The following is a 60,948-nucleotide window of genomic DNA, read 5'->3' as shown; positions in this document are numbered from 1 at the left end:
GAAACAGTTCCATATGCGTAGGTATTTCTGGAGACTACCTGCCATGCCCATCCACTGGCACTCCAGGCAGCACCACTTTCTCCCTGCCTTACCAAGGCCCAGAGGCTGGCAGACCCAAGGCTGGCAGAGCTCCATAGGTATGCGCCCCGATGCTTCCTGGTCCACGAAGGTCCCAGAGCCGAAGCCAGGAAGGTGAGAGGAGTAACAGTGGCAACTGCACTCCAGCCCAGCAGCAGTACATCCCATAATATGCCACCCTGAACCGTGGTCTCCGGGCTGGTGGGGGCCTGGATGGGATAGGGAGGAAGTGGTGCTGCCTAGAGAGCCAGCAGATGGGAATGCCGGGCAGTCTTCAAGCTTCACACCAGTCAGACCCATGTGTTCCTGCCTAAACTTTTGCACGATATTCTAATTTTTCGAGTTTCCCCTGTATATATTCTCAAATCAGGGAGATGCTCTTGCAAAGCTGAAGAATGCACAAGGAAAAGAAATACCAAAAGGTTGGAACTGCAGAGACAGATTTGGAGAACACTTAGATTGATGATGCTCCTTTAATGATCCAGTGTCACCCATGCATTTCCTGAAGGGGAGGTGTATTTCAACTCATTTTAGTGATCATCAGCAAAAGTAGCATAAAAGGAATTTGCAGCTCTTCTTCTAGCAGTTTCAATGAGAAGTTACCCCTATGAATTACTGCAACCTTCATTTCCCTAAATTCCAGTTATTCCTTCTATTTAGCAATCCTGAGGTGGAGCATAGCCTCTTCCGTGAATAAACCTTGTTTGCAAAAATCAAGATAACTCGAAATCATCCTGCAGTATACAGTGATGCCTCGTCTTACAAACGCCTCGTCATACAAACTTTTTGAGATACAAACCCGGGGTTTAAGATTTTTTTGCCTCTTCTTACAAACTATTTTCACCTTACAAACCCACCGCCGCCGCTTGGATGCCCTGCCTCCAGACTTCTGTTGCCAGCGAAGCACCCATTTTTGCGCTGCTGGGATTCCCCTGAGGCTACCCTCCATGGGAAACCCCACCTCCGGACTTCCATGTTTTTGTGATGCTGCAGGAAAATCCCAGGTGAATCCCAGCAGCGCAAAACAAGCTCTTCGCTGGCAACGGAAGTCCAGAGGTGGGGTTTCCCATGGAGGGGAGCCTCAGGGGAATCCCAGCAGCACAAAAATGGGCACTTCGGCTGGCAAAAGGGGTGAATTTTGGGCTTGCACACATTAATCACTTTTCCATTGATTCCTATGGGAAACATTGTTTCGTCTTACAAACTTTTCACCTTAAGAACCTCGTCCCGGAAGCAATTAAGTTTGTAAGACGAGGTATCACTGTATATGGCAATACCCTTCACTTTGGGAAAACATAAGAGAAGCCGGGGAAAAGGGAGAACAATTACCAAAAGCAAGAGTTCTATGGATTCGGAAGGGAGAAGAAAAGATCTAACGACTTAGCTGCTAAGCCTTAGCACCTGGTTGAAATCGCCTGGCTAAAATACATACCTACCTTCTGCAAAAGATGGTCGCTGGAGAGATGGGAGTTTGTTGGTTTTTCAATTTGTGGTTTTACTTCTCTTAAGCCAACCAGTCACGGTGAGTGAATTGGGCAAAGTGATTGGAAAGCAGTCAGCAACAATAGAAAATGTGATAGCAATAGCACCACTGCAGAACGTGGATAAAGCAAAAGCCACTGAATTTCCTTTTGTACAAAGTATGAAGAGCTAGTCTAAAGCATAGTGCTCACTAAGATAAGTTAGTGAGGGATATACAATTAAACTATTAATAATTTGACAGGAAATCCAATTTCTCTTTAATATATCAAGAGCTCAAAGATCAAATAGATTGGGCATATAAATGATGGTGCTCTGTGCTAGAAATACTCTATTACTAAATATTTCTAATTCATCTTTCCTTCATGGCAATTCACACAGTGTGGCCAGGAAGCATAATTTCTTATTACTTTGATCTTTTCTTTCCAAGTTAAATCTGATATAACTTTTTCTTCCGGTCCTTCTATCAGAGGTAGTGTTCAAGGCGTGCTCCCGAGTTGAAAGGGTGGGGTGTTCCTTTCCTTGTCCCTGTCAAGGAACTGGAGTGAATGATGGCACTCACCCTGCCACATAGCAACACTTGGGTCTTGAACGCAGGCTTGCCAACCTCCAACCCAGCTTCCAAACATGAGTCATCGTAATCCTTTCTGCTGATTAATTACTACAATGAAGTCATTTGAATATAATTATAACTCACTCAAAATTATTTATTTAAAACTCTACTTACGCAAATAGTTCATCTTCCTTCATTCCTTATAAACACACTCAAGTGGACAATTATTTAAAATAAAAATGCACGAGTGGTACGTTATATTACATTTACAATTTAGAATCTGGGATAATTCAGTGTTTTCAGGTTTATTTTTCTGGTATAATCGTGTTTTTTTTCCTGTTTAATCCTTTATTCTATAGCATTCCTTGCCAAAATTCAGTCCTTTCTCTTGGGACAAAAAGGACCCTTAATTCTCACCTTTTACATTTTTAATTTTATTTTTAAAAAAGAAAAAAAAGCCCCCACAAAATTATGACATTAAAGTTGGCTACTGAATGTATTCGTCAGTCTGTGTTTCTGGGAATTAACAGAGATTGTTTTATTATTCATTTTAACCACGCACCAGAAATGAGGCTAAAAATCAGGCCGAAAGTGACAAATAGTCCATAGGGGACTTCACCAAAAATCAAAGTATGAGCAGCCCTGAATGGGGTAAAGGACGTTTTTCAGGGAAGGATCCTGGGCACCTGGATACAGAAGATCAACGGATAGTTTTGACTGGGCTCTTGAAATTGCTGGCGGCCTGAAGCTGAAGCTGATAAGCCATAGGATGGATCTTGAATCCATAAAGTCTGAAAGAAATAAAGGAATTAAATAAAGTGGGATGGAAAGGAAAATGTGAAAGTCTTGTCCAAGTAACCAACATATATTTTCAATTAAAGTGTACATAGACTTTGTCAGATTTCAATATGAATACCTGGTTCAAATAAGGAATCTTAGATTTTTTTTAAAAAATTGTGAAATTTGATAGAGGTGGGAATAGGGCCAATGTTATACCTACAATCCTCAGGGAAGTACTTTTGGTTTAAGTTTACTTAACTTCCTAAGGATAAGAAAAGCACAGTAAAATCAGGGTTTCCAGAGAGTGTGGTTTAGAAGAAAATATTTTCTCTGGATAAAATCGTTTATTACACTTCTCAGATGTACTTTGTGATTCTGGTTTTCCAGGTTTATTTTGAGGGAAATATATATAGTTTAAACCTTGCCCCATAATGGTAATTTTCTCTACTGAGATTCTTCTTTTTCTGGCAGCACATATCTCAAACTGGGTTTGGAATAGGAAGAGAATTGTTATTATGTTATCATACCTCATTTATTTAGAGAATCAGTTGTTTATAAGCAGTGAAAATTTGATCTAACAAAAGCATACTCTTCTGTGTATCACATAATATTTTTCCATTATTATTTACAGAATGATTGTTTAAATAGCTGTAAGAACTACCAATATTTGCCTTTTATATGTAGCAATAGCACTTAAACTTATATACCACTTTACAGCCAACTTTAAGCGGTTTACAGAGTCACCATCTGAATTCCCATTTTACTGATCTTGGACAGATGGAAGGCTGAGTCAACCTTGAGCCTGGTGAGATTCAAACTGTCAAATTGCATACAGCTGGCAGGCAGCAGCAGTAGCCTGCAGTTAACTGCACTCTAGCCACTGCGCCCCCATGGCTCATATACTGCTTCTTTCCATTTCCTTCCTCTCTTTTATCTCTGATTACATTGTCAACTGCTTCTGCTTCACTCCATGTCTGTCTATTTTCTTAGCTTCTGGATGGCCTGCCTTCTTTCTTTATAGGGAAGTGCCCTATTAACCCTTTACTTCCATTCCATTGCTTTATCACATTTAACAATGATTTGAACTGCACTTCTTCTTGAGCCAAATACTGGGAAGCAGCACAGTCAACCCTTAGGGAGATTCTAACAGTATTGCTTAACATTGCTATGTTTCAACATTCACTGAGTCTCTGAAAACAACCATAATAGTAACATCCAAGCACTGACAACACAAAAAGTAGACGTGTTTTCAAGTCTTCTTTTTCAACAGCACAGAGGTGTCCACCTTTGTCTGAAAAGCTCTAATGCAACTCTATCAATAATAATAATGATGATGATAATTGTAAAATGAAATGATCCTTCATTCATTTAGGGAATAACTACATCCTTTCTTTCTTTTTGGGTAGCAGCAATAACATTAGAGATGACCTAACTTTTATTCAGTATATTCTATTACTCATTTGATTAGGCCTTACCTGGGCACAAACTGATTGGCAGGTCGCTTCGGCCGATATTCAGGATGCACCATGAATAACATGTGAGGAAAACCAGTTCCAAAATAGGCACCATCTGTGTGATGATGGCGGGAAGATTTGGGAGTATAGACATCCATACATTTGGGGCAGTACAGTTTGACCATCGCTTCCCCTGGGATATCAGATAAACCTAGCAGTGAAGGCAAAGCACAGTAAGATCAAATTCAGAAATTATATTACTTTAAAGAAGTTACTTGATATGGCTTCTGGAACAGATTTACCGACCTGACTTCAATCCCAGATCGACAGTTTGTAGGTTTCCAAAATGGACGATTAAAGATTTTAGTTCTAAAAGATCCTGAACTGAAAAGCATCCTATGATTTAATCTGATCACTATTTCACCCTGATTCTGTAGTCCAGTTCCCCCCCCCCTTCATTTCCTCCAATAAAATAGGCCCTTTACATTAACTCCAAATAATTTCTTCCATAATATAACACACTCACCAATGGGCAGCATAGGCTGATTCTCACAATAAACTCGAGGGCAGTATCCAAAATCTCCCTGCTGGTATTTTTCAAGCTAGAAACAGAGAAGAAAAACTATAGAAAATGCAATATTTCCATAAATTGGAAAGGAACTGATTTGCTGGCGCAGGGCAGAGAAATGTTTAAGGAAAATATTTAAGGAAGCTGCACTTATGTAGAGTAGGGGTCCCCAACCCCAGGAAGTGGTGGATGAGCATGTGCATATGTGCAAAAGCTCCATTAGTATGGGTGGCGAGAGATGGGCACGTATGCCAGTTGCTTGTGCAAACAGAGCACTGGACACTCACCCACCGCTTATGCGGAACTATCCCCTCCCCTCCACCTGCCAAACCACAAAGCAGGAAAGATTGGGGACTGCTGATCTAGATAGGCAATATATATTAAAATTTATTCTCCTTTAGATTTTATAATCTTTGATTGGGAACCTCTTCTCTACAGGAACATTAGGAAAAATATTTTATACTAAGTAGCATGGATAATTACCATCTGGGCAATACCACGGTTTGTGAGAATATAGCGGGCATGAATAAGTCCATAGAGCATTTCAGCTGCCTGTTCGATCAAGTCACTCTGGTTAGGATTATCCTCCAGCTCTTCATCTGCAAGAGAAAGGGAAGGAAGTGCCCTGCTGCAATGCACTGTGACATTGACGAAGAGGGAGAAAATTGTACTTTTCTACTGAAGCGTTAGCAAATATTGATTCTACATTGTTAGCTCACGTCTACTGTTATGCATTTACTTAGCCAGTATTTTCTTAACAATTGTTGTTTCCCACTCTTTTCCTGCCACACTAAATTGTAATCGTAACTCACAATGTAATACAACTTGCAAAATATTTTTATTGTTTATTTTAACAAATTAAGATTAGAAACTGTTATTACTGTTATTTCTCAAACATTTCCCAGAGCAACAAACTTTTAAGTAGGTATTTTTCCTATTCCTTTTACATTCTTACTGTTATTCTTAGCAAGTCTTTATTTTTATACATATTAAGATCAGTGTGTGAGAGAAAGACCTGTTAAAGGCACCAGGCTAGAAACTGAGTTCTGATGTTGCCTTAAGTACAAAAAATGGTTTAATGACTTAGAGGTCAGGCTCTTTCTCTTAGCCCTAGAAAGAAGGCCATGGCAAACCAATACCAGAAACGGCATTGAAATTGTCCATGTAGTTGTCAGGAAGCAAGACTTACTTGAAGGCACAAAGCAAAACAAAGGGGAAAACAAGAGACAATATTTGTATTTTGAGTTCCCTGCAGAATTTTAATAGAAAACTGGAAAAAATTTAAAAATCCTGCTTTTGGGGACTGGATCAGGATTCATTTTAGATTACCAGGCCCTCAGAGAATTAATATTTATGAAGGCAGTTGAACAAAGGGATATAATAGTTAATAATGGTATATTGTATAACCTGTGACTTCTATACTTGTGAAATGGAACAGGAAAAAGAACGCAAAGTGTGGTTCCTGGAATCCTTTCCAAACTTTTTGCCAGATGGGGCCATAGTTTTCTGCGTTCTCCACATATTGCATCTGTACATGTCTACTGTGACATGAGGCCCAGGCTATAAACACTCTGCTGCCAGCCATGTGACTGGGAGGAAGAAAAGCTGGAGGCATAAAAGGAAGCAGTCAACAGTATTTTATGCTGCTGACCAACTGCATCTTCCAAAATTGCAGGAATATTTTCCTCCAAAATTTTAAATTGAATCCAACCCATTTTCAAATTCCATTTCCTTTTATTGGGTGACTGGCAACTGGTATATATTTAGGACAGTTGCACTATTCTGGGGTCATGTAATTATTATTTGTAATCTTCCCAACCAGTTTCAAACTAGAAAAGTCAATGGGGAAAGCCAGATTTGCTTAATGACGGCATTGATACACTTAACAATTCATTTAACAACAGTGGCAAAAAGACTTAAAAAGGACACATTTCATTTAGTGCCTTCCTTATCAATGGAATTTTTGGGCTCAATTGTGGTTATAAATCAAGGGCCACTTATTTTGAAAAATTGGAAAGAAAAAGGATGTCTGAAGATTATGAATCCAAATATTTTCTACCTTGGTTAGCTTTTGCTAACCAAGGTAGAAAATATTTGGATACTTCATATTATCATATGATCAACCTGTGAAAATTCACTATGTTTCTAATCCTGGTTACATACATATGAAGAATTTCCAGTGGGATATCCAATGAGCCCAGATTAATTTCACCAAAATGTCTTCTGAGTAATGGCTATTTCATGCACATGTTAAGTGCATGCTGGCAGCATGTGTACCAACATCAAGCAGGGAGGCATAGCAAAGTCAAAAGGCTACAACCCACTAATCATGTTTTCAAAATCGCTGTCGTAAACTGACAGCAAGCAGCACCCTTTACTAGCATTGATGATGTTACTTTGTTAAAGGTAATGAACATTCTACAAGAAAACAAGGAAGCTCAGAGAGCACCAAGGGCCCCTCAGTCCCTGTAATGTCAAGTAACCAATGATACAAACAGATTTAGATCATTTCCCACCTGGTTCCAAATCGAGGATCATATCCAAAGCTTGGCGATAGTGGGGAACTTGTTCATTGAGGCCAGTTAAATTGAACTTGTCTTGGATGTAGTCTTCATCCACCTAAAAACAAATAGAAACTAGGATCAATTGATCTTGACATTCAAGTGTCTGTACTTTACTTTCTCAAGCTACATTAAGACCCAAGTTAATACATTTCTGAAATTGCCTGCGGCTTCTATGAATTTAAAACCTTCTACCATCTCTCTCAATATGTTGTTCAAATCAATTTTTTTTAAAGGAACACTGCCAATTTCCAGTTCCCACTTAATATGTCCACATACACATTTAGTGGACAATGCTTCCCAACTCACCTCGCAGAAGAACTCATTGCCGCGCAAACCACAAAACCAGGAAATCCAAGATACCTCTTCAGAGCTACTCATCTTCCCGTCCTCTAAGAGAAAGAGAGGAACAGAAGCATCCTCGGTATTAACAGCGAATTTATTTATTCCACAAATAAATTCTTTGAGGAAAATCCCCCTGCACAAAACAGTCTACAGACATAGGATTTTTCAGCTCATGTTCCCCAACCCTTGCTTTACGCCGGCCGATAAACTACCGTCTTGCATCTGTGCATGGGAACCACTGCTACATAAGAATCCCATAAGCTGTTTCTTCTTTGCAAACAGAAACCCACTTCCGACATATCACTGAAAAAAACACGCTTTTTTTTCAGAGTGGTAACATCTCCCCCTTACCGCACCATTTTGCAAGAAACATGCAATCGACTCTCTTCCTTCCTTTTTTCGTGTGTGTGTTTTTTTTAAGTGCCCGGCACACATCTTCGCTCCCTCCCTCGCCTCCACCTCCGCTCTCCCATGAATATTAACTGGAGAACTCCATTACCCGACCATGCCTCCCTATTTGTGCTTTGGCCAACAACTCCCTAAATCTACGGCCCAATAACTCACCCCAAAAGGCACGACTGCCTCAAGGAGAGGGACGTGGGGCGCAAACAAGCTTTGGACCACTAAGGCCTCTTGTCAGCTTCAACGGCGCACGCGCTACCTTCGCCGAGGAAAGGGCATCACGGGATTGCAGTACTTCAGAATAAGGAGAGAATGGACAAACAGGAAACGGGGAACTACTAGTCCCAGAGTGCAACGGAGAAGGAAATGGTCGCTGGCGGGGTGGTAGGGACTTAATCTGAACTTCCTTTCAATCGCAGCTGTTTTTCCCAGGACCCGTTTGCAAGGAGGGGTTACCCTTCCCGATAAACCTCCGGTGATTACGAGGGGTGGGGAGGGAGTTTGCACGGCAATATGCTGTACGCAACGAACTAAACGCAGCACAAATATTGTCGTGCTTTTAACGAAGCAACCGGACTCGCAGAAAAATAACATAAGCGTTTGATCGAAGCTCGCTTGGGGAGGTGAGTGTGTCATAACCATTTCGGGAATCGTATTTGGATTAAGACGGGGAAGGAAGGAAGGGGTGGTTTAGATCAGTGTTTACCAACCTTGGCGATTGAAGATATCTGGACTTTCGCTGGCTGGGGAATTCTGGGAGTTGAAGTCCAAATATCTTCAAGTTGCCAAGGTTGGGAAATACTGGTTTAGATCATAAACTGGATTGTCACTCGTGAGCAAGGAAGTGATTCGAATTGGACATCGCTTCCAAAGTGTACCTTTTTCGATGTACCTTTTTCAACCTTTTTACAAATAAGAGGGCGGGAGGGAAACTCAGAAGCATAGCTTTACTACCGTTTCCCTTCCGTGACAGCTATTCTCTTTTCATCCTTGTTCGCTCCGATGTGTGAATTGAATGAAGATCTAGCTATGTATCATTTCAGTGTCTTCATTGTCATTGCTAAGGCTGGCACCTGGCAGTTGTCCGTGTTTTGGGTTTCTTTCCTTAATTCTTGATCTTTGACACTTTTCACATCCCTCTTTAACCTCTTTGAATTCATTCCGTGGTTCCGCTGGTTTCCTGTCAATGAAATTCAGGACCTCAGCCTGATTCCTGATCTTCTTGAAAATGGTCATTGTATGCTCAAGATCATGGTTGGCTTTCTGCTGCTACTTTAGCTTAACTTGGTACTTGGTATATGAGAAATTCATGGCCTGTTTCAGTCAGCCCTTAGCCAAGTCTTGGTGCTGTTATAACTGAATCCTTGTACCAATAAGAGTCAAATCTGGATTTAGGATATAGGACCACAATGGAGCCCAGAATTTCTGTTGCTAAATGAGAGATTAAAAGACATTGTCTTGTTTTACGATCTTTCCTGACACAGTGGTTAAGTGAATCACTGCAGTTTTTAAGCTAGTCACATGGTTGTTAAGTAAATCTGGCTTCCCCATTGACTTTGCTTGTCGGAAAGTCGCAAAAAGGGGGAATCACGTGACTCCCAGGATAGTGCAACCATCATAAATATGAACCAGTTGCCAAGCATCTGAATTTTGATCACATGATCATGGGGATGCCCATGATCATAAGTATGAGTGTGAAAAACAGACATAAGTCACTTTTTTCACTGCTGTTGTAACTTAGGTCACTAAATGTAGTAAGTCGAGAACTACCTGTACTCCATGTGGTGAGGTCCATGTACAGAGATATTATTTTGATTGTTGATCAATTTAATTGTCAGTAAATTGTTCATCTTCCTCCAGGATCTTCTTATATCACTTTTCTTGACTGTGTTTTTGCCTTCCTCTAGCCCCCAGGAGCATTCTGCAGGCCTCCCAAACCTTCTACACAACCCATTTTAATGAAAAAGCAGATCCATTTTTTGCAAAAATGAGATGCGGAGGTGGGGCTTCAGGAGGCCAAAAATTGCTGTATTTGGTGTATAAGACCCACCATTTTCTTCCTCTTTCAGGCAGGAAAAAGGTGCATCTTATAATATTAAAAATATGGTAAATGCCTGGCAGCTTTAGCTGATCAGCAGTTAAAACCTTGACACTTCTGGTAATCCTGATGGAATCTTATATTCTGGTTTAGGCTCTTTAAGCATTCAATATAGCAGCAGCAATAGAATAGCAACAGAGCAGTCTTGGGCCTCCCAAGGTACAGCCATGTCTCTCCAGCACTCCATGAGCTGCACTGGCCGCCGATTGGTTTCCAAATGCAATTCAAAGTGTGGGTTATGACCTGCAAAGCCCTACGTGGCATTGGACCAGATTATGTATGGGACAGTCTCCTGCCTCATGTGTCCCAGCGACCAGTCCCACAGAGTTGTCCTTCTCCAGGTCCCATTAGCTAGCTAGACAATGTCGCCTGATGATGCCTTGGAGAAGAGCCTTCTCTATAGGGGTCCCAGCCCTCTGGAGTCAACTCCCTCCAGAGATTCACACTGCCCCCACCCTCCCCGCCCTCCACAAGAGTTTAGAAACCCACCTGTGCTGACAGGCTTGGGTCCTTTTAAGATCAATATCTAGCCCCGATTGATGAATGGATCTACGATTGATTTGAAGATATTGATTGGAATATGAATGATTCTTTTTTATGCAATTAGGATTTTAGCATGTTTGAGATTGATTTCTTTACATTATATATTTATTCTTGTTATGAGCTGCACTGATTCCGCGAAATAGGGTGGCACAGAAATAAAATTAATTAATTGAATTAATTAATTAAATAGCAGGATTTGTGGGGTGATGGGTGCCCACTGGTAGCCAAATGCAAACCCACCATATTAGATATAGGACCAAAAAAGGAGGTACATTACAATACTTTGGTGTTACATCATAATGAGTAAAAGTAGGAAATAGCAGTTAATATAGAATACAGGTAGTTCTTTACTTATGACCACATTTGAGTTCAAAATTTCTGTTGCTAAGCAAGACAGTTACGTGAGATCTGCCTCATTTTATGCCCTTTCTTGTCACAGTTGTTCAGTGAATCACTGCAGTTGTTCCGTTAGGTTGTTAAGTAAATCTGGCTTCCTGTTGACTTTGTCAAAAAGTCACAAAAGGAGAATCCCAGGACTCCGGGACACTTCAACTGTCTTAAATATGAAGCAGTTGCCAAATGTCTGAATTTTGATCATGTAACCGTGGGGATAATACAACCATTGTATGTGTGGGAAATGGTTATAAGTCACATTTTTAGTGCCATTGTAACTTTGAACAGTTACTAAACAAACTGTTGTTAATCAAGAACTACCCATAGTGCCTAGTTCCAAAAATGTGACAGAAAAAGTGCAATGAGAGAAAGATGTAAGCCAGCGCATGCTGTTTTGAAAATAGTTAGCTTTTGAAGGATTAGTGCTATTTTACAAAGCAAAATCAAACATTGCAGTGCTAGCTCCCCATGGGTTTATTTCCATTTCTTTGCATATTCCTTTTTAACCATGATTCTATCATCCGCATTGTATCTGTTTGGGCCAAAACAGAAATGATCCATACAAGGATAACATGTTTAGATTAAGAGCTTTTAATTATGGGGCCTTTAATTAAATCCAGAACTCCCTCCCCTATGGTGCAAATTAAGCAAATCACACACTTGCTTGCTTGGGTTTTGGTTTTTTTTGCTTTCTTTTGCAGACATTTCATACCCAAACTAGGTACATCTTCAGTGCCAGTAAGGCAGCAGTCCCCAAACTACGGCCCGCGGCCCACTGAGGCCATTTATCAGGCCTGCAGGGAGTGACAGGAGCACAGGACATTGGCTTTGTTAAATGTTAAACATACTTTAAATACAGATTGATAATTTGGGCGTTCGCGGCGGAGCCTCTCCCCCCCCAACCCCTCGAGGCGCATGGCAGGGCACAGATGTTTTTGTGAGAGAGAGGAAAAAGAGAGAGAGAGAAAGAAAGAAAAGGGAAAGAAAGGGAGGGAAAGAGAAGTGGAGAAGAATGGAGAGAAGGAAGGAAAGAAGGAATGGAGGGAACAAGGAAGAAAGGAAGGAAGGAAGAATGAAATGAATAGAGGGACAGAGGAAGGAAGAACTGTTTTTTGAGGGGGGTAACTTTTTTTAAATTTTTCTCTTAACATACATTCAAATAACACAGTGTACCATCTAATTTTCCAGGAATAAAATGAAGTATTTTGTTAGTAACTAATATCAATCATCAAAAAAGTTGCAAAAGTTTTTTTCTAATTTTGTCATCCAGTTACATTCATTTTCTTTTAATTAAATTCCCTCCTTAATGTTTGTTCAAAAAGTACACCAATTATATTTCTAACTTATTAACCATTATGCCAAAGTGCTTCCTTCTTTCTTTATATATTTTTCTACAAGCCAAGAAAACCTTGTATAGCCAATCAGATGTTAACGAAAGAAAATTAAGCACAAAACATAAACATATATGAATTTCAAACGTCTCCCCCCCCCCTCTAAATAGTACGTTCCCATTTTGTTTTTTACTTTAAAATAAGGTATGTGCAGTGTGCATAGGGATTTGTTCAGGGTTTTTTTATAGTCCGGCCCTCCAACAGTCCGAGGGACAGTGAACTAGCCCCCTATGTAAAAAGTTTGGGGACCCCTGCAGTAAGGAGTGCTGTTTGCTGTGAGATTTATATTTTACAATACAATATAAACTAACAGCAAATCATCCTCCTTACTAATAGTGATGATGTTACCTAGTTTGGGTAATGTCTACAAGAAAACAAGCAAGCTCCGACAGCACCAAGGACCCCTCATTTCAACCCTGAGCTACAAATATTCATTTATTGACTTGATTATAAAATTATAAAAGAATACAGTAGCTAAGAGTGATAACAAAAATCAGTTGTCCTACTTTTAATTCAAAGACTATATAAGAAACTTCCATTCTTTAAAAAGGTGTTTTTTTCAAGAGGTAACTGGACTTTCTGGTTTTTCTTTGAAGACATTTTGCTTCTCATCGAAGAAGTTTCTTCGGCTCTGACTAGATGGTGAGGAAGCTTCTTAGATGAGAAGCAAAATGTCTTCAAAGAAAAACCAGAAAGTCCAGTTGCCCCTTGAAAAAAGTACCTTTGGGACAACCATGACACAGATGACTGGGAATCTCCATAGACATATAGGGAAGGAAATCCACTTCCCTGAATTCAATGCTGACCTCCCTTCCCCAATAAGTTACCATCCCGGATGCTGGTGCTGCTTCGCCGGCTCATCCTGTCTGCAGTACTACTTCTCAAAATGGCTGTCATGTTTTCTGTATTAATTAGCCATGCCTGTTCAATGGGAAATGAGAAAAACATTCATCATCAACATGTACAGTAACTGCAGTCATCACAAATAAGTAATGTTTGGATTACTTAGGGCATTTTTTTAACCAACTGCTCTCTTGAGTGGATTCTAGAAATGCAAGGTACCTATAGTGCATTTTTATTTAAATTGCTTACATTGAAAGTTGCTTGAATTCCTCATCCTGAAAATCAGGAAATTAAAATTTGTAACACTCTGTTCTGGATCTCAGCTTTTGACAAGACTTTTTAAAAAAATAGATTCAAGACATCAATAACCAATTGTTGCTTGTGATTACAGTGGTCATTTGTCTTTTATTATTATATAATATTATAATAATATACTGTAATATTATATATTATTATTTATTAGACTTGTATGCTGCTCTGAGTCCTCGGAGAAGGGCGGCATACAAGTCTAATAAATAATAATAATAATAATAATAATAATAATAATAATAATAATAATAATAATAATATATAACAGTGCATTATTTCAGAAAAATGCCACTTTATTTTGGGGGCTTTTGCTCTTGAATTTTCCTTTGTAAACCAAAGCTATAAACACACAGAGAGATAGATAGAATCCTCGAATCTTTATCAGATTCATCCCCTTTTCTGGTTTTCCTTTTTTTTTCTTCCATAAAATCTGTTAACAGGAATAATACAGACCAAGTTTTAAAACTTGTGGAAATCTATTTTCTTACAAGTGAAAGGTGGCAGTTTATTTTATTTATTTATTTATTTAGTCCAATACATAATACACATTGAAGGGAAAGGTATGTAATAATATAAGTCTTCGGAGAGGGGCGGCATACAAATCTAATAAATTAGTAGTAGTAGTAGTAGTAGTAGTAGTAGTAGTAAAGAAAAGAATAGAAGAAAGATATAAAAGTATAGGTGAACATATTTGAAAGGAAGAAAAGATAAATGAGATAAGGAGAGACAATTGGACAGGGGACAGAGGCACGCTGGTGTCTTCCGTCAACTTTTTAGAACAATTGCTCTCTTAAAATATCCATTTAGAAAGGCTATACTTTTGAAAAGATGTCACAGTATTGGAGAATCGGGCCTAACGGTGCGAATTAGGAAAAACCTTCGAAGTCTGGCGGGAAAAGGCGGGAGAAAGCAGGACCCTTTGCGGGCCAAAGTAAGCATGCGCATGGAGAGCACGAATGACGACTGCGCATGCCTCAAAACGTCAACGGCGCCCAAGCATCTCTTACCTCCGCTATTTCAAACGCTTCCCTCTGTCATGTGGAAGGCTCCCTTTACGTTCGTACTCTTTGTACTATTGTGCTTTTAATCCACCCGCCCCGTTTCAAAAAAGTGTTGGAGAATAAGTCGAGCGTGCGTGTAAAGTTGAGCCTCCGCCGCGCCTGCGTAGCGTTCCCACACGTTGCTAAGCAACTGAACGGGCACTTCCGTTTGAAAAAATTCGTCTCCGGGAGTCGCGTGCTGCTTTGACGTCTTAAAAGTAGCCTTAGATATACAGTACACAGTTAAAGTGACACGCGACGGTAAACTTCAGAGTTAAAGAGACAGGTCCCCCCCCCTCCAATAAAATTTGTTAGATTCACCAGGGTAATAATGCGGTTTCTGTTTGATTCTTTCACCTTTCGTAACTATGGCTAATATTTACTTCCTGCTGTGCAAGAAAAGGGCTAATATTTTATGATGTGGCAAATTATTGAAGGGGGGGTTGCAATTTTTTTTTTGTCTAGGCCTGAGATTTTTAAATTTTTGACAACTTCTAAGATATGTCTGGGGAATTCTGAGAGTTGGTCCACCTGTGTTAAAGTTACTAAGATTGACAAACATTGTTCTTGGGCAAGGATGTCAAATTTTGGCAATTTTAAGACATATGGACTTCATCTCCCAGAATTCTCCCAATCAGCCATGTTGCCTGGGGAATTCTGGGAGATGAAGTCCACAAATCTTAAAATTGCCAAGATTTGACATCTCTGCATTAGTGTATCTTTCAACAAAATGATGCAGTTCAGACACGTGATGATGATTATTGATATTATTGACTCCATCTTGATATTATTAATGTTAATAATAATATTGACTCCGTGCTTTAAACAAGAAACACATGCCAATAAAAACAAAAACAATGTTAAAGATGGCAAAATAACAGACTAGGTTGTTTTCTTTTCTGAGTTTTCTTTATTTACCTTATGTATGTCCAGTCCTCTAGAATAATGTGTGGACTCCTTTTTCTGGATGGCATCTGTTTGGAGACCCCAAAAAGGATCAGAGAAATTAAAATGTTTAGTTTTCTTGCATGATTGTTGAAATAGACATAACTATGCCCTCTAGAAATGTTTGGTTTTAATTCTCACCAATTCCAGCCCAACCACAATAACTAGAGTCTTAAATTTTAATGCAAGAAAGAAAGATGCCACGTTGTTCACTGCTACACAAAGTGTAAAGACAATACATGATTTTCTGTGGTAAATAATTGGTGTGGGTTTTTGTTAATCTAAGTATCTTGTTTTTCTCTTCCAACTTGCAGCTTTGCAGCCAAAACAATTCTGCTTCAACATGAACCATGGTGAACAACTGATTGCCTTCACTCGTGCCCGGGAAGAATCGGATCTTTGGCGAGATGGACATATTCAGAAAAAAACCAGACGTTCTTGCATCACCAATCAGAAAGAAGAGAGTTCATCTGGTGAAGCAGTGCGTAACTTTTATGAAAGCCTGGCGCTTACAAGTAGTTCTAAAAGAGCATTACAGAGGAAACCAAGGGTAGTTCATGTACTCCGTCGTCCAGCGCAGGTGTCTCCTTGCACCCCAAGCTTCTCAGAAGAAACCGATACTCGCAAAGGGAATCAGCTCTTGAAAGCCGCTCAAGATGGCAACATGAAGTCTCTCCAAAAGCTTGTGGAGAAGGAAGGGTGTGATGTGAATTATAAAGATGGTTTTGATTGGACAGCCATCATGTGTGCAGCCTATGCTGGACGAGAGGAAGTGGTACGTTATCTTTTGAGACACAAGGCTGCTTGGGTGGGAGTTTGTGAATCACAAGGCCGGGATGCTATGGACCTGGCTGAAGAAGCTGGATATGAAGAGGTGGTCAGCATCCTTCGGGAGAGCGAAAGGCCTCAAGTGAAAAATGAATCGTCAAGGTGAGTTCTCCTGTTTCTGAGTTCATCCAATTTTCCTGAAGGAGGAAATACTTTTGAGTGGATTTTTCTTCTCAATGTTGCTATGTAACATATGCAACATTTTGCCCACTGAGGTAGCAAAAGCAAGTAAAAAATGGTCAAAATGTTAAAAAGCTTACCCAAATATTTATTTATATTTATTGCACCAATGACCACAGGTAGAGCAAAGCAAAGATCATTAAATCCATTCTATGCCAGGAACAGTTTTCCTTCTCTTTCAGGCTTTAACATATAAAGGCTATAGCAATAGCACTTAGACATATACTGCTTCATAGTGCTGCTTGCTTTAATGTTTCTTGCTTTTTTAATTTTGATTTTGTATGCTGCCCTGAGTCCTCTGGAGTTGGGTGGCCAATACATTTAAATAAAGCAAATAAACAAAATAAAATATACCACAAAGAAAAAATGATTAAATACAGTGTTAAGTACCTTATTTTTCAGTGTATAAGATGCACCAAGTATAAGACGCATCTAAGTTTTGTGGAATGAAAATAGTGGGGGCGGGAATCTATCTACCAGGTATTCATCTGGATAGCATCCTTAGTCTAGTCAGCTTCATCACATTATTTTATCCTCTGGTTAAGGCTGGAAAAACCTTTTTTGGAGGGAGTAGCAATGAAAATAAGCCTGCAAAGACTTAGGGATGGAAAAAAAAACATTGTTTGGAGAGGGTAGGAATGAAAAAATCCTGCAAGCTGGGAAGATCGATAGCACCTCGTTAGGGCTGAAAAAAATCCTTTTTCAGAGGGAGTAGTAATAAAAACTAGTCTGCAAGCCAGTTAGGGCTGGGAAAAAAAGCTCCAAAAAAGCTACACAAAAACCTCAGAGAGGGGCGGCATATAAATCAAATAAATAAATAAATAAATAAATAAATAAATAAATAAATAAATAAATAAATAAATAAATAAAGGCAGGCAGGCAGGCAGGCAGGCAGGCAGGCAGGCAGGCAGGCAGGCAGGCAGGCAGGAAGGAAGGAAGGAAGGAAGGAAGGAAGGAAGGAAGGAAGGAAGGAAGGAATAACTCAAATAACCAGTGACCAACTACTTTAGAAAAATCTTTTTCTTCCATCGCTTCCTTAGGAAACACTATTCAATAATATTTACAAGTTCATATATGAAAATATCACCTTAGATATGCGTAAGGTTGTTTTAAACTAATTCAGGCTACTGGTCTGAATTATCACTGACCCATCACTGAACATTCCAAATTCTAAGTAGTTCTTCCAAGATGTCAGGAGATAGAAGATGATATGGCCCTTCCTGTAACCATCAGCTGCATCTACTATATCAATTAAGATTAATTACATTTTTATTATTGAATTTGGGGTAGTGTTTGCCTAGATAAAAGTAAGTAATGTTTAATTCCTCCCCTGGAGTTTATTCTTGCTGTGCTGTATAATTATTACCAACGAAGACCTGGGATGAAACCTGAGTCCTCTAGGCCAGTGTTTTTCAACCAGTGTGCCGTGGCACACTAGTGTGCCGTGAGACATGGTCAGGTGTGCCGCGAAGCTCAGAGAAAGAAAACAAGAGAAAGAGAAAGAGAGAAAGAAAGAGCAAGAGAGAAAGAAAACAAGAGAGAAAGCAAGCAAGAGAGAGAAAGAAAGCAAGAGAGAAAGAGAACAAGAGAGAAAGAAAGCAAGAGAGAGAGCAAGAAAGAAAGAAAGAGAGAGAAAGAAAGCAAGAGAGAAAGAAAGCAAGAGAGAGAGCAAGAAAGAAAGAAAGAGAAAGAAAGCAAGAGAGAAAGAGAACAAGAGAGAAAGCAAGCAAGAGAGAGAGCAAGAAAGAAAGAGAGAGAGAGGGAGGGAAGGTGGGAGAGAGAAAGACATAGAGGGAGGTAGGGAGGGAGAGAGAAAGAGCAAAAAAGAGGAAAGAAGGAAGAAAGAAAAAAAGAGGAAGGGAGAGAAAGAGGGAGAGAGAAATAGAGCAAAAGGGAGGAAGAGAGAGAATTTTTTTGTCCAAGCTTTTTTAGCCCCCCCCCCCGCCAACTGTGCCCCATGGTTTTGTAAATGTAAAAAATGTGCCGCGGCTCAAAAAAGGTTGAAAATCACTGCTCTAGGCTAAGCAAAATTAATTTGAAAAATGGTTCTGTAATACTGTTTATAGATAGAGTTTCAGAAATGAGACTAACTTTTCTCAAGAAAAAAAAAACTACAGCCCTGCTCCCATGATCTTCCGTTATCATATTTTGCCCTGATTCAAGTTGCAGTACTGTAAATGTGGCTTGCCTTGTTTCAAATCATTTTCCCTTCTTTCTGCAGTTTACCAGCGGAGAGAAAATACTGCGAAGTGTGTCAGGGACACTATAGCGAGGACACTGCGGCTCTCCACGAGCGTTCCACCGCGCACCTTTTCAATCGACACGACCCATTGCCCTCTACACGGTATAGCATCCCCGAGAATAACGTGGGCTTCCAATTGATGATCAAAGGTGGCTGGGATAAAGAAACAGGATTGGGGCCAAATGGTGCCGGTCGCAAGTTCCCTATTAAGACTGTCCTCAAGAGAGATCAGAAGGGTTTTGGCTTCTGCAATAACCTCAAACCCAAGGTTACCCACTTCAGCCCAAATGACCATTGTGCTATAGAAGGACCTGGGAAGCGACAATCCAGAAAAGAAAGAGCAGCAACAGTGGGAAAACGGGAGGCCCGCCGGAGGGAGGCCAAGGCCGCAGATTGGGAGCGCAACCTTCGTACTTACATGAACTTTGACCTTTGAAAAGTTTTGGGACAATTGGTGATCCTGATAAGAGCATACCCAGCCTTGGGCAATACATCATAATAAAGCATGTCTTAATTAATCATGGTTTATTGAATATATTGACATCGGCTCTGGGTACTGTAACAGTCTTGGCCACTTTGTTATTTAACATGTAGTGTGACTAGCCACTAAGTCCTTGTTCTCTTTTCAGTCTAATTCAGCCTTTCTCCACTGTGGCAAATTTGCAGTGTGTGGACTTCAGCTCCCAACATTTCCATGCTGGCTGGGGAATTCTGGGAGTTGAAGTCCATACAGCTTAAAGTTGCCAAGGTTGAGAAGCACTGGACTAATATGTATCAGAGAACGGAATGAAACAGGGAAGAAATCCATAGATGTGGGGAAAGAAGAAACGACTGGTTCTTTGACTTTATACAGTTTAACATATGTTTTATGCTAAGAGCTGGGGTGGCACAGTGGTTAGAGTGCAGCACTGCAGGCTACTTCAGCTAACAGCAGTTCAAATCTCACCACCGGCTCAAGGTTGACTCAACCTTCCATCATTCCAAGGTGGGTAAAATGAGGACACAGATTGTTGGGGGCAATATGCTGATTTTGTAAACTTCATAGACGGCTGTAAAAGCACTTTAAAGTGGTATATGAGTCTAAAGAGTCCGCCCCAGTCTTTGGAGAGGGGAGACATAGAAATCCAATTAATCCCAGCTTTACATCTCCACCCCTTGTCCAGTCAGTGAAGCAGTGGAAGTGATGTGCCGGTGCCTGGAGGCTGTTGGGATCTGGATGGGTGTCAACAGACTCAAACTCAACCCTGATAAGACGGAGTGGCTGTGGGTTTTGCCTCCCAAGGACAATTCCATCTGTCCATCCATTACCCGGGGGGGGAGTTATTGACCCCCTCAGAGAGGGTCTGCAACTTGGGCGTCCTCCTCGATCCACAGCTCACATTAGAGAAACATCTTTCAGCTGTGGCGAGGGGGGCGTTTGCTCAGGTTCGCCTGGTGCACCAGTTGCGGTCCTATTTGGACCGGGAGTCACTGCTCACAGTCACTCATGCCCTCATCACCTCGAGGCTCGACTACTGTAACGCTCTCTACATGGGGCTACCTTTGAAAAGTGTTCGGAAACTTCAGATCGTGCAGAATGCAGCTGCGAGAGCAATCATGGGCTTCCCTAAATATGCCCATGTCACACTAACACTCCGCAGTCTGCATTGGTTGCCGATCAGTTTTCGGTCACAATTCAAAGTGTTGGTTATGACCTATAAAGCCCTTCATGACACCGGGCCAGATTATCTCAGGGACCACCTTCTGCTGCACGAATCCCAGCGACCAGTTAGGTCCCACAGAGTGGGCCTTCTCCGGGTCCCGTCAACTAAACAATGTCGGTTGGCAGGGCCCAGGGGAAGAGCCTTCTCTGTGGCGGCCATGGCCCTCTGGAACCAACTCCCCCCAGAGATTAGAATAGCCCCCACCCTCCTTGCCTTTCGTAAGCTTCTCAAAACCCACCTCTGCCGTCAGGCATGGGGGAACTAAGATAATCTTTCCCCCTAGGCTTCTATAATTTATGCATGGTATGTTTGTATGTATGATTGGTTTTATAACAAGGGTTTTTAGCTGTTCTTAGTATTGGATTTTTACATTCTGTTTTTGTCACTGTTGTTAGCCGCCCCGAGTCCACGGAGAGGGGCGGCATACAAATCCAATAAATAATAATAATATAATAATAATAATAATAATGATGATGATGAATGAATTAAGGCTGTTACTATTGCTACATTCCTTAAAAAGGAATAAACAATAAACTTTGGAATCTGAACTATTTTGTTGAATTGGGGATGAAAATAATGTACAGTAGGAAGAAACGGGTTGACCACTGCATGTTATTTCAGCTACTTGGACATGTATTCTTTAACCTGGAACTTATAGGTTATAAACCATTTAGAACTGGAAGAGTAGATAATATACTGTATACAGTACTTTTTGATAACATGCATCCATCAGACATCCAAATGTTTTACACTGATAAGAATGTTTAAGTTATATATATTTCAGATTGTATAAAATAAAAAGTGTGAATCTGAAGATTATCATTTCAAATAGCAAGTTAAATTGAGATGATAGGGAAAATGGAATATATCTCTGTTAATCTGCACCTTGTGTCCAATCACACTTGGCCAAGGAAAAATTCTATTCTGTTCTGTTCTATTCTAAATATAAATGGCAAAAAATGGAAGCAAATATAAATATATTTATATTTAATATAAAAATATTTATAAAATATATTTATATTATAAATATAAAAAGTAAATGGAAAAACGAGAAAGTTCAAGACATGCAAATGTAGAAAATGGTGAACATGTTCTTGGTTGCCAGGAAGGAAAGAATATTCCTTTCTAAAGCTATTTGAAAAGATAGAAAAGTTAGAATTACAGTTCCATCTCTTTAGGTCTACCATATTTAGGCTTTAAAAAAAACATTCTGGGTAACCAATAAATAGCAGCATCGTGAAGATTCTTCCCCCCCCCCCCCCCCCCCCCCCCCCCCCCCCCCCCCCACACACACACTTATCAATCTCATTTTGCAGCCCGGCTATTTTGCAGCCTACATCTCATTTTGCAGCTACAGAAAACTAAGTGATTCAGACACACAGGAAGTTTTCAATTTCCATTCCTTTAATCTCGCAATACATTCGCTTGCTTTGAGGGGGGGGGGGGGAGAATACACTTTAATAACACCTGGAAGACATACGATTCGAGAACGTTTAGGCTACAACTATCCCGCTGCTGCGTTTTTTTCCTTCCCAGCCGCCTGCTTTGTGCTTCCAGCTCTGGTTTCCTAGTCGGACTCTTAAACGCCGAACACCAAGTGCGGGAATGAGCAAACCACCACTGATGTTATAGAACTGTTTGAAGGTACTTCCGCCCTTACTTGCCTGTGCTTTTTATTCCATTTCCTGTATGAACGCCGGGCATTTTTGTGTATCAACTAAAGATTTGTTAAGGTAATCTCGATTTATGGAAGAATGGAGGGTGTATTAAAGGAGAGGGGTGCTCTGGGATGAGGTGGCAGGAAAAGGAAGGGAAAGAAATTATAATAAATTAACTATATATTAGATATATTAGTTATATATTTACTAAATATAACTATAAATTAACTGCCCTGGAATCCAGTATGATAATAAAGAAAAGGTGCATTTCACCGAATTATACGCAGCACAATTAATGCCGTGCTTTTAATGATCATTTGGACTTACAGAAAAATCACACGAATGTTTCATCGAAACTTGCTTGGGGAGGTAAATGAGTCATAACCCTTGCTGGAATCGTAATCGGATTAATACGGGGAAGGAAGGAAGGGGTGGTTTAGATCATAAACTGGATTGTCACTCGTGAGCAAGGAAGCGATTCGGATTGGTCATCGGTTCGAAAGTATCATTCAATGTATTTTTTTTCAACCCTTTTACAAATCGAAGGGCGGGAGGGAAACTCAGAAGTATAGGAACTTTACTACCTTTCCCCTTCCGTGCCAGCTATTATCTTCCCGTCCCGTGTGAAGTGAATGAAAACCTAGCTATGTTTCATTTTAATGCAGTGTTTCTCAATCTTGGCGATTTGAAGATGGGTGGACTTCAACTTCCTGAATTCCCCAGCCAGCGTTGCTGGCTGGGGAATTCTGGGAGTTGAAGTCCACCCATCTTCAAACCGCCAAGGTTGAGAAACACTGTTTTAGTGCCTTCACTGATCTTTGCCACTTTCTCTCTTTTCAACATGATTCCTGATCTTGAAAATGGTCGTTGTACGCTCAAGATCATTGTTGGCTTTCTGCTGCTGCTTTAACTTAACGTGGTACTTGGTATATGAGCAATTCATGGCCTGTTTCACAGTCAGCCCTTATCTAAATCTTTGGTGTTATAACTGAATCCTTGTACCAATAATAGAGTCAATTCCCTCTCACTGCGTTTCAGGAACTCAACATGATGTTCCTGATGTTCTTCTTGAAAATGGTAGTTGTATGCTCAAGATCATGGTTTTGGCTTTCTTTTGCTGCTTTAGCTTAACTTGGTACTCGGTCTAAGACGTCCATATAGAAGGTCCACCCTGGCCAAGTCTTTAGTGTTATAACTCAATCCTTGTACCAATAATAGGAGTCAATTCCCTCTCAATGTGGTTCAAGACCTCAGCGTGATTCCTGGTGTTCTTCTTGAAAATGATAGTTGTGTGCTCAAGATCATGGAGTATAATACGAAAAGTTTTATATTCCCTTCTGACTAGTGTATCTATGTTTCAGCAGAAAATATTTCTATTTTATTTTATATTTGCTTATTTGACACTATGACAATCATTAAGTGTTGTACTCATGATTCTCCATAAATGTATATTTTATTTTATGTACACTGAGAGCATATGCACCAAAGACAAATTCCTTGTGTGTCCAATCACACTTGGCCAATAAAGAATTCTATTCTATTCTATTCTATTCTATTTTTATTACATACACACATAGATAGTGTACCCAAAAGGGGTCCTAGCTCCAGTGCTAGGCAACAGTGGCTGGACTCTAATATTGCTGCTGTTAGTTTTCATAAGGAGGTTTGGGCTGAGACAGAAGGATTGATATTGTCTTTTCCCCAGGCTCATTGGTGAGCACTTCCTTCCATTGCCCGTGTGGTTTCATGGCACTGAGATACCAGCGCCGCTTATGGCGCTACGTGGAACGTGGTCGCCGTCGCAAGTTGCACAGGCTCCTGCGGCATCACAGAGAAGTCTTGGATCTGGGCGAAACGAAGGGACACAAAAACCGCACACCCTTGCACCGATGCTGTGCCCTCCTGGACCACAAAGCTGCCGTCCTTTTGCTGAAGTATGGGGCTGACCCCTCTCTTCCGGACCACCGTGGAGACACAGCTCTGCATTTGGCTGCCCGGCACGTAGCACGTGGAGGAGATCATGGTGAGACGAAGCTTTAGAACTTTATTTTGCGTCTTAATTAAAATACAAGGATGTCTACTTCCAAAAAGATGGAGATCTGTGCGGTCAGGTGGTAGGGAAAGTGAATAGAATGCTTGTTTCCAAATGTAAAATAATGCACTTGGGGAAAAGGAATCCTCAATCTGAGTATTGTATTGGCAGTTCTGTGTTAGCAAAAACTTCAGAAGAGAAGGATTTAGGGGTAGTGATTTCTGACAGTCTCAAAATGGGTGAGCAGTGTGGTCGGGCGGTAGGAAAAGCAAGTAGGATGCTTGGCTGCATAGCCAGAGGTATTACAAGCAGGAAGAAGGAGATTGTGATCCTGCTATATAGAGCGCTGGTGAGACCACATTTGGAATACTGTGTTCAGTTCTGGAAACCTCACCTACAAAAAGATATTGACAAAATTGAACGTGTCCAAAGACAGGTTACAAAAATGGTGAAAGGTCTTAAGCATAAAACTTATCAGAAAAGACTTAATGAACTCAATCTGTATAGTCTGGAGGACAGAAGGAAAAGCGGGGACATGATCAAAACATTTAAATATGTCAAAGGGTTAAATAAGGTTCAGGAGGGAAGTGTTTTTAATAGGAAAGTGAACACAAGAACAAGGGGGCACAATCTGAGGTTAGTTGGGAAAGATCAGAAGCAATGTGAGAAAATATTATTTTACTGAAAGAGTAGTAGATGCTTGGAACAAACTTCCAACAGACGTGGTTGGTAAATCCACAGTAACTGAATTTAAACATGCCTGGGATAAACATATATCCATCCTAAGATAAAGTGCAGGAAAGAGTATAAGGGCCGACTCGATGGAACATGAGATCTTTTTCTGCTGTCAGTCTTCTATGTTTCTGTGTTTCTCTCTCTCATCTACTGGACTATATGGAGATCGTAAATACCAATATTTATTTATTCATTGGATTTGTATGCCGCCCCTCTCCGTAGACAGATTGTCTGTTGAATAAATTAATGTTCTATATTGTTCCAAGTTAAAATACAATAGAACCATGATGGCGAACCTATGTCACGCCTGCCACAGGTGACACACAGAGCCATATCTGAGGGCAGCTGATTTTTGGCCTTCTGGAGGGCAACAGGAGATCATTTTCACCGTCCCTAGGCTTCAGGAAAGCCTCCGGAGCCTTGGATGGCGAAAAATGGACCCAATGGGCCCGGAAATTCAGAAACTCAAAGCGCACAGTGCTTTTTCACATTCCCCCCCCCCCCCCCGAACAAGAATCTTTTATTGTGCCTTCCACATGTTACCAGATTCCAGTTTCTCTTCAACTGTAAATACCCACTGGGTGACCTTTAGTCTGTCCTGCCCACCCTAGCCAAACATTAATTGCAACTTTGTTATTGGAGTGATAAAAAATTAACAATAACATGATTGGAAACGACCCCATCCCCTCAATGAAGTGTCTTGAAGCACTGGGGAAAAAAGAGAGAGCTACTGATAGTCCGTAACTTATGACCATTTGTTTAGCAGGTTTTGAAAGTTCCCACAGCAGTAGGAAAAGTGACTTATGACCAGTCCTCACAGTTATGACTGTTAACATTGCCCACACGGTCACATGATTGGGATTTAGGCATTTGGCAACCAGCACATATTTATGACGCAGAGGTCCTTTTTTTTCAGGAGGCAACTGGACTTTCTTGTGGTTTTATTTTTCGTCCAGGAAGCTTCTCATCCAAGAAGCTTTTTCAGCTGCCAGATAAACACAGATAAACCTCCAAGTGCTTCAACAACCCTCAAGTGGGATGTAAATGACCAGCAGTCTGCAAGAAATATCAATCCTTCCATTCCCCACCAACCAGTCAGAGCTGAAGAAGTTTCTTGGATGAGAAGCGAAACATCTGCAAAAGAAAAACCTAGGAAGTCCAGTTGCCTCTTGAAAAAAAATCACCTTTGGGACAACCATGACCTGGATGACTGAGAATCTCTATAGACTTTCACATATTTAAGACATTTGTAAGGCATCCCTGGGTCATGTGGTCATCACTTGTAACCTTCCCAGGGTTCTTCCAACAATGAGGGAAGCGGGATTTGCTTAACGGCCACAGTAATTTGCTTAACAACTGTTAAAAAGGTAAATGATTCATTTAATGACGGAATCGCTTAGCAAAGGAAGTTCTGGCCCAACTATGATTGTAAGTCTCGACTGGAGGCTAAAATATATGAAGAGCGGTTGCAGGAACTGGGTATGTCTAGTTTAATGAAAAGAAGGACTAGGGGACACATGATAGCAGTGTTCCAATATCTCAGAGGTTGCCACAAAGAAGAGGGAGTCAAACTATTCCCCAAAGCACCTGAGAGTAGGATAAGAAGCAATGGGTGGAAACTAATCAAGGAGAGAAGCAACTTAGAACTAAGGAGAAATTTTCTGACAGTTAGAACAATTAATCAGTGGAACCATTTGCCTCCAAAGTTGTGAATGCTCCAACACTGGAAGTTTTAAGGAAGATGTTGGATAACCATTTATCTGAAGTGGTGTAGGGTTTCCTGCGTAAGCAAGGGGTTGGACGAGAAGACCTCCACGTTCCCTCCTAACTCTGCTGCTGTTGTTGTTTACAATTAAATAGGAAAACAGTCATAGAAACCTTTACAAGATTAGGAGCCAAAACATAGTTCTAGGTATTTGGTCAGTTCTCAAGGGTATTTTTCCCTGGTTCCCATTATCTAGCATTTCTCTTCTTCCAGAAAAAGTTGAGGTGTAAGAAAAGATTCGGAGAGGAACATGAATTCTGGTAATATTTTTTCCTTATTTATTTCAGATTTTTGTTCCTGGGTCACAGAGGAGAGAGTAGTAGATGCTGGAGCACATGAATTGCTGAGCAAATGTTTTTGATACTTTTAAAATAAACTGCTATACTATGACCACAATCCAATTCATTAGATTCATTGAGGGAGTAACCAAAAATTATATACTGTAATGCCCTGTGCATCTAAAGAAGGAGTTTGTGGTTTACTAGAGTTATGCTAGTTATGCAATTATATTATTAGTCTTTAAAGGTTGGTGAGGCACTGTGTTTAATAGTCTTAACGTGCTCTTTTTTTGTAAGAGAAGCCTGTTTTACTACTGTACAGTACAGTATTGACAGTGGGTGTAGCAACTATGAATATTCAAACACAACTTGCTGCAATTTGCTCAGAAGTCACTAAGTGGCGCTAATTGTTAATGTTGATTTTTCTTCTCAGTGTATGAAAATCTGTTCCTACCCTTGCGAATCCACTGTCCGTCTGCCATGAATATCAAGAATAGAGCTGGGAAAACCCCTGGAGACCTCTTGAACACAGCAGCGGAAGATAAATGGGTAATGATGGGCACTAAACCCATCAGTAAGGTGGTCAGCAGGAAGAGATTGTTGAAACTTGAAAATTTAATGGAGAGTGGGGGAAGGGAGAGAGAGAGAGAAAAGAAAAATATCCATATCATTTATTTTATCTGTTATTACTTTTATGTTTTCTAATAATATTTTAGGATCATCGCCTTCTTACGTGTTTCTTGATGAAGAAGGAGGGAAGGAAAGGAAAGAGAGGACAGGAAAGGGAAAGGAAAAGAAAGGAAAAAGGGAAGAAACATACGTAGAAACGTAGAAGATTGACGGCAGAAAAAGATTGTCACTATGGATTTACCAACCAAGTCTGCTGAAAGTTTGTTCCAAGCATCTACTACAAACTTCCAGCCGACATGGTCAGTAAATCCATAGTAACTGAATTTAAACATGCCTGGGATTAACATATATCCATCCTAAGATAAAATACAAGAAATAGTATAAGGGCAGACTAGATGGACCGTGAGGTCTTTTTCTGCCGTCAATCTTCTATGTTTCTATGTATGGAAGAAGGAAGGATCATCAACTGTTTGGGTTTGGTTATCTTTTCTCAGACAAAGAGTTTTATGTTTTAATTCTCCACAGTGCCCTGAGGAAACAATTGAGGAAAATGAAGCAGAATGTGAGGCTGAGAGAGAGTGGAGACGCAAGCTTCTCAATGAATATGAAGATGAGTTTCAAGAGATACCATGGCAGCATGAAGGTAAAGCTAGACTTTTTTTTGGGAAGTGAAGATCTCCCAGTCCATAAAGTGGTCTCCCCTGTAGAGGTCTGAGCCGTGATCGTGACAGATGAGTTCGTGAAGTTGCCATCAAAGAAGGTTTAGCACAGTGGTTACAATGCAGTATTTCAGGCTGATTCAATTCTGACCAGTTCAAGATTGTCTCATCCTTTTGAGGGCAATAAAATGAGGTCCCAGATAGTAGCAGGCCGACCGCTTAGAGAGGGCTGTAATGATTATATATTGTATTGTATTGTATTGTATTGCATTGCATTGCATTGCATTGCATTGCATTGCATTGCATTGCATTGCATTGCATTGCATTGCATTGCATTGCATTACATTACATTACATTACATTATATTATATTATATTATATATGCACACACTCAAATACATACACACACATGTCCTAAGTGCTGTTGGTTTTGCCATTTAGATCAAGTTGTCAGGCCCCCTAGACCTTTTTTAAAAAATTAAAATTCGCTCAATCAGTTTGACCAGAGATTCTGGGGTTTTTTTCATTTTATGAAGCAATCTTTTTGCTGTTATTTAAGCAATTTGCGATATTTGGGCTTTGGAAGCTCCCTTGTTTTACTATCTTAGAAAGTAGGAGATTTTTTTGACATCAACTAGATTCGAAAGGGACCTTCTTGGAGAGTGATGCTTATTTTCTCGTTCTTTTCCAGAAGATTTTTCCAACTCAGAAACGTTCGAGGAATGGACTGATCGCATACACCGAGAATACCGGCAAAAACGTAGGCAAGAAGAGGAACGGCGTCACCCGAGGCCTAAAAAAGAAGCTCCGAAGTCTTCTGCTCAACACCAGCGCTTCCTGGAACAAGAGCATCTGGAGTACCTAAAACGTGCCCAAGCCAAGGAGGAAGAGGTTCAGGCAGCTAAGAGAAGACGTTACGAGGAAGGCTGCAGCCATGTTTTCTCCTCAGACAGTTCACGTCCATTGTGTTACAAGGACATTCCCTGGCCAAGCTTGACTGGGACTCCTGAGGAAATGGCCGCAGCAGCCCTTCGTGGTGTAGATCCTTCAGACAAAAGCGCTTATCGGCGCTTCCTTCGGCGTCAGCAGGCTTTGTGGCATCCGGATAAGTTTGCACAACGTTGCGGCACACGCTTGGCCGAACCGGATCGCCATCGGATCTTGGACACTGTCACAGCGTTGTCCCAAGCTTTCAATCGCTTGGCTGAAGCCGCCAAATAAACCTTGCTGCTTGTCAACATCAGTATTTCTCGGCCTCAGGTACTTCAAGATGCGTGGACTTCAACTCCCAGAATTCCATTCGGCATGCCATCTGTGGAATTCTGGGAGTTGAAGTTCACGCATCTTAAAATACCTGAGGATGAGAAACACTGGTCTATATGACTGAAATGTGTTAAGGTGCTTGAACAGAGAGAAAATGTCTTGGGGTTTTTGCCCTATTTATAAAATAAAACTATAAACTGTTGCTTTTGAATGTCTTTAGTTGGTCTAAGCCAGTAATGGCGAATCTTTTTTGAGTTGGGTGCCCACACCCATAATACAATGCATTCCACCACACGCATGTGCACAAATCCCATGCTGCCCTCCTATGCATGCACACAACCCCCCCCCCCAAACTCTGCTTCAACCCCCCCCCCCCCCCCCCATGCATGTATACAGGCCTCACTGAAGCCTCTGGACTTCTGGTTGGGCCCTTGGGTTGTTTTTCATTGTCTGGAGGGTTCAGGACACTAACCAGTGCGTGTATATGTGCTGGAGCTGACATTGGGCAACACCTCACGTGCCCTCAGATCTGGCTCGATAGGTGCCATGGGTTCACCATCATTGGTCTAGACCAGTGGTTCTCAACTTTTCTAATGCTGCGACCCCTTAATACAGTTCCTCATGTTGTGGTGACCCCCAACTGTAAGTCCAGCGCCAATTCTCCCAACAGAGCTTTAAGCTGATTGGCAGGGAGGTCAGAGGGACACCCCCACTGTAAACACCTGATTGGTCAAATTGTAAAAATATGTTCCCAGGTGCCAGAATAGAAACTTTAGTTCCTAACACCAGGGGAAATTTGTCTTTTCCCATGGTCTTAGGCGACCCCTGTGAAACGGTCGTTCGACCCCCCAAAGGGGTCCCGACCCCCAGGTTGAGAACCACTGGTCTAGACAGACTGAGTAACAGTAAATTTTTTTAAAAAGAAATCATTATTATTGTTTGCTTGCTTGCTTGCTTGCTTGCTTGCTTGCTTGCTTGCTTGCTTGCTTGCTTGCTTGCTTGCTTGCTTGCTTGCTTGCTTGCTTGCTTGCTTACTTAATTACTTACTCACTCACTCACTCACTCACTCATTCACTCACTCACTCACTCACTCACTCACTTATTATATTTGTATGCCGCCCTTCTCCGAAAACTCAGTCCGGCTCACAGAGTAAATATAAAAACACAGCGTACAGTGCAAATCTAATACATTAAAAAAGTCTATAGCTAAAAACCCTATGTATTACTCAATCAAACGGTACAATCACACCATGTATCACAATTATTAGTCGGGGGGAGGGGGGGCAAATATAATTGCCTCAGGCCTGGCAACATAGATGAGTCTTAAGACTCTTGCGGAAGGCAAGGAGGGTGGGGGAAGTACGACTCTGGGAGGAGCTGATTCCAGAGTGTCAGGGCCCCCACAGAGAAGGCTCTTCCCCACGGCCCCGCCAAACAACATTGTCTGGTTGACAGGACCTGGAGAAGGCCAACTCTGTGGGGCCTAACCGGCTGCTGGGATTTATGTGGCAGAAGGCGGTCCCGTAAGACCGTAAGGATTCTTCACTGGGCAATTATGTGTTAACAACCCACCACCACCACACACACATACATGGTTGAGTTTCATGTGTAAACCAGATCAATACGGCTTGTTAAAATCCTTTTTTAAAAGAAAATTTGGCTTAGTTCCTTCAGCTATTCCCAACCTTCACACGGATATCTTGGTTTGAAGCTCAGCCAGTGAAAACAGCCACATGCTCAGATATCACGTATCTGAGGCAAGCTTCCAATTTGTGTACTAGCTCATATTCTGGGTGAGGCTGAATTAACCAAGTTTTCTCCTGGGTCTGAATTCATGGTGCCCTTTCTAGATTTCAAGAGTAATAATAATAATAATAATAATAATAATAATAATAATAATAATAATAATAATAATGTTGTGATTCAGCCTGAGGCTGCTCAGGGACCAGCTGTGTCTCTGCTGGCTCCATGCCCAGAGGAGGAGGACAGCAAAGAGGAGGGGGCTGAACAGTCGGACGGGGGAGAGGAAAATCAGGAATGGGATGAAGGAGAACAGCATGAGAGCCCTGGGGGGGGGGCTCTCCCCAGCCAGTAGTTTGGAATCATTAGGTGATGACGCACAAGCTGTCATTGACATACGACAGAGACAGTCAGATCAAAGAAAGGAGCAATTAAAGAAGTATTATCAGCACTGAATTAGGAACAGCTGGGGTTGGGTGTGGTCCTCCTTAGCAGGGTTTAAAAGGCAGGCAAGCCCTTGAAGCCATGTGGAGTGTTATCAGTTTGGAGTTGCGTTATCCTGTCTTGTTTCTCGGCGTCTCTGTTCCTGGCTTGTGGCCCAGCAGCTTTGCAAGACCCGTGGGAGGTGTAGATCTGCTATCTACAGCCTCGGGTTGGCAGCAAGAATTCTGTATTGCTGCATGGACTTTTGCCTTTGTGGATATATCTGAAGATACAGCATTTTCTTGTTTGTAAGGACATTTTCTGTTACCTGTGTTTTTCTTGAATTTTATAAAACTGCCTTTGCCTTTTACCAGTGTGTCTGGCTTCTCTTTTTGGGTTGGTATTGGCTTCTGGAGTGACCCAGACAGAACAAATAATAATAATAATAATAACAACAACAACAACAACAACAACAATAATAATAATTAAATAATAATAATTATTATTATTTATTAGATTTGTATGCCGACCCTCTCCGCAGACTCATTAAGGTTCCTGATGCCGCGAATATTTTAACATTACCCAAGGAATAGAGATTCTCAGTCATTCAAAGGAGCTTTTTCAGGAGCCAACTGGATTTTCTTGTAGTAGTAGTGTTTTTTTAAAAAAAATAAAAAATAAGACATTTCATTTCTCATCCAAGAAACTTCTTCAACTCTGACAGGATAGTTTATCTGATAAACCTCCAAGTACATCCAATGACCCCGCTAAAAGGATGCAGATTACCAGCTATCTGCAAGGAATATAAATCCTTCCATTCCCCATTATCCTGTCAGAGCAGAAGAAGCTTCTACTCTGAGAAGCGAAACATCTTCAAAAGAAAAAACAAGTTGCCTCCTGAAAAAAAGCACAATTTGGGATTACCGAAAGAGATGGAAGGATATTTTTCATATCTGGATGTGTGGCAATTAGATTATTTTCCCTGAATTTTTACAGCACTCCTATATAGTTGTCAATTTCTTCATGACCGTTAACGGCATTTAACCAACCTTCATGAGTCAGCGATGAATATTTCCAGATGATGAAAAAGGAAACTGCTTTGAACTGTACAGTGAAGAGGTCAAACCGTGCCTTCTTGAGAAAACATGCCTGCTCTGGAGTACTCTCTACTTCTTCACTGCTTACATTACAATTTGGACATTTTATGTTTACAGACACTATAAACCAATACAGTACCAATACAGGCATAAAATATCACCATAAAACTCAAAAGTCTGAAGCAGATAGTACAGCACCGTAGAAGTATTTGAAGACTCAGCCTAAATGGAAATAGTTCCATAAATATTTACTGAGAAATCCTTAAAAGAAGGGGAAGTTTGAGAACAATTGGTTGACGAGAGACGAGACGTATTTGAAGAATTTCCCCAAGAAAATCCAAAGATGATTAAAAGCACGTTCTCAGAAGTAGCGTTCGGAAAACTGAAATTCAGGAAGAGCTTCCGGCTGTGACTTAGTTTGGGATCATTGTTATTTCTGCTGGCTTTAGTGAGGGGCAAGAAATAGCAGTGAAGGAAGCAGGAAATGGATGCATGTTGCGATGCAACTTTTTGAATAGAACCTGAAAATAGCAGAATTCTGCCAGGAATCCAGTGAGAGAAAAGAGAATGAAGTTGGGAGAAGTGGAGAGAGAAAGAAAAGAAAGGGAGGGGGGGGGAAGAATGAAGAAAGATGTGAGAGTGAGTAAAGAAAGGGTAAATTTTCTGGAAGAACCTCCAGATAACCAGAGGATAATCAGAACTGCAGAAAAAACAATTGCTGCCAACCTGCCTTCCATTGAGGACCTGTATACTGCACGAGTCAAAAAGAGGGCGGGGAAAATATTTACTGACCCCTCACATCCTGGATCACAAATTGTTTCAACTCCTACCCTCAAAACGTCGCTACAGAGCACTGCACACCAAGACAACTAGACACAAGAACAGTTTTTTTCCGAACGCCATCACTCTACTAAACAAATAATTCCCTAAACACTGTCAGACTTTCTACTAAATCTGCACTTCTATTCTACTAGTTTTTCTCATCATTCCTATCACCCATTTCCTCCCATGTTGATTGTATGACTGTGACTTGTTGCTTATATCCTAAGATTTTTATTAATATTGCTTCCTCGTTGCTTATTTGACCCCTATGACAATCATTAAGTGTCGTACCACATGATTCTTGACAAAAGTATATTTAATTTTATGTGCGCTGAGAGCATATGCACCAAGACAAATTCCTTGTGTGCCCAATCACACTTGGCCAATAAAAATTCTATTCTATTCTATTCATAACCAACAATGGAAGGAGATGGTGATACCAGTAGTAAAGGCCAGATATCATTTCAGTTTTATACTGTACAGTGATGGGCTGTTGCCAGTGCAGGCCACTTTATAGAGTGGTAGTAAAATTGAGAAAGTGTGCGCAGCTGTGCATGAACGGTGCATGTATGCGCAGCCCCACGTCACATTTGGCTTCTGCGCATACACAGGAAGCCAAATATCACATGAGGATACTCACCCCGTGAGATTTTAGCTATTTTTGCTGGGTTTTTTGCTTCCACGCATGCGCAGAAGCAAAGAAATCAGCAAAAATCGCTGGAATCTTGCACGTTGAAGCATGTGCACCCGTACGGGCAGCCCTTCATTGTTTATACACTTTTTTTCATATTTATTTATTTATTTATTACTTAGATTTGTATGCCGCCCCCTCTCCGAATCCACAAGTACAAGAGAGTCCTCAATGTATAACCCAGTGGTGGGTTGTAAATGATTTTGCTACCAGTTTGCATACAGATGTGCACAGTAATGGGCAGCCAAAATTTTTATTGCCATACTGGGGGTGTGGCTTATTTTGTGGGAGTGGCTTAATGGTCATGTGGCTGCGTAGGAGTGGCTTGCTGGCTGTGTGATCAGGTGGGAGTGGCTTGAACAATCATCATTGTTGAAATGAACTGTTAAGTCCTCAACTTACAACCTCACCAGTGTCGCTTGTTGGGGTGAGAATTTGCTTCATGTTTCCCGCGCTCTCCTTCCTGGGTCACCCCTGCATAAGGCTGGGTAGCTAGGCGAACGGGTGCCGATCAGCTGTTGAGAAAAGAGGGGGGAGGAAAAGGGCTCCCTGCAACTTCTGCCGCTTTCCGAGGAGAAGGATGGGAGGGGGGATTTAAAATATTGGAAAGCCGAGGGATAGTTACAAGGTTCGGCTCGGCTCTCCTTTTTACCCTACTGCTGCTGCTGCTGCACGCTCCTCGCTTTTTTCCTCTTTCCTCCTCCCTGGCCTCGGAAGGTGGCCATGTGAGGCTGGAGGGCAGCCGGGCAGGAGAGAGGGAGGAAGGAGGAAAGGGGAAAAAAGCGAGGAATGCAGACCCAGCAGAAGCAGCAGGGTAAAAAGGAGAGCTAAGCCGAGACTGGTAATCCAGGAAGTGACTGCCGCCAGTCAGCTGGACCTAGGCACGCAGCTTCATTTCCACTGGTGGAACTGTGTTCCACCCCGTCCTGCCTGCTGCCCACCCCTGCATGTGCAGAAGCATCCCTGGCAGGTGGCCGGAGCCTCCTGCCGCCAGTGCTACCGGTCCAAACCAGGAGTAACCACCTGTCAGCGCCCCAAATAGCATCTGAGAAATAAATCAGATTCCAGTCCAATTCTCTCATCCAAGGTTCAATTTATTAACAGTGTTGGTCACACTGTTGCCAATCCCGAATACTAACTTCCTTTCAATAACCCAGCCAGGTTAAGGTTCATCCCCCACACCCACAAGTTCATCACGAGAACCAGCCTGAGTGCAGGGATTACACGGACCTCCTCCTTACTCCACTGGTGCAGAACACCACCACTGGTATGACCACAATTTAGCTCCAAATTCCTATTGCTAAGGAAGAGAAATGTGAGCTTTGCCCCATTTCATCACTTTTCTTGCCTCAATTATTGAATCACTACAGTTGTTAAGGTAGTAACCTGGTTGTTAAGTGAATCTGGTTTTTCCCCATTGACTTTGCCTGTCAGGAAGTCCCAAAAGGGGGTCACATGATCCCAGGACAATGCAACCGTCATAAATGTGAGCCAATTGCCAAGTGTCTGAATTTTGCTCCCCTGACCATGTGGATGCTACAATGGTCGTTAAGTATGAAAAATGGTCATAAGTCGCGTTTTTCAGTGCCATTGTTGACTTTGAATGGTCATTAAGCAAGCCGTTGTAAATTGAGGAATGCCTGTACTTTAGGAAAAAAAGCTCTTGGAATGCACCACTTTGTTGTCATATTGATGGAGGATTTGAAAAATTTTGTAGAATCAAAGGAAAACAAGTTGGTCTTGATGAAACCAGAGTCAGAATTGTCTTTGGTTTCATTGCAGATATAACAAGCAGTAGGAAATTCAAGTTTTGTGGGGTGGGGTGGTGAATCCATGCCTTTTGGTCAGAGGAGGGTCTATTTGCAACATTTTTTATCTTAAAAGTGTTAGTCGAAAAAATGATGTCGATTGTAACCACTACAAACTTTCTCTATAGGAGTGGTAGAAAAAGTCCCTTTTCGTCCCTGTTCTAGCTTTGCACGAAAAAGATGGTAAGCCATGTCCACAACAGACGTTGTCAGGGCAGCACAAGTAACACACCGAGTAACACTTCTGCTGCAGGTCCAAGGGAGGAAACCTTTGAGAGGAGGTCACGCTAAAAAAAATATAAGAAAAAAGCCAATGGAAATCACCTCCCAACTTCTTACAAATCTTCTTGCAAATCAGGAGATTCCAAGGGGCAGAGCTTCCAGTCATTAAATCCAAACAGACCTGGTTATTTGCTTTTGAGGCGGGGAGAATTATGAAAACAGATATCCCAAGCAACAGAAAAGGAATCAGTGTTTTATCGAATAGAATAACTTTGTAAACCATCTAGTGATTTTAGTCCAACCCCCGCTCTTTCAGAAGACCCAACCCGTTTCTGACAAGTGGCTGTGTAGTCTCTTTTTTAAAAAATGGAATAGGAATAGAATCAAATAGAATTGAATAGAATTCTTTATTGGCCAAGTGTGATTGGACACACAAGGAATTCGTCTTTCGTGCATATGCTCTCAAGCTTCCTGGGATGAATCTCCCACAACTTCTCTTTCAACTTCTGAAAGAACTTCACAAATTCTTTCCAAAACCTGGCAAATCTGGCCCACAGTGTACCATTGTATGAGATAGCTCAGGCAATCTCACACTACTCACAAGAGCCTACAAAACTTTTGCCAGACCCATCCTAGAGTACTGCTCATCTGTCTGGAACCCATACCACATCTCAGACATCAACACCCTTGAAAATGTCCAAAGATATTTCACCAGAAGAGCCCTTCACTCCTCCACTCGAAACAGAATATCCTACGAAAATAGACTAACAATCCTGGGCTTAGAAAGCCTAGAACTACGGCGCCTAAAACACGATTTGAGTATTGCCCACAAGATCATATGCTGCAACGTCCTACCGGTCAATGACTACTTCAGCTTCAATCACAACAACACAAGAGCACGCAACAGATTCAAACTTAATACGAACTGCTCCAAACTTGACTGTAAAAAATATGATTTCAACAATCGAATTATCGAAGCGTGGAACTCATTACCGGACTCAATTGTGTCAACCCCTAACCCCCAACATTTCTCCCTTAGACTCTCCACGATTGACCTCTCCAGGTTCCTAAGAGGCCAGTAAGGGGCGTACATAAGTGCACTGGTGTGCCTTTTGTCCCCTGTCCAATTGTCTTTCCTTTCTCTCACTTATCATATATATTTTCTTTCTTTCTTTCATATATCCTCTCCTCTAAGTTCACTTTACCCTTATATATATTACCACATGTCTATTTTTCTTCCTATGTATTTGTGTATTGGACAAATGAATAAATAAAAAAATTAAAATAAACTTCTCTTTCAACTTCTGAAAGAACTTCACAAATTCTTTCCAAAACCTGGCAAATCTGACCCACAGCGTACCACTGCTTTGCTTAACTGCAGCGATCGCTTAACAGTTGTGGCTGTTGCTTAACAACTGCCACAAAAAAACCCTCATAAAATTGTGTCAGTCATGTGGGTGATCCATTTTAAAAACTGTCATGCACAGGCTCCATTATGGTTATAAGATGAGGAGGATATGTACATGAAGGTGAAATATTTCCTTCAGCTCCAGTGGGTTTCATTTTGCTAGGACTGAACTACAATATATTGTGGAGTTGGATGGAAAATTGCTCTGCATTTCTCTTTGGCAATAGAGTTCTATTACAATCAGCTGGGTGGGCATGGTTCCAAATTAGAACTTTTTACATCAAAGAGGATCTTTTTATATACTTTTGCATGCTGGTGTGTACTACTATTTTTATAACATCATTTTTAACCATATATAGCAAGACAATCATCCCCTCTTTCTAAGCTATGCTGCATATATGTTCCTCTTAAAATTTTCCATGCAGCACATTTAAAGAAATACTTGGTATTTAGCAGATTTAAATATTTCCTACTTCAGAGGGTGGCTCCAAAGATGGTGTTGCTTTGAGCACCCTCATTTCTTAAACTACTCCTTACCAGCAGCTTGAGTTGCTGTTAGCAGCCACAGAGAAATTCTACTTTTTTATTTATTGGATTTGTATGCCACCCCTCTCCGTAGACTCCGTAGACTTTTTCATGTTGTCCTCTAACTTGTCCTCTAACTCCCTGTAGCAAAACTCTGAGACCAGGGAGATTAAATATTTACTTATTTATTCTTGCGATTTATAAATTAGGAGAAGCAGACACCAATTCAATTGTTATTTTTAAGCATGTGCACATATATTCTGATTTTCTCTCTCTCTCTCTCTCTGTCTCTCTCTCGCACACACACACACACACACATATATATCCAGGGGTAGTTATAGAAGAAATGACAGACATCACAATCTCCAAAACTTTTAAAAAATTATTTACTTACTAAGGTAAATAGGAGGGAGAAGGTATGTTAAATATGTTTGCCACCTTGAGTTATTTGTAAAAATAAGGATGAGAAGAGCATGTCATTTTATTCCCCTACACTGTGCTCTCTCCAAAGGTCCCTTTACCTGTACAAGGAAAACTTCTGCCCCATGGTTTTAGGGGAAGAAGGAAATTAGATAGCCTGAAGTCTATTTTAGAACAAATAGGAAAACTGTAAAATGAGTCTACGGAGGGGGGAGGCATACAAATGGAATAAATAAAATAAATAAATAAATAAATAAATAAATAAATAAATAAAATAAAATAAAATAAACTGCAGACTTCTGCAATGATTTTTCTCCGGAGAGTTAAATACAGAGGAAGGAAGGAAGGAAGGAAGGAAGGAAGGAAGGAAGGAAGGAAGGAAGGAAGGAAGGAAGGAATATGAATTGAAATTTAGCTTCTACAAGAAGGAAACTAAACTTGGAATTCTCCATGTATGATTCTTCTCTTCCTCTGTTTTCTTCATATTGTCCTTTTCCTAATAAACTTATTTTCTATTTGGAAATTTAACTTCATAGGTTTTCAAAAGAAATTGCTCACTAATATCTGCAAACATGCAAGTATGCACCTTACACAGCTGATTAACTCTTGTGCTCTGGAACTGCCTGCCCATTATGTTGAGCTCTGGATTTTGGCCTTTGGACAGGAAGGTTAAGCCCATCCTTCTACTGGATGTGAGCCAAAGGGAAATCTCCTGGATAGGTTGAAAGCCAAATAATTCTTCTGCTGGGGAGATCAAAGGGTTCAACTTAATTGGTGGCATCTTCTCATGATTCATTAATTCACTATCCCACTCACTCACTTACTCATTCACACATAGAAAATGAGTAGATTGGGAACTTGAAGGTGTGAGGACCTCAGCTATTGTGTAGTGGGCTTCAGTAGGCAAGTAGGCAAGAAGCAAACCAGCATAGCTACAACAGGGGTGGGTTGCTACCAGTGTAGCCTAGAGCTCCATTCTGGTAGCGCTCCGCGGATTGTACAATTTGCGTGCAATGGCTCCATTGCTGTCTTTGCTGGTCTTTTATCTCTTTTATTGATTTTTTTGCTTTCATTTGCTTGCACATGTGCAGAAGCAAAATTTTGTGAGGGAATGCTCACACTCATGTGGTTGTTTGCTTCTGCACATGTGCACAGAAATAAAAGTTCACCAAAATCTTGCACATGTGCATCCCTTTGAAAGATTTTGGTGGGTTTTTTGTTTCCTGCGCATGCACGGAAGTAAAGTTGTGTGGTGGAAACATGTGCGTGTGAGTGTAGCAAGCATGTGCACACACGAATCATCATGGTAAATGTGCAGCACACTGGTAGGCAGGTAAGCAGAATCCACCCCTGTTACAACAGCATTTATTGACTCAAAACTGGAACTGAGAAACTGCAGGCAATCCCCTATAATTTATACTCTGGGCCCACAGGGCCTTAAGCAATCATATTACAGTGATACCTCTACTTATGAACTTAATTTGTTCCGTGACCAGGTTCTTAAGTAAAAAAGCTTGTAAGAAGAAGCAATTTATTCCATAGGAATCAATGTAAAAGCAAATAATGCATGTGATTGGGGAAACCATAAGGAGGGTGGAGGCTTTGTTTCCTCCCCGCCTTTTCTGGCCCTGTTTCCTCCCAAGAGATTCCTAGAGAGACCCCACGGAGGCTTCTTCCCACCATTTCTGGCCCTGTTTCCTCCCAGGAAATTCCTAGAGAGGCCCCACGGAGGCTTCTCCCTGCCTTTTCCGGTTACAGTTTCAGAGGCTCCAGTTTGTAGGTGGAAAATAGTCCTTGAGAAGAGGCAAAAAAAATCTCTAACACCCAGTTCTTATCTAGAAAAGTTTGTAAATAGAGGCATTCTTAGGTAGAGGTACCACTGTACTGTACTTGAAAAAGGCCATCCAAATATGAATGTTCTAAATTTCCCTCCAAAAACAGTTGTAGTTAATAGTTAGGGTCAGCTAGGGGTTACTTTCACTTTAGTAGGGCTTACCACAAATATATATACAGTATATTCAATACATAATATCAATCTCCAGAATTCTGAGAGTTGAAGTTCCCACATCTTCAAGTTGCCAAGGTTGAAGAAACACTGGCTCAGAACATCTGGAGAAAAACACCTGAATTCAGGTAACACTGAGGGGACAAATAAACTGACCTCAACAACTCTCAGAAAGAGAGCTAACAACCACATGACTTCAAGGAATATAAATCCTTCCATTCACCAACATTCTGTCAGAAGTGAAGAAGCTTTTTGAATGAGAAGCAAAACATCTTCTAGAAAAACAAGAAAGTCCAGTTGCCTTTTGAAAAAAAGCATCTTTTTTGGAACAAGCATGGCCTGTTTGACTGTGTAACTCCATAGACATCTGGAGAAAACCATAGAAGAAATGATTGGGTGCAAAAGATTAATTGTCCACTCTGAATCTGGCTAGGAATCGAAAGGAGTGAGGAGAAAGGATTACTAGGGATGGCCGGCGGAAACTATCAAATAGCTGACATTCTCTAAAACTGCGGCAAGTTGTAGAATCTCTGGAATCTTAAAAAAAAATTCTCTGATTGCAAACCAGAAGTAATTCCTCCATTTCACAATCCTCCGAGAAATGATATTGATCTCTCGTGGGGCCTACTGGAAGGAAGGAAACTGCTGTCTGGACTCATCCTTTTAAGAACAAGAAAATCCGATGGGAGAGTATATCTCTTTAACGTCGCTTCTAACCAAGAGCTCAAATTCCAAGAAAGCTTTTAGCAAGGCCATTTCGTCTTCCGGATTCATGTATACAATCTTGGCCAAGCATTTATAAGTCTCTTCTGAAGGCAAGATTGCGGGAGAGATGTTAGGAGAAAAAATTCTCTCTCCGTTGAGCGAGGGGGAAAAAATTCTGACATTTCCCTCACAAATCCCTTCACATGTACATCCTTATATGTAATTGGATACTCAATTTCCTTATTGACAGGCCACAGTTTGTGTGAGCTGGGAGAAAAGTTTCCAATGCCATCTCCTTGAGTACGAATTCCCCACAGAGCTGTCTCTTGAGTCTATTTGATGAATCATATTGTGAAGTATGCAAATGACATGGCAGTGGTGGGTCGTATTTGGGACGACAATGAAGGTCCTTGTAGGGAAGAGGGGAAGGTTATGGTGGACTGGTGCAATAAAAGTAATCCTGGTTCTAAATGTTAATAAAACAAAGGAGATCGTCGTAGATTTTAGAAAGAGCTGGTTTAGTCATACTCCACTCAGTATCAAGTGTACAACTATAGTGGTGATCAACAGTATTAAGTATCTTGGGGTGCAGATAACTAACAATCTGAACTGGTCTTTCCGCACATCATCCTTAGTGAGGCATGCAAACCAAAGTGTGTATTTGCTGCATCAGTTGAGGAGAGCACATCGTTCTCCTTCTATCCTGGCTGCAGAGGCACGATTGAGAGCATTTTAACAAATTGCAACACTGTCTGGGTTGGTGGCAGCAGGGTCTCAGATAGAAAGTCCTTACAGAGAGTGGTAAAGACAGATGAGAAGATCATAGGAAGCTCGTTTCCTGTTGTTCAGGATGCTACTTATAAGCGCTATGTGCTTAGAGCTCAAAGCATTGTTAGAGACTCCATACACCCTCTTCACGGTCTGTTTTAGTTGCTGTCCTCTGGGAAGAGGTTTTGAAGTATTTCTAGCAGGACTATCAGATTCCGTAACAGCTTTGTTCCCTATGCCATCTGGTAAACTCACAAGATTTGTTTTCCTTGACTTGTACATGTATACATCAGAGCTAGACTGTGTTGTTTCACTGTGTCATATAATATATAAAGGTATATGCATATTTATTTATTTACTTACTTACTTACTTACTTACTTACTTACTTACTTACTTACTTACTTAGTTACTTACTTACTTACTTACTTACTTACTTACTTATTTATTTAACTTTTATGCTGCCCCTCTCCAAGGATTCGGGGCAGCTTACAACATATGATGGAACAATATATAATGTCTTAAATCCAATTACTTTGAATTAATAGTCCAAACCCCCCCAAAACCATAAAAAGACACTCATTCCCATTCAAACGACTTACTCACAATACTGTACATTCGTCAGCCAGGGGGCTAGAGTCTAGTAGCCCCAAGCCTGGCGGCATAAATGAGTCTTGAGAATCTTGTGGAAGGTGAGGAGAGTGGGGACAGTGCAAATCTCTGGGGGGAGCTGATTCCAGAGGGCTGGGTCCCCTACAGAGAAGGCTTTTCCCCTAGGGCCCACCAAATGACATTGTCTAGTTGACGGGACCTGTAGAAAGTCGACTCTGTGGGACCTAATTAGTCGCTGGGACTCATGTATGTATGTATGTATGTATGTATGTATGTATGTATGTATGTATGTATGTATTATTTTTGTCATATTTATGTAGTGTACATTAGGGGTGATGACCCTTTGAGAGCTGTATGCAACAAAATTTCATTGTACATTGTACGATTAGTGTACATTTAAAGTGTCAATAAAGTTAGTCTAAAGTCTAAAGTCTTCTAAAATCTGAACTGGATCAATAAAGCAGTCGGTGTGGAGGGAAATCCCAACTACATTGACCTTTAGGATTGCATTTAGCTGATTAATTTAAGTATTATGAAGGTGAAGTGTGATGCCATTTGATCATTTCAAACTCTGAGATATAATATGATGGGGCCACCTACACAAGGGAAAGCTACAAGGAATTCTTGACTTACAACCATTTGTTCGAAGTTACAACAGCAGTGGAAAAAAGTGACCAATGACCAAATTATAGGGAATTGCCTGCAGTTTCTCAGTTCCAGTTTTGAGTCAATAAATGCTGTTGCAGCGGGGACAGATTCTGCTTACCTGCCTATTAGTGCCCTGCACGTTTACCATGATGATTCGCGGGTGCACGCATTTGCTATGCTCCCACGCACATGGTCCCACCACACAATTTGCTTCCGCACCCTGCGCAGGAAGCAAAAAACACACCAAAATCTTGCAAAGGGATGCACATATGTATCATTTTGGTGTACCCAATGACAATAATTAAATATTGTACCTCCTGATTCTTGACAAATGTATCTTTTCTTTTATGTACACTGAGAGCATAAGCACTAGTGACCAATTCCTTGTGTGTCCAATCACACTTGGCCATTAAAGAATTCTATTCTGTTCTGTCTTGTCCTGTCCTATCCTATCCTATCCTATCCTTTTTTACTTTATTTTATTTATTTATTATCCTATCCTATCCTATCCTAATTGAGCCCAAAATATCCATTGCTAAGCAAGATATGTTGTTTATGTGACTCTGTGTCCCATTTTACCATCCCCGAGTCTTCGGAGAGGGGCAGCATACAAATCTAATAAACTATAACAATAATTTTTTTGTCACAATTGTTAAGGGAATCTCTGCAGTTATTAAATGACTCATGCAGTTATTAAATGAATCTGACTTCCCCCGTTGACTTTGCATGTCAGAAGCCACCTGGGAAGGTTAAAAATAGCACTTAGATTTATATCCCACTTCACAGTGCTTTACAGCTCTTTCTAAAAAGAGTTAGCCTATTGGCCCCCAACAATCTGAGTCCTCATTTTACCGATCTTGGAAGGATGGAAAACTGAGTCAATCTTGAGCCAGTCAGGATCGAACTGCCTAATTTCTGGCAGTCAACAGAGTCAGCCTGCAATACTGCATTCCAATCACTGCACCACCATGGCTCACCGTGATGCTGCTGGTCACATGACCCTGGAATGCTGCAATCATCATAAATTTGATTTGATTTGATTTTATTGGATTTGGATGCCGCCCCTCTCCGCAGACTCGGGGCGGCTAACAACAGTAGTAAACAGCATATGGCAATCCAATATAAACAGTTAAAAACCCCTATTGTAAAACCAAACATACATACAGACATGCCATGCATAGAATTGTAAAGGCCTAGGGGGAAAGAGTATCTCAATTCCCCCATGCCTGGCAGCAGAGGTGGGTTTTAATAAGCTTACGAAAGGCAAGGAGGGTGGGAGTAATTCTAATCTCTGGGGGGAGTTGGTTCCAGAGGGTCGGGGCCGCCACAGAGAAGGCTCTTCCCCTGGGTCCTGCCAAGCAACATTGTTTAGTTGACGGGACCCGGAGAAGGCCCACTCTTTGGGACCTAACTGGTCGCTGGGATTCGTGCAGCAGAAGGCGGTCCCTGAGATAGTCTGGTCCGGTGCCCAAATTTTGATCACATGACCATGGAGAGGCTGCAATGGTCATATGTGTGAAGACCAGTCATAAGTCACTTCCTTCAGTGGTGGTGTGACTTTAAATGGTCACTGGATGAATGATTGTATTTCAATGAATACCTATTATCTTTATTTTCAAACTCATTACATAATTTACAAATACATTGAACACCCCAGAAATTAGCCAGAGCTATTTAATATGCCACTGAACTTCCTTCCAACTTTAGGCTGAACCATTGAGGAGAGAATATTTCATGCGTGATTCATCTTTGATGGTATAACTAACTCACATTTTGCCATCTTCCCCATTAGTCCCCATGGATGACTTCGCTGATTGCTTTGGTAAAATTAAGGGGAATTCTAGTCAGGAGGCTACTAGTTTATTAAAGTTCAGGTTTACTATCCATAACAATATCAGTTGCATCTTGCAAAAACTTGGAGCCAATTCAATTGGTTGCAGCTGCCTCATATGTTTGTTGACGTCATATTTACTATAGGTCCAGTTTTTCCTGGAGGAACTCAAGACTTAATTTTCCCCTCCTCTTTGTAAATGATAAGAATGAAAGGAAATGTAAGAAAGAAGAAAAGGTTTTAAGTAGACTTGGTCTCTCAATATATGATATGGAATGGAACAGAATGGAACGGAACAGAACGGAACAGAACAGAATAGAATAGAATAGACAAAGTTGGAAGGGACCTTGAAAGTCTTCTAGTCCAACCACCTGGTGTAGGAAACCCTACACCACTTCAGACTAATGGTTATCTAATCTTTTTAAAAACTTCCAATGTTGGAGCATTTACATCTTCTGGAGGCTAATAGTTGTTCCACTTATTAATTGTTAATTGATTAAATAATTTAATTGATTAAATAATTTGAAAAGTTATCACAAGGAAGAATGTATAGATTTGTTGTCCATAATTCCTGAAGGTAGGAGCAAAACCAGTTTAGGAGTTTAGATCTTTCACAGAAGATCACAGTTTAGCTCTTCACAGAAAGATCTAAACTCAAATATGGAGGAATTTCTTGACTATGAATACGATTAAGCTAGGGAGGAGCCTGTCTTTTAAATTATATGTACTACTGGTGGGCTTTAAGCAATGGCTCCACCTGAATTTGTGTAGGGATTTATGTATGTATGTATGTATGTATGTATGTATGTATGTATGTATGTATGTATGTATTTATGTTGAAAGGGACCCTGCAGGTCATCAACCCCCTACTCAAGAAGTAATCCTACACCTCCCCAGCCAGATGGCAGTCCAATATCCACTTGAATATGTGGAGAGTTGGGGCGTTCACAACCTCTGCTGGTTGGCCATTCCATTGGTTGATCACTCTGACCTTCAAGAAGTTCTTCCTTATTTCCAGGTTGAATCTCTCCTTGGTCAGCTTCCATCCGTTTTTCCTTGTCTGGTCCATTGGTGCCCTGGAAAATAGTGTGACCCCCTCCTCTCTGTGGCAACCCCTCAAGTACCTGTATACTGCTATCGTGTTCCCCCTCGCCCTTCTTTTCACTAGTCTACTCATGCCCAGTTCCAGCAACCTCTCTTTGTATGGCTTGGTTTCTAGTCCCCTTATCATTTTGGCTGTTGTTTTCTATACCTTTTCCAGAGTTTCTATGTCTCTTTTGAAGTGTGGTGACCAGAACTGAATGCAATACTCCAGGTGTGGTCTGACCAGGGCATTATAGAGTGGTATTAATACCTTCCTGGTATTGGAGTGTATGTTCCCCCTGTTGATGCAGCTTAAGATCGTGTTGGCTTTTTTAGCCGCTGCTACACACTGCTGGCTCATATTTAGTTGGTTATCCACCAACTCCTCAATCTCTTTCATAGTCACTACTGCTAAGTGAGGTTCCTCCCAATCTGTATGCGTGTCTAGGGATTTTTTTTACCTAGGTAAAGGACTTTACTTTTCTGGACGTTGAACATCATTTTGGCTCACAGTGTTAAGGATGTTATGAAGATTCTTGCCCTGTGCATGGGGTTGAATTAGAAGACTATCAAAATTCCTTCAAATTTTATGATTATTTCCCCCCACATACACATTTTAAAAAACTCCATCCGATAATGGTTAGGATGAAAGAGACTGAAGTCACTAAATCTCTATGGCTGAGGGTAGACTTAACAGAGTCTGCCACAATGACTACACCGATGTTTCTCAATTCTGACCATTTTAAGATGTCTAGACTTCAACTTTCAGAATTCCCCAGTCCAGCAGGCTAGCTGAGGTATTCTGGGAGTTGAATCCAGACCCCAGGGATGGGTTAATACTAGTGAGGCCTGGCATGGGCGCTCTGGTAGTGGCCTGCTGATGATGTAATTTTGGTGCAATGGCTCCGGTGCTATCTGTGCCAATATGTGCACGCCACCATATTATTTTGTAATTTTCAGTGATTTTCCGGCTTTCTGAGCATGTACAGAAGTAAAATCATGCACGAGGACACAAGTGCACAAAATGTCACAATGTGCACTGGTAGCAATAGGTAAAAGGAATCCGCCCCTGCAGACATCTCAAAGTCGCCATGGTTGAGAATCAGTGGATTAACATCACATAAATCTTGTTGCATAACCGACAGTGAACAGGGCATTGTGAAATAGGAGAATACTGTGCTCTTGAATTAAGAATTCTGCCAGACAAGAATGACATAATGAACCACAAAGACAGAAGTGTAACATGGTTAAAGAAATATGATTCAAGTTTTATAAATTTCCCCAGACTTGTCATCAACATTCTGGAAACAAGAAGGATTTTCTTGGCTCTTGACCTGGTACTATATCTTTCTGACAACTGCACTTGCTTCACTAGTTAACTATATGCAAACAAGGCATTCAAAAATCCCAATTAAAAAATGAGATGGTGAGAAAGTCCACTCTAGTTTGTAAATAGCTGTTCCTAATTCAGCCAGAAAAGATCTATATATTTGACTTTGTCATTATTGGAGTCATATAGCAAACTGCTTTGCAGAATTTCCTAGGAAAATGTAGGTAGCCCGTGGTCTCCAAGTTGAAATAGGATAGGATGGGATAGGATGGGATGGAATAGAATTTTATTGGCCAAGTGTGATTGGACACAGAATAATTTTGTTTTGGTGCAGATGCTCTCAGTGTACATAAAAGAAAAGATACGTTTGTCTAGAATCATAAGGTACAATATTTAATGATAGTCCTGGTACAAATGAGCAATCAAATCCCAGTCTCCTGATTTAACAGGAACCAGTTGATTAAATTGTAAGGATACAAGCAACAAAGTTACAGACATACAGATTTGTGGGAGGAGATGGGTGATGGGAACGATGAGATTAATAGTAGCGCAGATTTAGGAAATAGTTTGACAGTGGTGAGGGAATTATTTGTTTAGCAGAGTGATGGCTTTCAGGGAAAAAAACTGTTATTGTGTCTAGTCATTCTGGTGTGCCATGCTCTATAGTGTTGTTTTGAGGGTAGGAGTTGAAGTAGTTTGTGTCCAGGATGGGAAGAGCCTTCTCTGTGGCGGCCCCGGCCCTCTGGAATCAACTTTATTTATTTATTTATTTATTTAATTATTTATTTATTATTTAGATTTGTATGCCACCCCTCTCCGCCCCTCTCCCCCCAGAGATTAGAACTGCCTCCACCCTCCTTGTCTTTCGCAAATTACTTAAGACCCACCTGTATTGCCAGGCATGGGGGAACTGAGACACCTCCCCCAGGCTTTTATATTTCATGTTTGGTATGTGTGTGCTGCATGGTTTTAAATTATGGGGTTTTATATGTTTTTAACATTAGATTTGTTACATTGTAATATTGTTTTATTATTGTTGTGAGCCGCCCCAAGTCTTCGGAGAGGGGTGGCATACAAATCAAATAAATTATTATTAATTATTATTATTATGTGAGGGGTCCAGGGGTGGGCTGCTGCCTGGATGGGGGGGGGAATGTAGTGGTGTAGCGAAAATTGAGCTCCACCCCAGAGCACCCAATTTGCACTGAAAGTTGAAAGAAAAATGCAGGGCATCCTGCACAAGTATGGTAGTAAAAATTTTGGTAGCCCTTCACTGGAGGAGTCAGTAAATATTTTGACAGCCCTCTTTTTGATTCGTGCTGTACACAGGTCCTCAATGGAAAGCAGGTTGGCAGCAATTGTTTTTTCTGCAGTTGTGATTGTCCTCTGAAGTCTGTGTCGGTCTTGTTGGGTTGCAGAACCAAACCCGACAGTTATAGAGGTGCAGATGACAGACTCAGTGATTCCTCTGTAAAACTGTATCAGCAGCTCCTTGGGAAGTTTGAGCTCCCTGAGTTGGGAGCATTTCAACCCTGGGAAACACTACCAAAATATTGTGAAGAAAACTGCAGGGATTAACGCAAGTAGTTTTCAGGAGTCAAAATACAGAGATTAATTTATATTGCTGGACTTTTCTGGTGCCTAGCAAAGTAACAGAATAACAGAGTTGGAAGGGACTTTGGAGCACTGAGGGCAGGGGTGGGCAGCAGGCAGGATAGGGTGGAATGCAGTGAAATGGAAATGAAGCTCCAGCTGATTTGTGGCTGTCACTTACTGGATTACTGGTCTCGGCTGGGCTCTTCTTTTTTTCCCTGCTACTGCTTCTGCGCTCCTTGCTTTTTTCCTCTTTCTTCCTTCCTGGCCTTGGACGAGCTTCCCTCTGTCCTGCCATGCTCCCCTCCAGCCTCACGCAGCCACCTCCCACGTGAAGTTCAAGCAGAAGGCGTGGGTGGAAGCGGGGCTGGCAGCCTAGCTAGCCAGCCTGAGGTGGGAGAGCGACCCAGTAAGGAGACTGTGGGAAACGCGAAGCAAATTGTCACCCCAGCGAGTGACACTGATAAGGTTGTAAGTCAAGGACTTAACAGTTTACTTCCACCTGGTCACATGGCCGGCCAGCCACTTTTACCCAGTCACATGACCATTAAGCCATGCCCACAAAATAAGCCACACCCACAGTGTGGCAATAAAAATTTTGGCTGCTCATTACTGACTGACAGGTAGCAGACAGTGCTTCCAGGTGCGCAGCTCAGGTTGGAAAATCCCGAATGCATGCATAGCTGTGTGCCCCTGACGCACCCCTGCTTAAGATTTGGCTTCTGCGCGTGCACGGCAAGCCAAATCCCAAGCGAGGATGCACGCAAGAGTGAGATTTGGGCTATTTCCACCATTTTTTTTGCTTCTGTGCATGCAGGAAGGCGTGAAATAACGAGGCATGAGAAGGAGATCAAGAGTCTTATAAAAGGATTTGAGAGAGGAGTCATACTGTAATAACATTTGTGGTTGCTCAAAAATCCCCTTTCTACGTTCACGGTGGGGGGGGGGGGGTTCCATGCTAAAGACATGATAACAAAGGAATTGGTTGACAATTTATATTATTCAAGCAATATCTTTCAGTAGGAGAGAAAATGACCCAAGATGGTTCACAGAGTGCTTTAAGATGACTCATCAACATCCCCTCTCTCATGCAGTTAGACATGAGGAAGAGGAAGAAGGAGGAGGGGAGGAGGGAGAGAAGAAGAAGAAGAAGAAGAAGAAGAAGGGGGAGGAGGAGGAGCAAAGAAGGAGAAGGAGGAGGGGGTGGGGGACGGGGAGGGGGAGGAGAAGGAGGAGGAGGAGAAAAAGAACAAGAACAAGAACAACAAGAACAACAAGAAGAGCAAGGGGGAGGAGGAGGAGATGATGATCAGGTTTGTTTGTTTGTTTTTGTTTGTTTATTATTCATTTATTTATTTATTTGTTTGTTTATTTATTTATTTACTGCCTTTCTCCTCAAGCACTCGGGGCGGCTTACAAGAATAAAATTCAATATAACAATAAAAATAGTTAATTGTGAGTAATTAGAAAAGTTAGAAAGATTTTAAAAACCAATATAAAACGATCAATTGTCCATCATTAACTCTACTGGGTGGAGCGGAAACTATTGCTCATAGCTCCAAGCCTGCCAACATAGATGTGTTGAAAGGCAAGGAGACTGGGGGCAGTATGAATCTCTGGGGGGGAGTTGGTTCCAGAGGACTGGGGCCACCACAGAGAAGGCCCTTCCCCATGGACCCGCTAGGTTGTCTTGATAAGCAAATAAACAAGCCTGCAGTTGCACTGTGGGAGTCAGAGAGCTAAGCTTTATCGGAACATGGATGATCATTCCTCAAAACCTACTGGGAAAATACAAGTAGTCCTTGACGTATGACTCAACATTTCTGTTCTTATGTGAGACATTTGCTAAATGAATAGAATAGAAATGAATCATGCACTCTCTGGGGCACAAATTATGATAATCAAATCAAATCCAAACGGTTGTCTCCTGCAATCACCCTTCCACTTTCCTCCTATATATTCCCCAGCCAGGAAGGAGCCCTTCAGTGTCCATGTGCACCTTTCTTCCCGAGTTGGCTCCTTGTTCTTAGTTGTTCTCCTCTCCTAACACCTCTGTCCATGCACGCATCTGGAACAGGCTCCAGCTGTTCTTCCTCCCCACTTATTTCCAACTCCAAAGGCAGCTGGAAAATGTCAGATGGTCCTGGCTCTATCTCTGCAGAGCATCCCTCAGAGCCTTCCTTAGACTCTAGGATTGGCCTGAATAAACAAATTCTCACAGCCAACCCACACTCAATAAAAGACCTTAGAATACTAATATCAAATGACCTAAGTGCTAAAGCCCACTGCAACAATATCGCCCAAAAGGCTTCTAGAGTTGTTAACCTGATCCTACGTAGCTTCTGCTCCGGCAATCTCACACTACTCACAAGAGCCTACAAAACCTTTGCCAGACCCATCCTTGAATACAGCTCATCTGTCTGGAACCCATACCACATCTCGGACATCAACACCCTTGAAAACGTCCAAAGATATTTCACCAAAAGAGCCCTTCACTCCCCCACTCGAAACAGAATACCCTAACAATCCTGGGTCTAGAAAGCTTAAAACTACGCCGCCTAAATCACGATTTAAGTATTGCCCACAAGATCATATACTGCAACGTCCTACTGGTCAATGACTACTTCAGCTTCAACCGCAACAACACAAGAGCACGCAACAGATTCAAACTTAATATTAACAGCTCCAAACTTGACTGTAAAAAATATGACTTTAACAATCGAGTTGTCGAAGCGTGGAACTCATTTCCTGACTCAATAATGTCAACCCCTAACCCCCAACATTTCTCCCTTAGACTATCCACAATTGACCTCTCCAGGTTCCTAAGAGGTCAGTAAGGGGCGTACATAAGTGCACTAGTGTGCCTTTCGTCCCCTGTCCAATTGTCTTTCCTTTATCTCATATATCATATATATTTTCTTCCTTTCATATATCTTCTCCTCTATTTTTACATATTATCTTTATATATATTACTTCATGTCTATTCTCTTCCATATGTATTGTGTATTGGACAAATGAATAAATAAATAAAATAAAAAATAATCTCCTCATTCTCCGAGTCTGCCGCCAACTCCACTGACAACTTGCGGACCCCAACAACATGGACTTCTGATTGTTTCCTGCTTTGTATACTGATGACTACTTCCAGGATTGTTCGAGACTGCTTATGGAGGGTGAACCGCGCAGTTCCTGGTGACGGGAATGACCTTTAAGTCTAAAGTGAGCAATAAGAGGAGCAGAAGTACCCTTGTTCCCAAGAAAAAAAAGCTTAGAGATCATTTGCATCCCAGTAGTTCTGGCCATGCAGAATGTAGCAACACGGACCAAGAAGGGAAGTGATGAATTACTTAAGAATCCAAACTTATGTGGGTGCAAATTCTGCATTTGGAAGGTTTTTTTTAAAAAAAATATTTAGTATATACACATTTTAAAAAAGACATTCTCTCAATCATAACATATTGATCATTATTCTGTCTACATTTAAGAACATACAAAAATGAAAAAAAAAAAGAACAAAGGCATAACACAAAACAACTATATATAATTTGGAGTTTTATTAAGGCAACACAAGCAGTACTCCAATATTTGAGGGGCTGCCACAAAGAAGAGGAGATCAAGGTCTATGGAAATTCTCAGCCATCCAGGTCATGGTTGTCCCATAGGTGCTTTTTCAAAAGGCAATTGGACTTTCTTTTTCTTTTTCTTCTTTTTCCTACTATTTTATTTTCTTTTTTTTAGAAAAAATAAAAACATCTAGTTGTCTCTTGAAAAAGCATCTTTGGCACAAGAGGGCATCAATTTATTTTCCAAAGTAGACAGGAACAATTTGATGCAAACTAATCAAAGAGAGAAGCAACCTGGAATTAAGGAGAAACTTCCTAACATAAGGTGACCAGATGTCCCGCTTTTGGTGGGACACTCCCAATTTTTAATAATTTTTCCTTTCTCTAGACTGCCCAGAGCAAATAAAGCATTTCCTTTCTCAGGGTGCTGGGAGAAGCTTCCTCCTCCCAGTGCCCAGAGAAAGGAAATGCTTTATTCCTTCTGGATGGCTCAGAGTGAATAAAGTGTTTCCTTTCTCTGGGCACTGGGAGAAACTTTCCTCCTCCTTGCGCCCAGAGAAAGGAAACACTTTATTCGCTCTGGGCAGTCCAGAATGAAGTAAGTCCATATTACGAGTTGCTTTGCACATGCCCAAAAGTGAGAAAGAGAGAGAGAGAGAGAAATGGAGAGATCATAGGGTTGGAGAAGAGGCCGAGTGTGCACCTCTATGGCATTGGGGGGAGGGAGGAGTGCTGCTTCCAGTATAAGAAAGAGCCTGAAAGCAAGAACAAGCTACTTTGCTATCTTCCCTTGTCTTACTGTTTTTATGCTTTTCAAAAATGGGAAAAATAATAAATTTATAGAAGTGCTGGACTGGAAAGCAATACACAAAAACAAACATTGAGGTTAAAAGTCTGTAGAGATTTTTCAGTGGTCCGTCATCCCCCCCCCCCCCGCCAATGGTGTCCTGCTTTACCGAAGTTATAATCTGGTTACCTTATCCTAACTGAAGTAGACCCAGAGACAGGGTTTTGAGCAATCGGTACTTTTATTCAGCTCAGAGAATAAGTGACAGCTCAGCAAGGTAAAGTGACAATTCAGCGAGTACCGACTGGCTCTGCAGGGAGAAACCGCTTCTTTTATACTTTTGCGGTTCCCGCCAAAGCTAGAGCCGGCCGCGTCTGAGCCAATCAGGAGCGACTTCCTGCTTGGGCTCAGACAGCGCTGGAAAAGAGGAACAAACTATTTACAGCGTTACAAGGTAGCCATTCCAGGATACAACACCCCTCCCCTCATAGTTGGACTCATCCATCAAGAAAGCCATGTGACGAAGTCGTCCAATCGGTGAGGCCTCCGAGGCTCTCGCGCTGACCTGCGCAGTCCAATTTCTCCTTCGCCACTGACTGTGGAGGATGGCTCGCCGCTGCTCTCCCGGTGCGGCGGACTTGGCCTGGCGGGCCCAACGAAGGCCTCGGAGGACGAGGATGGCTCGGCGTCGCTGGATGGTTCCCCCTGGCCCGATAAGTCTCTTTGCGTGTTTCTTAGTTCGGGCAATGTACTAAAGTCTGTTGAAGGGGGAGAGTCCAAGTCAGCGGGTTGTTGCAATTGGTTTTCAGTTCGTTTCCGAATGTGGTCTATGTGTCGTTTCCACAAACGACCATCCTCCAGTTTAACAATATAAGTCTTGGGTGCGTTTTGCTTAACAATAATTCCCTTCATCCAGTTTACATTTCCATCAAAACATTTTACATATACATTTTGACCCAAATACATTTCTCTTTCTGGTTTCATGCACATTTGGTTATTATTCACACAGAACCTTGGATTTAACCTGTCTAATGGTGACCTCAACTTTCTCCCCATCAATAACTCTGCAGGGCTTACATGTGTGTGCGAGTTAGGGGTAATGTGCTGGGTTAATAAGAATTGGTCCAAATTCTGTTGCACATCCCCAGGGCCTGACCTGTGCAATGCTTCCTTTGCCACCCTTACGTAACGTTCTGCCAATCCGTTAGCCCAGGGCGAGTAAGGCGAGATGAGGGCATGCCTGACCCCTAGGCCATCTAGGAATAATTCGAATTGCCTGGCTGTTAGCTGTGGCCCATTGTCAGACACTAATAGATCAGGGCAACCATGGGATGCAAACAGTCTGCTCAATACCTTGATAGTGGCACTTGTGGTTATGTTGTTCATTGCTATTATTTCCAACCATTTGGAGAAAACATCAACCACTATTAGGAAGTACTGAGACCCCACTGGGCCAGCAAAATCAATGTGGATCCTAGACCAAGGGCCAGCAGGCTGTTCCCACTCAGCCGGAGTTGTTTTGGGGGGACTGGGCCTTGACTCTTGGCACGGGTCACACTTTGAAACCCAACTTTCAATATCAGCATCTAGCCCTGGCCACCATAAATGCCCCCTTGCTAGGCTCTTCATCCTGACAATCCCAGGATGGCCCACGTGTAACATTCTGAGTACCTTTTCCCTTAGGCGTTTGGGGATGATCACTCTATCCCCCCACAGCAAACAACCTTTTACATACGATAATTCAAGCCTTTTGTTTTTAAAATCACACAATTCAGGTTTAACAATATCATTTTGCCATCCCTTTAGAACACAGTTCACCACTTGTTTAAGGATTTGGTCTTGCTGCGTGTGTGCAGCTACCTCTTTTGCTGTGGTTAGTGGGTTTTCCTCGAGTTCTATCATTAGCACATCTGTGGCAGGAACAGGGTCTTCTACCAAGTCTGCTATGGGGCATCTGCTGAGGCCGTCTGCATGATTGATTTCCTTCCCCCCCTTGTGGGTGAGCTCATACTGATACCCTGAGAGGAAAAGGGCCCATCTGATTAGTCTTGGAGACATAAAAGGTGGAGTGGGCTTGTTGGGGGCTAGCAGGCCTAGTAGGGGTTTGTGGTCAGTGACTAGCTCAAAGCTTCTTCCAAAAATGTAATTGTGAAACTTCTTTACCCCTGCCACTAATGCTAGAGCCTCCTTGTCTAATTGACTATAATTCCTCTCCGTGCTGGTCATGGTTCTTGAAAAAAATGCTATTGGGGCCTCTGTCTTATTAGGTAGAACGTGAGCTAGGACTCCTCCTATGCCGTACGGCGAAGCGTCGCACGTGAGCCTAATGGGTAGTGAAGCACTATATTGGACTACTACACTCTTAGATGTTAATAAATTTTTTATTTGACAAAAAGCTTCACGTTCAGTTTTCCCCCATGTCCAGCGGGCTTCCTTCTGGAGTAAACGATGGAGAGGCTCTGCTACTGTTGCCTTCTGCTTTAAAAAAACGGAATAAAAATTAAGGAGGCCCAAAAATGCCTGCAACTCACTCTTATCTCGTGGCTCGGGGGCTTCTCTAATTGCTCTCAGCTTCTCTGTTGTGGGGTGGATACCTTCTTTATCTATCTTATACCCAAGGAATTCAATACTGTCAGTTCCCCAGACACATTTATCAGGCTTGATTCGTAACCCTTTGTTCTGTAGCCTCCTAAGTACTTCCCTTATTCTTTTGTTCACTTGTTCCTGGTTTTCCCCTGCAATTAAGATGTCATCAAAATATGGAATTGCCCCATTTACCCCTGACAATAGGCGTTCCATGATGCTCTGGAATATTCCTGGGGCTATGCTTACCCCAAACTGTAACCTCGTGCATTTGAAAGCCCCCCTGTGTGTTACAATCGTTTGAGCGTTTGCTGTTTGTTCATCGACCGGAAGTTGCTGGTAAGCCTGCGCCAAATCGATCTTTGCGAACCTTTTCCCCTCCCCCAGGGAGTGTAAGAGTTGTTGCACAACCGGAATGGGGTAGGGGTGGTGTTGGAGTGCCTTATTCAGGGTTGATTTGTAATCAGCGCAAACTCTTAAGGAGCCATCTGGCTTCAGAGGTGTCACTATGGGAGTTTCCCATGGCCCCTGTTCCACAGGGACCAAGATACCTTGACTAATGAGTTTGTCCAGTTGTAAGTCTAGCTTGGGGAGAAGCGGAAGGGGAACCCTGCGAGGTTTCAGTCTAACCGGTGGGACCTTGGGGTCAATAGAGAAAGATATGGGGGTTCCCTTATACAATCCTAAGGTGGGGCTGAACACTTCAGGGAACTCTTTCACAAAGTTAGGCATAATATCACAGTTTACATTACACACACCCGAAATTTCAATCCCCAACGGTTCCATCCACGCTAGCCCTAGCAGGGAGTGTTTGGCCCCCGTCACAATAAGCATGGGAAGGGTACATTTAACATTCTTAAATGCAATAGGTACATTTGCAGTTCCCAGGACCGAGATTACCCCCCCTTGGAAGTCTCTGATCACCAAAGAGGTTTGAATTAGGTCAGCCTCAGACACATTAGGCATATATAGCTTAAATTTTTCCCAGGGCATGATGGTATATCTCGAGCCCGTATCCAGCTCCATTGAGCAAGGCTGGTTATTTAGTAACAATGAGATAACAATTTTAGCCCCCTTTTTGGTTGCCGTGTTATTCACGGAAAATTGAGAGTTACCTCTATTGTAGTCTCGGTTAGCGGTGGGGTAATTCCTTTGACCCGAGTTGCGGAACGGTCTCCTTTCTCGCGATTGGGGGTGGTGGTTTTGAGGTCGCTGGTATTGTTGTGTGGCAAAAGTTTCTTCTGGTGCCGTTGCCCTGCATGCGATGGCGATGTGGCCTCTCCGGTTGCAACGGTGGCAAGTAGCGTCTCGGAAAGGGCATCGATGGCGCTGGTGATTTCCCCGGCAGCCCGCGCAGGGGGCTGGGTGAGTAGCTCTAGGGTGTCTCGGCTGGTCTTGCAGGAGGAGGCAGTTGTCCCCGTTGCTAGTTGGCTGGCTGCGGTCGTCTGTTCCCATGGCGCCGGAAGACTCGGCGTCGATTTTGGCAATGCTTTCTCGCCTTCCGTGCTCTTTTAATTCTCTTGCCGCTGCGTCGGCTGCTTCCGCGGTTTGCGCTAATTTGATCACGGTTTGTAGAGTCGGCTCTTCTTCGGTGAGGAGTTTATTTCTCACTGTGTTGCTCTTCATGCCGAAAACCAAGGCGTCGGTGAGGCGAGCTTCCGGGTCTTGAAACTTGCATTGAGCAAGTACCGTTCGAAGCCGCGTTGTGAATTGGCTTATCGACTCGGTTTCTCTCTGAGCCATCATGTGAAATTGATGCCGGTAAACCATGGCTGGTCTGGTTGGTTTGAAATGGCTCGCTAGTTTCTGTTGAAGGACGTCCCACGCTGTGGCTCTTGCTTGTTCTGGTTCGGTGAGAGTTTGGGCAAGTCTACGGATCTCTGCGCCGCAGTAGTTGAGAAAAATAGCCCGTCTGCGATCGGCTCCGGCGTCCTGCATTCCCGCCGCCTCGAGGAATATCTCGAAGGTGGCCATGTACTCGTCCCATGTCATTTTCTCGGAATCGAAGAGTTCTGGAGCCTGGCCGATCTGGATTTTGTCCATGTTGCACGCGAAGTTTCTTCCGTTCGTTCGTCGCCAGTGAAGTAGACCCAGAGACAGGGTTTTGAGCAATCGGTACTTTTATTCAGCTCAGAGAATAAGTGACAGCTCAGCAAGGTAAAGTGACAATTCAGCGAGTACCGACTGGCTCTGCAGGGAGAAACCGCTTCTTTTATACTTTTGCGGTTCCCGCCAAAGCTAGAGCCGGCCGCGTCTGAGCCAATCAGGAGCGACTTCCTGCTTGGGCTCAGACAGCGCTGGAAAAGAGGAACAAACTATTTACAGCGTTACAAGGTAGCCATTCCAGGATACAACACTAACAGTGAGAACAATTAACCAGTGGAAGAAGCTTTGCATTCATAAGTTGTGGGTCCTCCATCACTGGGTATTTTTAAGAAGAGACAGTCAATCTGTCTGGAATGGTATAGAACCCTGTTGGAGAACCTATGACACTAGTGCCACTGGTGGCACACAGAACCATATCTACTGGAACCTGAGCCATTGCCTAGCTCCAGCCCTGCATGGCTTGCATGGAGGCTCTGGTAGGGCACCTTTGGCCTCTGGGGGGACAGGGGTAGCCTCTGGAGCCTAGGGAGGGGAGAAAGGGGGCCTACCAGACCCATGGGAAGTCAGGAAATAGGCAGGAGGGTTGTACCTGCATGCAAGAGGTAGAACAGCATGGGGGGGGGAATCATGCACACATGCACAGGGAAGTGGGGTGCATAGGGGCATTAAATTACAGGTGTGCACATGCTTTTGGCACCCAAGGGAAAAAAGGTTCGCCATCACTGTTATGGAGTCTCCTGCTTGAGAATGGGGGTTGAACTCTTCCACCTCTTTTCTGATTAATTGGTTGATTGAACACTGTCCTGAATTGCCCCAATAAAAATTTAGCCCTTGTTATGGAATGTTAATTTCAAAACTTATGACTGTAACTTGTTACTTGTATTCTTAGAGTTTAATATTGATATTGATTGTTTCCTGATTGCCTATTTGTACTCTATGACAATCATTGTGTTGTACCTCATGATTCTTGGCAAATGTATAATTTCTTTTATGTGCACTGAGAGCATATGCACCAATGACAAATTCCTTGTGTGTCCAATCACACTTGGCCTATAAAGAATCCTATCCTATCCTGTCCTGTCCTGTCCTATTTATTTATTTATTTATTTATTTATTCATTCATTCATTCATTCATTCATTCATTCATTCATTCATTCAATTTTTATGCTGCCCTTCTCCTTAGACTCAGGGCAGCTTACAACATGTTAGCAATAGCACTTTTTAACAGAGCCAGCATATTGCCCCCACAATCCGGGTCCTCATTTTACCCACCTCGGAAGGATGGAAGGCTGAGTCAATCTTGAGCTGGTGAAGAGATTTGAACTGCTGACCTACAGATCTATAGTCAGCTTCAGTGGCCTGCAGTACAGCACTCTACCTGCTGCACCAGCCCGGCCTTATCCTATCCTATCCTATCTATCCTATCCTACCCTATCCTACTCTACTCTATTCTAAAAACAACATCAAAGCAGACATTTTTTCCCTCTACCAATAAGGCTAACTAACTCAGAGCAAATGTAAGCGGAACAGTGCTTCCTCTGATCTTGCCAAGCGCTGTAAAAATAGGCATTTTTCTGATTTTGAAGCAAGGTGTGCTTTCAGAGACAGACTCCTCAGAAAGCGGGAAGGCTTGAGTTTCTTCCTCCCTAGCTTCACTCATGGGAAAATCTGGCATTGCACATTTATTTAGACTCAAGTCTGGCTGATTTCCGAGGTACAATTTCAACTTCCTCTGTGTGATGTGAAATACAATGAACAGCTGTATTGGCTAAGGGTGAGCTCTGGAGTGAAATCAAAGACAGCTGTGGTCTCACCTGCCTTCTAAAGTCCTCTAAAGTTCCTTAATTGCTTGCTTAAAACTCTTTCAGTTTGTACAGCAGAAGACGGACATTATTTAAAGGGACAGACAAAATATCTAGCTGGGCGGATGCACAGAAAAAGTTCTGGCAAGTGGTTTCATCTAAAACAACAACAACAACAATAACAACAACAACAACACAACAGCAGCAGCAGCAACAATAATAACAACAACAGACAACAGAAGAGAAGAGAAAGAACTGGAAAAGATAATAAAATGAAAAGATCTATAAATAGAAATAGAATGACTACAGCAAAGGCAAGCAATGATAGTACCAATAGTAATAAGCACCTTGGGTGCAGTGCCAAAACAACCGGAGCACCACTTGAACAACATAGGCATTGGCAAACTTGGCATGAGTCAATTGCAGAAGGCAGCTTTCATCCTGCAACAATATCTATAACACTGACAAACATCCATTTCTGCCTAACCCAGGCTCTTGGTAAGGATTCCAGAGGTAACAAAAATGCCAAACCCAGTTTGAACATCTGGCTGACTGTATTATTATTATTATTATTGTTATTATAATAATAATAATAATAATAATAATAATAATAATAATAATAA

The 60,948-nt window shown here is 41.8% G+C and overlaps 3 protein-coding genes across 7 annotated transcripts; 2 read left to right on the top strand and 1 right to left on the bottom strand.

Moving 5' to 3' along the window:
• Positions 1-2,238: 2,238 nt before the first annotated feature.
• On the bottom strand, positions 2,239-15,019 carry CSNK2B (casein kinase 2 beta). Of its 2 annotated transcripts, XM_070737676.1 has the most exons (8): positions 14,805-15,019; positions 13,473-13,566; positions 7,783-7,865; positions 7,429-7,531; positions 5,396-5,511; positions 4,871-4,946; positions 4,366-4,555; positions 2,239-2,901 (listed from the first exon to the last, which is right to left on the bottom strand). In XM_070737676.1, exons 2-8 carry the CDS (start codon positions 13,540-13,542, stop codon positions 2,811-2,813), a joined length of 729 nt encoding a protein of 242 aa, XP_070593777.1. In that variant the 5' UTR covers positions 13,543-13,566; positions 14,805-15,019; the 3' UTR covers positions 2,239-2,810. The 2 variants fall into 2 exon arrangements, with proteins under 2 accessions (XP_070593777.1, XP_070593778.1); XM_070737677.1 differs by lacking the exons at positions 13,473-13,566; positions 14,805-15,019 and adding an exon at positions 8,383-8,508.
• GPANK1 (G-patch domain and ankyrin repeats 1) lies at positions 8,548-19,550 on the top strand. Its single transcript, XM_070737670.1, has 3 exons — positions 8,548-8,843; positions 16,097-16,712; positions 19,012-19,550. The coding sequence occupies exons 2-3, from the start codon at positions 16,126-16,128 to the stop codon at positions 19,466-19,468; spliced, it is 1,044 nt and encodes a 347-aa protein (XP_070593771.1). The 5' UTR covers positions 8,548-8,843; positions 16,097-16,125; the 3' UTR covers positions 19,469-19,550.
• A 2,663-nt stretch (positions 19,551-22,213) lies between these two features.
• NFKBIL1 (NFKB inhibitor like 1) lies at positions 22,214-29,957 on the top strand. 4 transcript variants are annotated; one of them, XM_070737673.1, is made up of 5 exons: positions 22,214-22,379; positions 24,099-24,416; positions 27,637-27,752; positions 28,359-28,476; positions 29,184-29,957. In XM_070737673.1, exons 2-5 carry the CDS (start codon positions 24,140-24,142, stop codon positions 29,711-29,713), a joined length of 1,041 nt encoding a protein of 346 aa, XP_070593774.1. In that variant the 5' UTR covers positions 22,214-22,379; positions 24,099-24,139; the 3' UTR covers positions 29,714-29,957. The 4 variants fall into 4 exon arrangements, with proteins under 4 accessions (XP_070593774.1, XP_070593776.1, XP_070593772.1 ...); XM_070737675.1 differs by lacking the exon at positions 22,214-22,379 and adding an exon at positions 22,386-22,468 and having other exon boundaries at positions 29,187-29,957; XM_070737671.1 differs by lacking the exon at positions 22,214-22,379 and adding an exon at positions 22,386-22,468.
• Positions 29,958-60,948: the final 30,991 nt, after the last annotated feature.

Source organism: Erythrolamprus reginae, chromosome 2, assembly GCF_031021105.1.
Source record: "Erythrolamprus reginae isolate rEryReg1 chromosome 2, rEryReg1.hap1, whole genome shotgun sequence".
NCBI classification, from domain to species: domain Eukaryota; kingdom Metazoa; phylum Chordata; class Lepidosauria; order Squamata; family Dipsadidae; genus Erythrolamprus; species Erythrolamprus reginae.
This window is presented reverse-complemented; position numbering and strand designations above follow the sequence as displayed.

Coding starts and splice junctions, on each gene's coding strand:
- NFKBIL1 (XM_070737673.1), top strand. CDS start 24,140: ATGGCACTGAGATACCAGCGCCGCTTATGGCGCTACGTGGAACGTGGT. Junction 24,417..27,636: donor AGCACGTGGAGGAGATCATG/GTGAGACGAAGC, acceptor TTTTCTTCTCAG/TGTATGAAAATCTGTTCCTA. Junction 28,477..29,183: donor GATACCATGGCAGCATGAAG/GTAAAGCTAGAC, acceptor GTTCTTTTCCAG/AAGATTTTTCCAACTCAGAA.
- CSNK2B (XM_070737676.1), bottom strand. CDS start 13,542: ATGACAGCCATTTTGAGAAGTAGTACTGCAGACAGGATGAGCCGGCGA. Junction 7,866..13,472: donor CAGCACCAGCATCCGGGATG/GTAACTTATTGG, acceptor TCTTTCTCTTAG/AGGACGGGAAGATGAGTAGC. Junction 4,556..4,870: donor TCAGCCTATGCTGCCCATTG/GTGAGTGTGTTA, acceptor CTTCACTGCTAG/GTTTATCTGATATCCCAGGG.
- GPANK1 (XM_070737670.1), top strand. CDS start 16,126: ATGAACCATGGTGAACAACTGATTGCCTTCACTCGTGCCCGGGAAGAA. Junction 16,713..19,011: donor GTGAAAAATGAATCGTCAAG/GTGAGTTCTCCT, acceptor TTCTTTCTGCAG/TTTACCAGCGGAGAGAAAAT.